This window comes from Hylobates moloch, unplaced genomic scaffold (genome assembly GCF_009828535.3).
Source record: "Hylobates moloch isolate HMO894 unplaced genomic scaffold, HMol_V3 SCAFFOLD_15, whole genome shotgun sequence".
NCBI classification, from domain to species: Eukaryota; Metazoa; Chordata; class Mammalia; order Primates; family Hylobatidae; genus Hylobates; species Hylobates moloch.
Genome location: NW_026652290.1, coordinates 87,424,283 through 87,496,371, shown reverse-complemented (window position 1 = coordinate 87,496,371; position 72,089 = coordinate 87,424,283). Strand labels below are relative to the sequence as shown.

The 72,089-nt window shown below is 42.6% G+C and overlaps 1 protein-coding gene across 4 annotated transcripts; it reads right to left on the bottom strand.

Moving 5' to 3' along the window:
- Window positions 1–40,680: 40,680 nt before the first annotated feature.
- On the bottom strand, window positions 40,681–67,448 carry CDC42EP3 (CDC42 effector protein 3). Of its 4 annotated transcripts, none has more exons than XM_058428888.1 (2): window positions 67,281–67,448; window positions 40,681–42,328 (listed from the first exon to the last, which is right to left on the bottom strand). In XM_058428888.1, the coding sequence occupies exon 2, from the start codon at window positions 42,091–42,093 to the stop codon at window positions 41,329–41,331; it is 765 nt and encodes a 254-aa protein (XP_058284871.1). In that variant the 5' UTR covers window positions 42,094–42,328; window positions 67,281–67,448; the 3' UTR covers window positions 40,681–41,328. The 4 variants fall into 4 exon arrangements, 3 of the variants coding, with proteins under 3 accessions (XP_058284871.1, XP_032033161.1, XP_032033160.1); XM_032177270.2 differs by having other exon boundaries at window positions 67,305–67,448; XM_032177269.2 differs by lacking the exon at window positions 67,281–67,448 and adding an exon at window positions 66,640–66,871.
- Window positions 67,449–72,089: the final 4,641 nt, after the last annotated feature.

Below are 72,089 nucleotides of genomic sequence, written 5' to 3'. Positions count from 1 at the left end.
CTGACTAGTGAAAGTCTTTCTCTTTTGAAGTTAGTCAGTAAAGACTGGAAGAGGTAACTACTTTTTCAAATGTGAAGATAGTAGTGAAAGACTTCAAAGAATGCAAAAAATCAAGGAAACATGACTTCACTAAAGGAACACAATAATATATCAGTAACCACCCCAAAGAAATGGAGATCTATAAATTGCCTGATGAAAGATTCAAAATAATTGTTCTAAGGAACCCCAGCAAACTACATGAGAAAACAGACAACTCAGTGAACTCAGAAAAAATACATAAACAAAATTAGAAGTTCAATAAAGTGATAGAAATTATTAAAAAAGATACAAGCAGAAATTCTGGAACTGAATAATATAATTAAATGAAAAATTCAATAGAGAGCTTCAGCAGCAGACTTAAGCAGAAGAAAAAATCTGTGAGCACAGACAGATTAGATAAAATTTTCCAGTTAAAGGAGAAAAAATAACAATAAAGAGTGAAGCTGATTAGATTTATTGGACTTCATCAAGTAAATGAATTAATATATACATTATGAAAGAGAGATAGAAAAAGGGGACAAAAGTTTACTTAAAGAAAAAATGGCTGAAAACTTCCCAAATTTTGAGAGGGATATGAACATCTTGGTTCATGAAGCTCAAAAATCCCCAAACAGGAAAACCCAAAGAAGATTATAATGAGACACATCACATTATAACAAAATGATCAAAAGTCAAAGCTAGAATTTTGAAGGCAGCAAGAGAGAAACAGGTTGCAACATTCAAGGGAACCTCCACAAGGCTATGAGTAGATATCTCGGCAGAAAGCCTGCAGGCCAGGAGAGAGTAGGATGAAATATTCAAAATGCTAAAGGAGAAAAAAAGAAAAACCCTGCCAATCAAGAATACTATACCTGGAAATCCTGTCCTTCAGAACTGAAGGAGAGATAGACTTTCCCAAGCAAACAAAAGCTGGTCTTCCTCAGCTTTGCTACTACACTTGCCTCACAAGAAATGCTAAAAGCTTAAAGAAAAGGATGCTAATTAGTAACACAAAAACATATAAAAGTGTTCATATGTTTACTCACTGGTGAAAGTAAGTTTATAGTCAAATTTAGGATGCTGTAAGATTGCAATGGTGGTACATAAATCACTTTTCTAATATAAAAGTTAGAAGACAAAGTATTAATGCAGTTGACCTATTGTCTGAAGAAATTGCTCTGTAAAGAGGAAGTGCTTCCTCATATTCAAACAAAATAAAACAAAAGCTTAGACAGCAGTTCAGAAATATAGTCTGATAGAATAGAAAGTCTTAGACAGGGAGGCCTGTTTCTGTCTTTTTCCTCTACTAGATACTCTTTTCCTATATTGGATGAGTTCTTTAACTTTCCTGGTCTGTTTTCCCATCCATAAAAGAAAGGAAAAATTCAGAAGATGGGTGCATTCTGGAGTCTTGTTAAAATGCAGGCTCTGACTCAGAAGTTCTGGGGTGGGTCCCACATTCTACATTGCCAATAAACCCCCAGGTGATGCTGGTCCATACTTAGGTTAATACTACTACATATTAATCCCATTCCTAAAGGAGATTGATCATACACAAATCATGGTATCCATAATCCTGGCAGATAAAAAATTCTGGACAAAGAAAGGTTGTATTCATTCAATAAAGGCAATATTAAAAAATGCAGTTGAGCTTTAGAGAATGCAGAGGTTAAGGGCACTAACTCTTCCCCCATGTTGTCAAAAATTTGCGTATAATTTTTGACTCCCCCAAAACTTAACTACTAATAGCCTACTGTTGACTGAAAGCTTTACTGGTAACATATTTTATGTGTAATATATACTGCATTCTTACAATAAAGTAAGCTAGAAAAAAGAAAATATTAATAAGAGAATCACAAGAAAGAGAAACTATATTTACTATTCATTAAGTAAAAGTGTATCAGCATAAATGTCTTTTCATCCTTGTTGTCTTCATGTTGAGTAGCCTAAGGAGGAGGAGGAAGAAGAGAGGTTGGTCTTGGTGTCTTAGAGATGGGAGAGGAGAAAGAGGTGGAAGAGGCAGGCACACTGAGTGTTACTTTTGTTGAAAACAAATCCTCATTTAAGTAGACCTATGCAGTTCAAATTTGTGTTGTTCAAGGGACAATTTTAACTATATAGCTATAATAGGTTAATAGATACACAATATAAAAAGATGGAAATTTTGACATCACTAACATAAAATAGGTGGGGTGGAGAAGTAAAAGTGTAGAGCTTTTGAATGCATTTGGAGTTTAAATTATCAGCTTAAAATAGACTGTTAAAACTATAAGATGTTTTATGTAAGCTGCATGGTAACCCCCACCCCACACAAACACACAGGTGCTAATATATACACAAAAGACAGAGAAAAAGGAATTAAAGCTTACCTCTACAAAGTATAATCAAAACAAAAAGGAAGAAAGCAAGAGAAGAAATAATTGAAGGAAAACAAAGAAATCATTAACTAAATGGCATTAGTAAGTCTTGTCTATCAATAATTATTTTAAATGTAAACAAATTGAATTCTCCAATCAAAAGACATAGAGTGGCTACGTAGATTTTTTTTTTAAAAAATCCAAGAATACGCTACCTGCAAGAAACTCACTTTAGCTTTAAGAACACACATAGGCTGAAAACGAAAGACTGGAAAAAGGTATTTCATGCAAAAGAGAGCAGGGATGACTGTACTTACATCAGTCAAAGTAGACTTAAATCATAACTGTCACAAGAGACAAAGAAGGTTATTATTTAATATATAGTGATCACAGGGTCACCTTATCAAGAGACTATAACAATTGTAAATATATATGCACCCAACATCAGAGCATGTAAGTAGATAAAGTAAACATTAACTGAACTGAAATGTGATATAGACAGCAATGTAATAATAGTAAGGGATTTCAATACTCCATTTTCAACAATGGATAGATCATCCAGACAGAAAATCGGCAAGGAAAGAGTAAACTTAAATAACACCATAGATCAAATGGATGTATACAGAACATTCTGTTTAACAGCAGCAGCAGCATACAGAACATTCTATTTAATAGCAGCAGAACATAACAGACATATACAGAACATTCTATTCAACATTCTTCTCAAGAATACATGGGACAATCTCTAAGAGTCTCTAAGAGAATGCTGAGCCACAAAACAAGTCTTAACAAATTTGAGAAGACAGGAATCATATCAAGTATCTTTTCTGAATACAATGATATGGAACTACAAATCAATAACAGAAGGAAAATTGTAAAATTCACAAATATGTAGAATTTGAGTGACACCCTTCTGAAAAACCAATGGGTCAAAAAAGAAATTAAAAGAAAAAAAATACCGTAGATAAATGAACATGGAAATACAACATAGCAAAACTTATGAGATTCAGCAAAAGCAGTTCCAAAAGGAATGTTTATAGTGATAAACACCTATTTTAAGAAAAAAGAAAGATCTAAAATAAACAACTTTAATGTTATACCTCAAGAAACTGGAAAAAAGCAAAAGAACAAACTAAGCTAAAATTTAACAGAAGAAAAGAAGTAAAGATTAGAGCATAAATAAATGAAGTAGAGACTAGAAAAACAAAAATAAGTTGGCTTTTTGAAAAGATAAAAACATTGAAAAACCTTTAGCTATACTAACCAAGAAAAAAAGAGAGAAGACATGAATAAGTAAAATTGTAAGTGAAAAGAGATATTACAACTGATACCACAGATATACAGAGGATCATAAGAAATTATTAGCAACAATTATACACCAGCAAATTGGGTAACTTAAATAGTAAATTTTAAAACATATCACTTATCAAGACTGAATCATTAAGAAATAGAAAATCTGAACAGGCCAATAATGAGCAAGGATATTGAATCAGTAATTTTAAAAAAGTCTCCCAAAAAAGGAAAGCACAGGACCAGATGGCTTCACAGATGAATTCTACCAAACATTTAAAGAAGAAATAAAACTAAGCCTTCTCAAACTCTTCACAAAATTGAAGAGGAAGAAACACTTCCAAACTCATTTTACAAGGCCAGCATTACTCTGATACCAAAGCCAGAAAAGGACGCTACAAGAGAAGAAAATTACAGGCCGATATCCCTGATGAACATAGATTCAAAAAGTCTCAACAAAATACGAGCAAACCAAATTCAGCAGCATATTGAAAGCATACATACCATGATCAAGTGAGATTTATTCCTGGAATGCAAGGTTGGTCCAACATACAAAAATCAATCAATGTAATATAACACATTAACAGAATGAAGAATAAAAATAATATGATCATCTCAATAAATGCAGAAAAAGCATTTGACAAAATTCAACATTCTTGCATGATAAAAACCCAACAAATTACGTATAGAAGGAATGTACTTCAGCATAATAAAGGCCACATATGACAAGCCCACAGCTAAAATAATATGGATTAAAATCAATGTGGATTAAAGACTTAAATATAAGACCTGAAACCATGAAACTACTAGAAGAAAATATAGGACCAAAGCTTCTTGACATTGGTCTGGGCAATAATTTTTTTTATATGACCCCAAATGCACAGGCAACAAAAGCAAAAATAGACAAGTGGGATTGCATCAAACTAAAAGGCTTCTGCACAGCAAAGGAAACAATCAACAGAGTGAAGAGACAATCGATCTATGCAATGGTAGAAAACATTTGCAAACCACATATCTGGTAAAGCCTTAATATTCAAAATATATAAGAAACACAAACAACTCAATAGTAAAAAAAAAAACAAAAACAAACCTAGATAACTTGATTTTAAAAATGGGCAAAAGACCTTTATTAGACATTTCTCATTCAAAGACAAGCCAAGAGATGGAAACAACCTATGTGTATGTCAATGGATAAATTGATAAAGTATGGTGTATGTATATAAATATATATATATCGTACTTTATATGGTGTGTATGTGTATATATACATACATACATATATATATATATATACACACACAGATATATAAAATGGAATATTCAACCTTTAAAAAGAACGAAATCCTGCCATTTGCTAAAACATGGATGAATCTGTAGGATATTATGCTAAGTGAAATAAGCCAGACACAGAAGGACAAATGCTGTATGATCTCACTTATATGTGGAATTTTTAAAAGTTGAACTAAGAAAAGCAGAGAGTAGAATGGTGGTTCCCAGGGTGTAAGGACAATGGCTGCATTGCAGTCAAGTACAGGCCGAGGTACGCATCTGGCACAGCATGACACAGCGGGATTGGAGTGCAGACATGCAACCCCATGCATTATATAATCATAGCCATGTAGCCGTAACGTGGGAAGGTTCATCACCTGGCTCTGAGCCACTGTTGTCTGTGAGGTGCATAAATGCAGCACCAACAGTGTCAGCGAGCTGCTGAATAAAGCCATGTCTCACCTACCTGTGGTCTCTCGAGTGTTCTTTCAGCTACCTGCCACCCCAGCGACTCCCCTCGGACCTCATCTTGGACTGGAACCTAATACAGGGGCTTTGGGGGTGGTGGTAGGGAGATGCTAGTCAAAGGGTACAGGGTTTCAGTTTTGCAGGATGAATAAGTTCTGGAGATGTGATGTGCAGCATGGTGACTATAGTTAGTGGCGCATTGTATACTTGAAATTTTCTAAGAGAATAGATCTTAAGTGTTCTCACTAAAAAAATGAAAAGGTAACTTTATATGAGGTGATAGACAAATTAGTTTGATTGTGGTAATTATTTCACAATATATACATATATCAAAACATCATGATGAACACGTTAACTATATGTAATTTTTTTGCCAATTATACCTCAATAAAGCTGAGGGGGAAAAAAGGATAAGCTGCCATCTATTAAATTTTCTCCCAAGTAATCGGTTGCAGGTTTGTGCTAGGAAAATATGTCACTGTGAGTTCAAAAATCATGCAAGTGAATTGAACTCTGCTAGCATCATCTGATGAGTAAAATCCATTTTATTGTATTAAAATACATTTGCGAAGGCTAATGAATGAATAACTTGGAGTAGGTTTTCCCTAGCAAAAGAAACTACCACCTGAATTGTTCTCTTAGTGTTGTCCATGTCTGTTTTTGTAACAGAGAGCTGGTCAAACAGCTGAGTGATGTCTGAAAGTGTTCTCTCTCACCTCAGCTTTATGGACAGCGGAATTAACACAGGAACTCAGAGGGGAAGTGATCAGACCTTAGAGTGACAGCAAAGCAATGTCTTGAAAGATGCTTCTGCCACTGTCAAGGGCTGTAGAATCTTTTAAAGGCTCCAGCCTTAATTTATGAGTGAGTGCAAATCAGATATTATTTTTAAGTGTCCTTTCAAGAAAACTTGCCAGGAATTCCTTCATAAAATAGAGAATCCTCTTGTAAAGCAAACCACTCCAAATTTGGGAGAAGGCAATGCCAGAGAATTTCAACAGTCTGCCAAAATCAAGTTATTATCTGAATAACTTGGCCCTTTAGTGAGAAGACTAACTTGTTTTTAAAAAAATCTGTAGCCCTAATTAGAAACATTTACTAGAAGTCAGCTGGTCTCATAGCAGCAGCTAATTCCTGGCCTGGGCTAACTTTGTCATTACGCTTTAGGGAGGATAACTGAAGATCCCTGAGGATCCTGGAAATTGATCATCAGCAAACTGGTGGCTTCTAAAAGTGAAAAGAGTTGAGAGCAGTGATCTTCAAATGGTTGCTGTACATTACAATCACTTGTAAAATCTTTTAAAACATGAGGTGCAGGGACTTTTAAGGGCCATACCAATTAAAACAGAATATCTGAGGCTAGGACCCCAGGCAGCAGATCTGAAAATCCCCCAGATGATTCCAGTGTGCAGCCAATATTGAGAACCAGTGGCTTTAAGCAGAGCAGGGATTCTCATCCTAGCTACACGTTAGCATCACCTGGAGAAAATTCAAAGAACTACTGATGATCAGGATTCACTAAGAACAATACAGGTAGAGTGTGCAAAGGCTCAGGAGGTGTTCAACTGATGACTTAGGGAGCATAAGCCGTAGTTCTCAAAATGTGGTTCCAGAACCAGCAGCATCTGCATCACCTGGGACCTTGTTGGCAATGCAAATTCTCAGACCCCGACCCTACACCTACTGAACCAGAATCAGGGATGGGGCCCCGGTTTCTGCATTTTAACAAGCCTTTCAGGGGATTCTGATACAGGCTGAAGTTACATAACCACTAGGATAGTGAATAAGAACATGTCCCTGGAACTAGACTGCCTGGGTTCAAATCTTGCCTCTGTTACTTGCAGAGTAACATAGGCAACTAAGCTTTTCTGGGCCTCAATGTCTCCCTCTGCCAAATGAGGATAATAATGGTTGTCTCCACAGAAGGTTGTTAAAAGGGGCAAAAGAGTGACATGTGAACAGGGCCTGGTATATGGGAAACACTACATAGTGCTTGTGAAATAAACATGTTGATGTACTCTTGTTCTAAAGAGATGTGCGTCTTGGATGATATTCAGTAGGTGTTATTTTTTACTGCAGCAGACACTTGAAGAAGCATCTTTCTTGTGATCTCCTGGCTGGTACCCTGAAGTCCTGTTATGCCAATGGACCAGCAACCCTCGCAGGTAGGAATTTCTACTAGATAGATTATCCTATCTGCAGGCAAATTTCTGGAAGGATACTATTTTTATGGGGAAAACTATGAACAACTGTAGGTAATTTCACAGTCTGTAGGGCTTGTCTCCTATTCGTAATTTCTTACATGTTTACTCCTGGTGGAAATGTGGAGGTGGCTAAATCAGGTCATAGGAAAAAGCAGGCCAGCTGTGTTTCAGTGGCTTTCAGAGAAGGTGGCGGGAAATAGTCTCCTCTCAGCAGCAGCTGAATCCCAGTGTTAGCAGACGGAGCCTTGTTTCTTGAAAGTACATTCCCAGGGATTCCCTTGAAGAATGTGAGAGATCAGCTGGAATGAAACTGGATGTTTTAAGGTCCTGAGGGAAATGTAAATCCGGCAGCTCATTCTCAAGATGTGGCTCCAGAACCGGCAGCATTGATTCTTCTGAAGAGTTGAGAGTGCATTTTAGCTGTGATATCTTTGTGCTCTTAAGAAATCCTCCTCAACAAGACAAAACTTGACCAAGAGCATTCAGTTGTCTTCCAGAAGGCTCCCTTGAGGACTGGGACTCTTCCTGGATATACCCAATTAATCTATTGAAACAATGACTCATGATGGCAGCCCCTCACCTGACAAACCAGATTTTCCCCAGAGGTCATTTGTAATGTTTTTCCTGAATCTTAGTTGTGTTTCCCTATTAGCAATGTTATGTATTTCTGTATTGCAAATACTAAGTGCCGCCTGTAGAACCTAACCTCCATTTATAGCGTGGAACACGCAGCCCATCACGTATCCTTGCCCTGGCCTTCAGCCTCTGAATATTTTAATAAAAATCACTCTTTCCTCCTTAAGGAGAAGGACCATGTTCTTTAAAAGCTTAACACACAGTTCTTAATAATTGGTTGCTTTACTTGATGTTTCTCTGTTTATCTTGGCTGCCCAGAAGCTCAGACTCAAATATGAGTCTACTTACAGTAACAACCTTGTTGCGGATACAATTAATTCTCCCTATCTTTTATGCGGTTTCTGTTGTCTTTATTATCTTTATTTAAACCTTTAAAAGAGTATAGGATATCAATTTATGAAAAGAAATATATTTTTTTAGTTCAGTTGAAATCCCTGTTTTGTACCAAACTATACTTAATGCCCCATATAGTTCTAAAACTCTGCATGATTTAAAGCAGGGGTTCTTATTCTGGCGTGTGTGTGTGTGTGTGTGTGTCTGTATGTACATACCTCAAGGGAGTCTAATTTATATAATTTATATGTATATATACACACATATATGCACACACACATATATATGCTTTATATGTAACATATATATTAAATATTATATATGTATATACATACGTACACATATATATATACACTGTGTGTGTGCATGTGTGTGTGTATGTGTATGCACTTTTGGAGACAGAGCATCCCTAACTTTCATTAGTTTATCCGAAGAATTTATGACCCTTCTCTTGCCCCATCCCCAGACCCAAAGTTAAAAATTACTGGTTTAAAGGGACCTGGAAGTAAATATCCAAGAATAGGAATGCACACAGCTCTGCCTTCAATTCTTCCTCCCCAGTCAGTAAACATCATTGTCATTTATTTTTGGCCTCTTTTAGGAATTGTTCTTCTGACCAAGCAAGCAGATGAATTGCTATATGTGTAGCCAGTTCAAAGCAAGGCACGACTCACTGGTTTTAGATACCAAAGAAGTCCCACAGTTCGATTATGATCTGGGGGAGATTAGAGCTCGGCAGGTGAATCTTGCTTCTGAATGAAGCTGAGGCAGAGGGAGCCGACTTGCTTCACCCTTTCCCTCACTGGTTTCCCCCAAGGAGGCCTGAGTAACAGGCAGCGTGCAGCTCCTAGGCACAAAGATGCCTACTGATTGTGCTGGGCTAGGCTGTGGATAGGAGTTGATGGGGCAGCAGGATGCTGGGCTGGAGGCAGCAGTGGGCACCCATGACCCTCAGGGAGCTGGATGTCAAGCCACGGAAATGAAATCTACCAGAGTATCAATGAGTCACACCTGCAGCATGTTCTGAGTCCATGCACAGTGCTGTTGCCAGGAGACCCAAGACAGTGTTTTCCAAAGATGCTTAGAACGAGTCTCCTGAGCTGGCTAAGGATGCACCATAGGGTAAGGGGCACAGAGCACATGCACCATTGCTTTCCTCCTCCTCTCCAACCAGAGAAGTACAGCAATGACCTGCTTAATAGTAAGACATGTGGCAGCAACAAGTACACACTAAGTCACTATTCCTCTTGTTTCCCTGTAAGAGGAACTTGGCAGTTTTTATATTTCTGTCCCCTCATTCCCTCCTCTCCAGAGGAGGAGTGGCTTCCCTGATTGGGGAACTTGAGAGCGACGCTTGAGAATGTGGGCTCAGTCTCCTCCTCTGCCCTCGAGCTTTGGGAACAGCCTGCTTCAGAGGCCATGTATTCTGGTCTCTTTGATTCCTTTGTACTGTAGTTTTCCCTGAGAGGACTCCTTCATAGGAGACTTCCAGCTGTCCAGCGCTGCTGTGGATACACTTAATTTGGGGATGTAATGCTGGCATGCTCATTTGGTCCTCATATCTGAGTCACAGTCTCCAGTAGCTTTACCAGTAATAATACTGATGTTTTGATCTCCACTTCTTTCTATTGGTTCTGAACATAGGCCAGTAAGGCAGGAATGCTTTGTATTGGTCTTCTAAAATTCCAACAATTTCTTCTGAAGACAGGGCTCTTCTAGTTTGAAAAATCTTAAGACAATCTGATCTCAGGCCCTGTGGGTGGTTAACAATATTTAGGGTCATAAGAGCTGGTTGACATCAGCAGGCAAGAGATCTTGGAGAAATGAAGGGACAGAAGTGGAGCAGACAAGGAAAGGGTCACCCTACCCCAGCAGTCACAGACGTCTGTGTGACCAAACTTCACCAACTTGATCTTCCAGCTTGAGCAGCCTCTCCATGTCCTCTCTCCCTGGCCAGATCTGATTCAGAGAGATGCTAACGAGAGAGTGCCTGGGCCAATGAACATCTAACTGATATATTGAACAAGTAGAGCTTAATCTGGTGTGATCATGAAGTCATGTTTTTCTCATCGCTGCTCCAGCAAATGCCATCTTGTCTCCTTTCTGCTGACTCTTGCCTTTGGATGAAATCTCACAAAGACATCCTCTTTTTGGTTATTCTTAGATAATAATGAAAAAGTCCTCTAGTTACATCTAGCCACAAAAAATATATATCTTATTTGTAATAAAAATGTCCAGGCCCATATAATAGTAACATTTAGAGTAGAAGCCCTGTTATCCTCCGTGCAGGCTGGCTTTCTCCTAGAAACTTGTATGAAGTCGGGGAGGGGAGGCATACCTACTTTCTGTATTTCTACGGAGCACGTTTACCATTCTCCTTTACTTACTAGGTTGTCTTCGATGACCCAGGGCTGAGGCAGGGGAACAAGAAGCGATAGGGAAAGTTCTTGCTTGATGGTCTGGTGCTGGTCTCCTCTGGCTATGGGTCCTTAAGAGATCCTTTTGTTGGGTCCCACTAACTACAGCTTCTAGCCTTTTCGGCTGAGGTCACTATACTATTTCCAGAAGGTACTCCTGAGTGGGGGTCACCTTTTAAATGACTCAAGTTGACAGTCCTACTATGAGTTACACATCTTGGAGTCACATGCCAGTGGCCTGGCATTTAAATCAAAGGAGGCTTCAGCTAACATCCTCTTGCAACTAGTGGCAAAGGGTTGGTGGCCTGGGTGTGGCTGGCTGCTAGAGTGTGGAGCTGGCAGAGGTTTTGCTGGTGAGATGCTGCAGGGGTTTTGGAGGAGGAAGTGGGTGGAAATGTGGGCCTTGCCCTCTCTCAGCTTGTGACAGCCTCTCTCTTTCCTGCTCCTGTTCCTTGCTGTTGGCTGTCCACTTTTCCCTTGCACCTCTCAGGCCTTGCCGCCTTCTTTGCAGTCACAACATCCACGTCATCTTTTCCTTTTTTTTTTTGTAGGATTTTTGACTTCTTGGTGGTACCAGCCTTTCTGTTATTTTTATTCTAATCCAGCCACATTTTCCCCTTTCACTTGCTAGACTGAGAGTATTCTGGGTGACTTTGAATTGAGCAGAGGTTGCCTTGGCAATCTGTGTACCCAGGGATATTGATTGGGACTTCAGGAAGTTCATGTGAGCTGACATGCAGACATAAGAAAGGGTCTGCTGGGCAGAAGGAGCCAGGGCAGGACAGAAGCTACCAAGAGGATGGGAGAAGGGAGGAGCTGCCTTAGAGAAACACAGGATCTGCCTGCCAGGAGTCCACAGGGTTCAGCAAATGGCCCAATTGTGATAGACAAGAATTACACAGAGGGAGTAAGTTCTAAAGCATTTAAACATTCCAAGCAAAACAATAAGGGCTGTGAATATCGACTCAATAATCCTTCCTGTTGTAGGATTTTGGAAAAACCCATTTTACGAATTCCCTACAAAAAGTTTCCAAATCACTCAGAGAATAGTGTATTTGCCTGAAAAACATTCAGTCATTCCTTATCAGCAGGCTTATGCCTCCAGCAGTGGTAACACTGGCTTTCCCCTAAAGATGTGCAAGATCATGAGCCATGGAACAGATGTTTGAGGTTTATGACTACCTCTACTTAAGCCTGATTTCTTAAACAAGTAGTATCTTTCAGGTGCCTTCTAATATGCACTGACTGCATTTGCTGGAGGCCTCTATCTTAACACAGTCTCTTAATTCCCGTTCCTTTTGACTATGCGGTTCCAGGAATGCTTGGATTTTAGTAAAATCCTGGCCTTTGATTAGGGCTGAAACTGTGCCTACTGCCCTAATGGTACATGGCAAATTAAGTATCCCCCATCTTGGGTTTTGATGTGTTTGCTCTGATGAACTTTTCTCATTATGGGTTGATATGGTTAGGCTTTGTGTCCCCACCCAAATCTCATCTTGAATTGTAATCCCCATAAACCCCATGTGTCAAGGGAGAGACCAGGTAAAGGTAACTGAATCATGGGGGTGGTTTTCCCCATGCGGTTCTTGTGATGGTGAGTGAGTTCTCACGAGATCTGATGATTTTATAAGGGACTCTTCCTCCTTTGCTAGGCACCTCTCCTTCTTGCCACCTTGTGAAGAAGGCGTCTTGCTTTCCCTTCGCTTTCTACCATGATTGTAAGTTTCCTGAAGCCTCCCCAGCCATGCTGAACTGTGAGTCAATTGAACCTCTTTCCTTTATAAAATTTCCCAGTCTCGGGCAGTTCTTTATAGCAGTGTGAGAACAGAGTAATATGTGCATTGAAGGGCAATTCATGTCCTTTCTCTCCTGGGTTGGATTTCTGGAGCTAAAATCAGGTTTGCAGGAGTTTAGCATTACTTCTTCACCATGGAAAAGAAAAACAAGGACAGGTGGTTGCATAAAGGCCCCAGTGATTAAATCGAAAGCACGTGTGAAAGGAGTGTACACAATCATGGTTTAAGTTAGCTACCATAGGAGAAATGACCTGAATATCAATGATTGGCTTCAGCTGCTCAGCACATCGTTCAGGTCAAAAAGTTGGGCAGTGGCCTCTGCCAACTTGTTTTTAACGAGATATCCTAATATTTTGAACAACATTGCTATGCTTCTATTTCTACCTTAATGAAAACAATGATATCACTTATACTTCTTAAGCACTAGCCATGCATCCAGCACAGAACTAAATATTTATATGGATTATCTTGATTAAACTCCTCACAGTAACCCTATGAAGTAGCTGCTATTTTCATGAATAGATGATAAAACAGAGGCTTAGAGAGAATCTAGTTTGTAGTCATATAGTTTGTAATTGAGTCAACCCATGGCTTTTGTGACTCCAAAGTCCATGCTTTTACTTAGTATTGCCTGCCTGTCTTCATCAGTTGAGTAGAAGGTAACTTCTAAGTTTGTGTGTGTGTCGGTGGCAGGGGTTGGTGGGTTTTTCCCTTCCCAGGTGTTTGTTATCACAATGATTTTCACAATTCCATGGGCTGTTCCTGTGCTCTCTGTGGTGTTGACTGCATAAGTGGGAGCTTAGCTGGGGCACCTGAGCTCTCCTCCAGGTGTCCTCTGTGAGTGATGTGTCATCCTCCAGGGCATCTCCACATGGCTTCTCTCCAGCAGAACAGCCTAGTCTTCCTCACAACATGGCAGCTGGGATCCAAGAGGGAGCTTACCCAAGAAAACAAACCGCTTTTCCAATGCTTATATTAAGCCTCTTTTGCTAAAGTCTCATTAGCCAAATCAAGTCACATGATCAAGCCCAGCTTCAACGCAGGAGAGAACTTTACCAGGGGTAAATATCAGGAAGTGTCATTCATTGGGGAAGCCACAATAGAACAGTCTATCTCATTAGTAATAATAGTAATGATATCTTTCATTTATTAAGCACTTACCGTGTGCTAGTCAGTGTGTTATAGGCTTTACAAAATTATTTTAATCATCATAGTAGCCCAACCTGTCAGCTTGGTTTTATTCCCATGTTATAGGAGAGGAAACTGAAGCTCAGACTAAGTATACAGAAAATGAAAAAAAAATTTTTTTTTCGTGTGATGATAGCCCTTGGAATTCATAAGGAAAAAAATAAAGGTACTAGTCAATGACTTTCATGCTAAGTAGATAGCATGTTTAGGGGCCTTCCTGCCTCAAGACTGACTCTCTTGTATTTGCAGCCAGCCTTTCTAATTCTGGTATTTTGAATAGAGAACAGTCAGTAAACAAAACTAGGTATAATTAGGCTAATCAAAACGTGAAATAATATAGTGTAACTTTTCTTTTAATCAGCCTCTTGTTTTAATCTTTGGCAAAATGAGCTGGTCTTTCCTCTGGCTGTGTTTTCAAAAAGTTCTGCTCCAAACCGTTTTGGAAGCCGTGAGCTGGAGAAAGAACGAACGGGAAGGATCTATCCCCTATAATGATGCAGATTTCAAAACATAGCTTAGATTTTTGGAAAATCCCTTCATGAGCATGAAAAATACAACTATGTTCAGATGCTTTTGCCAGCTGAAAACCACCATGACACCTGAGATCAGTTGCAAACATTCTCTCCTTCCCCAACAGCACCCAGGGCTGTGGTCCAGGCGGTGAGCACAGTGTTTGGCCTGTCCCAGGCCTAAGGGTATATGAAGTGTGGGCATTGTTGGGTGAGCTTGGCTGGGAGGGCAGTGCTTCAATGCAAGGGAATCATGTGGAAAGATTCATGGAAACTTGTATTAAAATATGATACCTCCAAAAATAATTTCTTGCAAGCAGCAAGAATTAATGCATTGTGAAACAAACAGAGCTTTCACTATTAACTTCAGGGAAGAAAAAAAGGGAGGGTGGCTGGCTCAGTGGAAAATATCGGCTGTAAGCTGTGAGTATTTTTTTTCTTGCCCTTTCCATGCTAGATGGCACTAATTGAAGAGCTCAGTTGTTTGGGGAGGGGGTTTTGGAGGAATATAACGTTTGATCATGGGATTTTTGGTGCATCATGGGGTCCCTATTTTATTTTCACTGTTTACTCCACCATTGTTTTGGTCTTTGAGGTAATTTTTTTTGTTTTGTTTTTTTTTGAGACGGAGTCTCGCTCTGTCGCCCAGGCTGGAGTGCAGTGGCGCAATCTCGGCTCACTGCAAGCTCCGCCTCCCGGGTTCACGCCATTCTCCTGCCTCAGCCTCTCCGAGTAGCTGGGACTACAGGCGCCCGCCACCACACCCGGCTAATTTTTTTGTATTTTTAGTAGAGATGGGGTTTCACCGTGGTCTCGATCTCCTGACCTTGTGATCCGCCCGCCTCGGCCTCCCAAAGTGCTGGGATTACAAGCGTGAGCCACCGCGCCCGGCCGAGGTAATTTTTAATTTTAAGCTGATTGCATGATTTTTCTGGAAGTCAACACTCGGAGAAAAGGCTGATTTGGAGGGCCTGCAGAAATGCTGGGGTGGGTGTTGACAGATCTGACTGACATTTGCATGGTATTTCCCTGTGTCCCCCCACCCCTGCCACCCTTAATCACCCTAGTGGCAGTGGTTTAATGATACAAAGATCCTGGAAAAAAGTGTTTCTCAACCAGTTTCTTTCAAAGGGAAGCCATGGAGGAAGGAGGCATTTTATCTGAGCAAACAGCAAATTCTTACAGGAGCTTGTAATGGCTGCCCATTCTCCCACTCCACCCCCCAAAATAGAACTTGTGGTGTGAAATGAGGACAGCAAATGATTCATATGTAGATGGGTTTATAATTCATTTTAGAAATAAAGCTGAGCCTATAAATGACATTCCAGGAAAAATAAGAAAGAATGAGTGGCTTTAAGGGCACACCAGACTACTTAGGCCAAAATTATAATATTTGGTAGACTTAAAATAAGTATATTTATTTTTTGAAAGGTAATATGTAATTAAAGTTTCCTCTGTGAAATAGTCACTTAAAATAGGTTTGTAATATTCATATTGTGAATTTATGGAGGGATTGTATGTTTTGATCTCATCAATGGTTCTATAAAGAAGCCTTGATATGTAATGTTGATAGTGACAGAACAGAGGCTCAGATTCTGTCACTTTCCAAAGGTCACACAGGTTGTAAGTGACTTGAACTTGGAAATTATGTCTCTAAAGCTCATTCTCTTTTCGTTAAGTTATACAGCATCTCACTCTATACGGCTGTGTAATGATGATAGTCATGGACCTGCTCACTCATGTTCTGGGTGGTGAAGAGTTTTGGATTTCGAATTAGAAGAGGTAATTGGATTAGATTAGAGTCTCACCCGATATTACTTAGCAGGGTGACTTGAAGCACATCACTAAAATTCTGTGAACCTCAATTTTATTATCTGTAAATTTGAAGGAGATATCATTTATTTATAGAGTTAAGACCAAAAATCTTAAGTGTAAAAGTTCTCTGAAGATGGTACAGTGCTCTACCATGATATACTATTTCTTAGGCACAAGCTATTATTTATTAGGCACAACAATAGACTAGGAGCTAGGAGAAATTCGGAAGGCTTTTTTATAGCCTGCCTGACAACCTCTTTAATTATTTTCCATCTGCTCAAGAAGCTCCAAGCCCTAGTCACACTGAACTTTTTAATTTGTCCTTACACGATTTGCTCTCTCATATCTCTGTGCTTGTGCATAATACCCCTCTCCTATGATCTCTTATGCGTCTTTCAGAGGCTCTTTTCAGCTCTATTGGGTAGTTTTTCCTCTTCTAGGTGCCCATGCATTTTGTTCACAACTCTTATAGCATTTCCTACAGTGTGTTATAATTCATCTGTTTATATATATGCTTCTGCTCCTTCCTAAGCTATAAGCTTCTCAAGGAGACGGCTGCCATCTGTATTAAGTGTGCCTGGTACATAGTGGACATCCAAAGGCTTGCTCAATGAATGCATGACTAGAGGTGTAAGAATTATTGTCCCGACCCTCATACACATTACAACCTAATCGAGGATCATGACAAATAGACATGAAACACTAGCAAAATAAACAGGAAAAAGGATTCTGTGATGTAGGCGCAAACCCTTAGCATTGCATGAATTCAGAGGAGCAGGATACCTTTGAAAGCTAAAGGAATCAGGGAAAGTTTCTGTATGTGGAATTGCTTAATGATAAGTGATGAATGGGGAAATCATTAAACCCACCAGAATTCCTTCAGGGAGAAAATCCTGTTAATTTGGAAGGCACACTGTGGTAGATGCTGAATACTCAAGGCATCTGCTTAGGGGCAAAACTGTACCATAAGAGGAAGAGCATTTAGCTATTGTTCTAAGAAATAAGGATGAGGAAAGGGAGAATGGAGGTGGATTGAAGACGATGGCTGAAGACCACACACCCAGCAAATCTCAATGACGTTGGCTAAATCCTGAAGTGCTTGAACTGAATGGATTTTTTTAAAAATGGAAACAATGAATGGACTCAAATTATCCATTCCATGTGAATATAGGAACATGGAGACAAAGAGGGAATCAAGGCACAGCTATTCAGAGAACACGATATGGCCTTCTCAGGGTTCAAAGACATAGATTTGGGGTTTGGGCCAGGTTTAACCAAATCTCTCAGGATTGGAGCTGAGGAGCAAAGAAAAGGGGAAGCTGATATCTGGATGATAATATCCAAATGAGTTGCATCTCCAAAGCAGAGAATTGGCCATGGGTCTTAAGGAATCATCCAAGTTAAAGCAAAATAATACTTCAATCCTCTATATAAACATTCCTGTAGCTACTGCCCCCTAGACCTATAGTTTATAAATGTCAGTCTACCCAGCATGCTGATGGAGGAAGAGCTTTCACCTAAACACTGACAATGTGGGTTGTTCATAATACTAAATTCATTTAACTTACAGAACTGTATTTCAAAATGTTATTTTTCTGACATAATTGTTCGTTTTTAAATGAATTGATGGCTTTCGATGTCTTTACATGGCAAAATTAAAATGTGTCAACTTCGTGTTCATTTTCTAAATTTCTTAGAGATTTTATTGGTCTATAAAATCCAAAATTTGAAGAACCACCTCTTTTAATATGACCCATAGTATAATTTCAGTTAGCTAATTTGCCCTGAATTAAATGGAAGATTTATTTTCAGTTCCTGAATTCATTACTGGTGGTCATGGTTGGTGTGGTTTTTTAAGGCAATTCCTTTTTGAGTCACATCATTCATAGCCTCTTTAAATTAAAATTTGTGAGTAGATGCACTGCCACAGGTCCCCCGAAGGCTATCTGCATATGAACAGGGTTTGGTTTTGTAGTCAATATGCCATTCAACAAAATGAACCCCATAGTTAGTAAAAACAATACCTTGTGTTGTATTATTACAAGGCAGTGTTTATGTAATGATTACATATTTTCACTTACATAATTATGAAATGCACAACTCTAACTGCTGCACAGTAATTAGTCAAAAATGGCACACATTTCATGTAAATGGCTGCAATTCCTGTGACTTTGCCTATTAGGGCTAGCTTCATGAGCATATGACCTATCTAGTCCCACAGGGTCCCCTTGCTCAATAGGGCCCCATGTTTGGTTTAATGTGCTGTGGCTGCTGTCTTGAAATTGCTCATAATTTTTGACAAGGGGATCCACCCCACATTTCCCTTTACACTGAGCCCTACAAATTATATGGCCATATCCAACTGCTATTGCAAGGATTCAAGCTGGGCTGGGAGGTAGAAATAGAAGGACCAGGTAGAGAGGCAGGGAGCAAGACTGAAGCCTCTTAGTCATCTCAGGAGCCCCTGCCTCCAATCCAACCAGAAGGGCTTCTCCTGTTACTTAGAAAATCTTGGCTCTTTTTATTCCACTGGAACAAGGAAGAAGAATTAGCTTTTCAGAAAGTAAAAAGTTTTAGTTAGGTCACAGTAAGGGGGATCTGGGGAGATACTATGGTTTTGATAATGTCCCCAGATTTCATGTGTTGGAAACTTAATCTCCAAATTCGTATGTTGATTGGAGGTGGGGCCTTTCAGAAGTAATTAGGATTAGATAAGGTCATCAGGGTTGGAGTTCCCATGATGGGACTAGTAGCTTAATAGGAAGAGGAAGAGAGACCTGAGCTGGCATGCTCTTGCCCTCTCACCATGTGATGGTGAGAAATCAATGTCTTTTCTTTATAAATTACTCAGTCTGTGGTATTTCGTTATAGCAACAGAACGTGAACTAAGACAGAAAATTGATACTGAGGAGAGGGGCTATTGCTAGTAAGAAATACCTGAAAATGTGGAAGCAGCTTTGGAACTGGGTAATACATAGAGGCTAGGCTCTGAGAATAACTCACAGTGGTCAAGTGGCCTAGGAGGTGACTTCAGGGAGACCAGAAGCACTTGACGGGATAAATAGTGGTCACGAGATAGGCAGTGTAACCTACCTCACTCTTCCCCACTCTTCCATAGCATCTTCAGTGAAGATATTGTTTCTTGTGGTTTTGTTAGTGGATTTCTTTATGGAGCTCAAAGTTCTGAACCCAGGTTGATTCAACATGAAAATAAACATTGTTCGTGCAGGTTCAAGGAGCCAGAAGACAGGGGTGGGGGGATGGAAGAGGGGACAGTGGATAATTGGGCTCAGAGTGGTGTGTCCTCAGTGAGAATTCCAGTTTTGCCATAATCCTCCCAGTGAAGTTCTGAGAATGAGTATACAACGCCATAATGTCCTGGACTATGGTGGGGATGGTGGGTGTTCCCCACACTTGAGCAGAACGAAGCCTGTGTAAGCTGTGAAACTGTCAGCTTTGGAGATTAGTCATCCTTGCTCAGACTCTATAAAGCTTTTGCATTAGTTAGGCTGATGTTTCACTTTTAACTCGTATAGTAGACTTCAGACACTATTAGAAATAGTGCTTTTATCATTAGCTATGTTGCCATTTTCATTTTTTCAAGTTTCTCTCTCTCTCACTACATAAGTACACTTAAAGCTTTACCCTTCCTATGAGGTTAACCTAAGGCAGAGGATATGTTGCCAGCTGTAGGCCAAAACTCTGGGTAGGCATGCGAGAAAGAAATATTTTGGTAGCAGTATAGCTTAGGAAGTCAGTATTTTTTAACATAAGTGACAGTAAATATTTACAAATTCAGGCTCCTGTGGGTGTTCAGATTCTGAGTGAAAAGCAATCTCATGCACCAATATTTACTTTGAATATGTTCTCCTTTTTTCAGTACCCATGACTAATTCCCCTTTTCACAGGGTGAAGAGCAAGTTGGCTCTTGATCTAGCCAGAAAAAGAAAAAAAAAAAGTTTTCTTATACTTCTGGTAGTAGGCATATGGTTAGAATACAGGAGTAAGAAAACAAATGAGACTCTTAAAATTATAGTACAGATTAATAAATGAACTAAACATCTAAATGTTGCTAAAGTGACTGAATCACAGATCCACTGTTTCTTACTCTGGTTTTTGCTAGAGGGGCAACGAACATGTAAATTCAGGGTATAATGGAGCAAATGAACTAAATCAGAGATGTTATTTGAGTATTGTTGATGCTGGGAGAGATGAGAAAAATAAGGCAAACCTTGCCTTCAAGGAACTTATATTTGTGAAGAAAATATATCAACAATGCAAAGTCAAGTAATCATAAAATTTTGAATGACACTTTAACAGTAGAAGGGAGGGAGAAAGCTGAGCATGGTTAATTTATACATGGAATGTATGAAGTTGTTTCAGAGAAGCAAGAAATTATTTGCCTCTCTGAGTCTTCCTGGAAACAGTCTCCTTGGAGGAGGTAGATCTGAGTATTGAAAGGAGCATTCTAGGCAGGCAGAAGGCATGAGTGGAATCACAGAGGTGGTGAAAGATCCAAGAGAGTGAGATGAGTAAGCCAGGCTGGCTGATGTGAGGTTTTGGGATGGTGAATAATTGGAGACTGTGCTGGAAATAGCTAGTGCATTGGACTCCAGAGGGTCTTAATTGGTAGGATAGGAGCTTCTCCATGCACCATGAAAGACCTGCTTTGACACGGTGAAAATCTCTGCATCTCCCTTTCCCGCTGAGTCATCTTAGGCTTCCCTCTCTGCTTTTCCCTTGAAGCCAGGAGTCCATTCCCAATGGGCAGGCCCATCCTTCCTGAAATCCAGCACAAGATGAGGCCTGGTAGGTGAGTGTGCAGGGCCATGGTGCAGACTTCTCCAAGCTCATCATTACTCCAGTTTGGTCAGGGTCTGTTTGGAAAATGGAGTGGTGACATCCTCTTGCCTCAGGATGTGTGGAAGCTCCTTCCATGTATACAGTAGAAACAGAGAGGGCATCTCTGATCCTTTACTACCCCCAGAACCCACTCTCCTGGCTCCTGGCCGAAGGGCCTGAGAAGCAGTTATAAAATTGGGAGCTTGCCCAAAGGACCAGTACTATATAAAGATTCATTTCAAACCCTGAGCAAGGCGTTATGGATGCAGACCTGATAATGAGCCATTATGAGAAAATGAAAAGCACAGACTTTGTGGTGGTGCCCTCAGAGCTAAGTAATTCTGGAGAGTAATTATGAGGCAGAAGAATGATTATACAAACTGCAGACTAAACATTTAGGCCCTGTGTGTGAGGCCAGCTGACAAAGCAGAGGTAATTAATAGGCAGTTACAATGTGGAAGATTCTGGAAAGTAGAGTTCTGTCGTCTGAAATTTAGTCTGACAGAGGAATATTAGCAAGATAAATGTATTTGGACCAAGCACTCCCGAGAGGAAGGGCATGCTCAAATCGTTTTTGTAAAAAGTCCCTGGTGGTATTTGGCTCCCTTCTGCATCCTTCATGAAACAGTTCTTGAGTATTACGGTTGGCAAGCATGTGGGTGGGGGAGATGTCACACGCACCCACTCCAGCTGTACAAGCAAGCCACTGTGAGGATTAGACACTTGTTAGTTATGAACTTAGGTGTCTGGTCTGTTTCTTTGCCTTTCAAAGGCACTTCCTGGCAGAGAGGTACAATGGTGCTTTGCAGGAAACCCTGTGCCCACAGCATCTGTTCTGCAGCTTGGCAGACCGCAGCTGGCCCTGAGCATGGCCTACTAATTTTCTGGGTCAGGTGTGGCTGTGGTGAGACGGATCTCAGCCAGGTAAGACCCTCTAATCTCTGTTCTTTCTCCTGCCATAGATGCACTGATGATTGGTGGGTATGACAGGAATTCTTGCCTGCCTTTGGGTCATGAGGGAAGCATAGAGAGTGTAATGGGCTTTTTGGAGTGCCAGGAGCAGAGTCCCCAGAGTTCATTCTGAGAAAACTATGAAGCTGTTCTTTGAACTCCAACTTTTTCTCCCATATTCATTCGGGGCTCTTTCCTCTACAACCCCCTCATTCTTGCTGTTGATAGATGCCTGTTTCCTACTCTCTAAATGTCCAATTTTATCTTCCTTTGGAATGCCATCAAATTCTTCCTCCCTTTTTCTGTACCCCACCTCCAAAAATAATCCCAACCCCCACCTCGTCAGAGTGTCCATTTATTTCCTGAGGGCTAATCCCAGAAGGAGCATACAAGTTGGTGAACTCATACTAATATGTGAATGATTGTTGCCCTTGGATGGCTAGAAAATCAAGGTAGTTGTTCACTGTAGAAAATTGTTTAAAGCCAAGTGGTTAAGAATATTCTATATCCTTCCTTTTGCATATATTATCTTGTTCATCCTTGTGAAGCAGATAATCTCACCATCTCAATGTACAGAAAAGGAAACTGAGGCTCAGAACATTTTGAGTAGCCTACTTAAATAGTCTAGGCAGAGATTGAACCCACATCCCTGGCCCCAAGAGGTCTTGATAATTCCCTGACACCTGCTGCCTAACAGCAGATAGAAATATATTTGGATTCTTCTCACCTTTAAGGAAACATAGTAAATTAATCTCTAAAAATCAGCGATCTGCTCAGGGGATACAGGGAGAACTAGAACCATTGTCCCAAATGTGTAGTCATATTTATCTGCTTACCAAATGACCATGTGATGAATCCCTGAAAACCATGGGAGAACTGCAAATTAAAAAAAAAATCATAAAGTTCTGTGACTTCTTTTTTACTAGGTTTCCCTAAAATTATGTTTTACTACAAAACCCTGAGTATAGACCACATGCTACGAGATGATCCATGATATCTCTTAGCTCAGTTATAACAACTTAGAGTATTCCTTTTTTTTTTTTTCTAATTGAATACAATGTTCCCAATTATATTAGTTATAAAAGATAATTGCAAAAACCATGCCTGGTCATTTAAAGTCATCTTCTTCTTGAACCAGTTGGTTCCATCTGGTCTTCTGGATGAAAGAAGTATAAGACATTGAGCTGAGTTCTGCCCTCGAGTGAGCTTTGTTCTCCAGAAGTTACTTTCTGTGATGCCAAACCCACACATCTGGTGAGAAGCAGATGAGGAAGTTTCCCTTGGGATAACCCAAGTGGAGGTGATTCACATCACTCAAGGGTGATGCCATAGTCAGAAAAGGAAACTTGCTTAGGCAGAAAAGGAATTGTTGTCTCTCATAACCAAACCATGGGAGCATAGGGTTGTGGCTGGACCTTAGGAATAATCTGGATGAGGAGTCAATGATCCTAAGCCTTTGTCTCTCCCCATCCCTGGTCTCTGCTTTTCTGTACTTGTTGATTCCATTCTGTCTGACACACATCCTCCTGACAGCTGAAAACAAGACCAGCAGAAGCAACCAACCCTCATTGCTCACAGCTTGGGCCCAGTGCTCAGCCCCAGGACCAGTTGACACTGATAGTAGCTGTTTTAAACCACAGGAATAAAATGGAGGAAAAATCATCTTCCAAAGACAAGAAATGCTGTTCACGAAAGAAAGGTGCTGTATAGATTCCCAGTAAACAATATTATCTGTAAATGACTCTGGGAATCACTAATAAGTGATGATAAAGCTGATTATGCATTACATAAATGTTATTTAGATTTGAAAAAATTGATTTGTAGCATATAAAATTTCATTATATTACTGAAATAGAAATATGAAGGAATGGAAACATTTTATTTTAAAAACATAAAGTTAAACTAAGACATTAGCTCCTTTGACTCACGTATTTCAAAAACAAAGATGGTTTTCAGTGGAAAATAATGCTAAAAGGTTCTGAAAATAACAGTAATAAGGAAGAATTTGATTTGAGGAATGAAACATTTATTCACTCATTTTCCTTCAAGTATGTACAATATAACTATAAAATAATTACACTAAAAAATGGCAGGCACACCAGAACCTTAAACCAACAAATTTAAAGTATAAACATTTTGTTGGTATAATAATAGCATTAATATGTATTGAATGTTTACCAAGTGCAGGTAACTATTATAAAACCTTTATTGGCATGATCTGAATTAGTTCTCAAAACAAATAGTTGGCAAACTAAGGCCTGTGGGCCAAACTCGGCCCACCTTCTGTTTTCGTACAGAGTTTTATTGGAACACAGCAACACTCATTCAATTATGCATTGTCTATGGCTACTTTTATGCTACAGAATTGAGCTGTAGTGGCAGAGACTGTGTGGACTACAGAGCCTGAAGAATTTGCCATCTGGCCCTTTACAGAAGAAGTTAGTTGATCCCCGCAAAACAATCCCGTGGAGTAGGTACTCTTATTTCTGCTTTACCCCAAGGTCACAGAATGGTAATTGTCATGGTAGTGATTCAAATCCTGAACTGTCTAACTATAAAGTCTATCATCTTTTTAGATAGATTTATAGCACAGAGCACAGGCCCTAGAGTCAGACTATTTGGGTTCAGATCAGATTCTACCATTTAGTAACTGCATATTGAACAGTTTGCTTAACTGCCCTGTACCTCGGATTCCTCCATAACTCTTCCCATTGGTAATAGATGTGGCTGGTCATCCTTCATGTCAGTACAGGTCTTGGACCCCAGCTGTCTGTCCCAGGCCCGCATCTCAGGGCCTCCCATGCTTTGGAGTGCCTCCTTCAACATTCTCAAAGTTCCTTTGGGAACAGCTGGAGTAGCAGTGCCATCTGGGCAGGGTGCCCTGAGCTGGGACCAGTAAGTATCCTGGTCCCCATTTCTGCCCTTTGGATTGCTCTTTGATCTCTACTTCCCAACCCTCATGTGGGGCTGACCTGATGCCCCAAGGAGCTCCAGGACTCATATCTGTGGGTTTATTTTGGGGTCATTGACCTGGCCCTGATTCTGGGTGGGTGACCTGATGAGCCACTGCTCCCCTGAATAGCCCAGTTTTTCTTGAGTCACCAGGCAAGTGCAGACATGCTGATTTTGATGACTCTCACTTACATAAAAGCCATAAGTTCAGGGCTCTGAGGTTCTTATGGCCCACTGCCAGCCCTTGAGTAGAGCCATATGTGGAGTCCATGTGTCAGGTCTCACCGCTCCATGTCCGAATAAATAGCGGCTTCCATTCTATAGCACCCCAAGGCAGTGAAGGTGGTATCACTTACCCTCTCCTCTGCACCCCTCCCATCACTAGCACCAGGAAAGTCAAACCCCGTCCCTGAGCATTCTTCCAGAGCATTGTCTGTCCCCAAAGAACATTTGACACTTGCTCTACAATGCTAGCAGACCCTTCTGCTTGAGGCCCTCCAATCAATGTGTTGCCTGTGTCAATGTGTTGACATGAACCCTCTGTGCTTAAGCCATGTTGGGGAGAGGTAGACATTTCTTGCACAAATAGGACCACTCTTCTTTTTCTACCCATGGGTTCCCCCCACCTCCCCCCATGGTGATAGTGTGTTGAAGGCAAAAGTGCTGTCAACATTAAAAGAAATCACATTCTAGGAATGCAGGAATTACTGTAGGGAGTTCAAGAGAAGATATGTGCTCAGAAAATGTGCTCTTCTATATTTATGCTACAAAATTTCAAACAGTGAATTTAACATTCTCAGAAAATGAATTAACATTCACATTTTCTTGCATATTCTGGGCAAGACTTGACTTTGTGGTCATCATCTCCAATACACAGTAACCGCCCTCCCTTGAGAGCATCATTGGAAGCTAGGATTCATGGGTGGCAGCAGGGATGACACAACATCATGATTGATGATATAACCAGCATTAAATAAATAACATTAAGGAAATCCAGAGGCTAGAAAATCTGTTATTTCAATACAAACAAATGCTGAAGAGCCAGTGTTGTAATAACAGCATTGCTACCCTTTTCTCCCAGCGAGAAATGTGGAATTAGTACATCTAACAATAAAAAACACAAAGAGGATTCTGGCATCTGCAGAGAAAGTGATGGTGCCTAGACGCTATAAAAAAATCTTCCCTTGCACTGATTGAACAATAAGAAAATACAAAAATACCTATTCTTTACCTATTATTCTAAATCTTCATTGGTAAATCATGACTCAGGCCTACGAATTTTGTAAAACATTAAATCAAATTCTTTATACAGACAGGGACTTGGCAGAAAATATTTTCCGGGGACACGTACCATAAAGATGCCCTGCTTGGTATCACCTCATTTTCTTTTCTATGAAGTCACTCTTGCTTTCTCTTGCACTTTCTCCTGTCTTTCTTCACATTGGGGCTTTCCCATGTTTTTTTTTTTTTTTTTCTCATTTAGGGTGTTCTTTCCTTCTTTTCAAAAATCACTTTATGCTTTGTAATATTTGTAGCCCTCAACTTCTTTCCAAGCAGGTAATTTTGCCTTTCTCTCTGTCTCTTTGGTCGTCTGCCTGTCTTAGCCTTTCAGACATTCTCACACTCTAATACACACACGCACGCGCACACACACACTCTATACATAGACACTATGCACATATCACATATACACACAACTGATAAACATTTTGTTTTAATGTACAAGCAGCATGTTTACACAGAATTTGTCCTTGGCTTTAGTAACTATACTCACCAAATAGAGGGCTACATATCTGATACAGGAGAGTCAGTCCAGGATTACTTGCCTTCATTCTCAATCTTGTCTGGATAATCAGGTTACAGTATGCTAAGGACACCGAGATGCCCAGGATGGCACAAGTGAAAATTCTTTTAGATGCCTTGTTGTGTGCTCTTGAGTGTCTGTGGTTAGAACTTGATTCTTTACTGGCCTATGGATCAAGTGTCCTGTGTTTTGTGACAGCTGCAGCATTGGATGAGATAACTGGGGGTTCTAGGCATAATTCATCCCCATATGTCCACATTCTGACTATAGAAAGCTATTGACCTAAAATAACATTTTATATCATTTAAAAAATATTTGGGTAGCCTAAGATCCATTTTTTGTTTTGGATCAGGAGGCACTACAGCCAATTTTTATATGTCGTACCTCTTTGTTTTCACAGATAATTTATATTTCTTTATCTCTGATAGTATTTGGCTGTCCTAGAAATAGCTGATGACACCAATTAGGATATACACTCAGTTGCTGATGACGTCCTATCCTATTATGTGTTTATGCACAGCAGGGCAGGGTATCTGAAGTGCATTTGCTTTAGCACATTTAGATAATCTGTGGGAAAGGTGACAGGCTTTTATTTTCTTTTTTGCCAATTTGTACATTAGTGTCTCTTAAGTGGCAGATTAAAAATTTCTTAAAGCACTAACACTGATTAAAAATGTTTGTTTAGGCTTGTTCAGAACTCTTAAGTGCTTGCAGGATCCTAATCACGTTCTCGTCCTTTAAGCCAACAACATTTTCAAAGCCTGTAATGGCTGTATCTTATTGAAGCAAACGATAATAACTTTCTGTAGGGCTATTTTCTTTTATAAGGTAAATAACTAAAACTTGTAAATATGGAAAAACAATCCAGATCCATAGACATATTTATAAGTATATATTTTTAAAAAATGTTTCAGTCCTATTAGTCTCTATCATTTTAATACACTGGCAAAATGCATAGTACTTTGTTCTTTTCTCAAAACTCTTTTTCAGAATTTATGGTGTTTCTTGTACCCAGTAAAGACTACTGATAGGCCATTTCTTGTGGACTAATAAAAAAAATTCATGTTTGGTAAGCATTAATTTTAGTCTCTGCTTTTTATCTGTTTATTCATACTTTCATCCTTCATTCAACAACAGCTTCTGTGCTGGGCTGGGAGTCAGGTTGGAGGAATGTGCCCTCTCACCAGGAGGATGGACTTGATTGTATCACTGTGGTGGACCCACTGAATAGAGGGGCCTCTGCAAAGTGCAGTGCAGCCCAAGAGGAGAGAACGACTGATTCTAACACAGGCTTCACAGAGAAGGTGACAGAGGTTTTAACAGGTTAGGAAAAGAGGAATTCGTGCAAAGACAGAAAGGCTGAAAAGACTGGTATTTGGGGAGTTCTGCAATGGTAAATGAAGGAGAAGCTAAATGTGTGTGGCTGGTGGCATAAGTAAGGTGGGATGTGTAGATTGAGGCCAGAAGGTGAAGGGACTTGAGTGCCATTTTCAAGACTTTGCCTCCTAGCTATGGAGACCTCATAAGGACCTTTAGTCAGGGTGGTGACTTAAGAGTGGACACTGTTGGAATCAGAGGCTCTTACAATAACTGTGAGGGGGAATAAGGACTTAAGGCAAAGACCTTCTTTGTGATTATAGACAAATTTATTATGCAATACAATAGATAAAAAAGATTAATGCGTAAGTCTTCATAGCCCCTCTTCCTTTTCTTCCCCATATCCCCCAGGAAAATTCTAGCAGAGCTATGGATTATGAGTTGGATTTCCTTTGGACTTCTTTAAGAGAAGAATATAAATATTCTAAATGCTTTAATTCTTCTTTGTTGCTACATCTTGATTTGTTTGTTTTTTCACTGTAACTGCACTGAGATCAGTCCCCATGGAGCTCTAGGTTATTAGGGCTACATAACATGATTTTTTTAGGAAAGCCAGTAAAATGTTGGGTGACCCAAAGGTTAATGTCTACTTGGGGGCAGTTTGAAGACCTACTGGTTAGTCACATCTACAAAGATAAGATAGGCAAGATCTTAAAAACCCAAATCCTGTCTCGTTTCCTGCTACCACAGTAATTTCCTGAGGAATACTCCAGGATAAGAACATGCTATTTATTACCAGCTAGGGCTTTGTCCTTGACACCTCACAAAAGTGCCTATTCCAGGTCATGAACCTGGGTCAATCTGTGGGCAAGATGTAAGAACCCTTTGCCTCCTCTGAACTTGGAAGCAATTGAGATGACATCCATCTTTGGACGCTCTCTCCTGGACTCTACCTGGTTCCTGCTTGGTTTTCTAACAGAGGGAAAAAAGAGGATGCTGCTTTCCAACCATAAGGAGGCCTCCATCCAATCTTATCCTATCAGCTGCTAGGAAGGGAAAAGAGAGACGTGATCTCTGTTCTAAGAAAGTTGAACTTTAAAGGAAGCAGTTCTGAATGAAGTACCCCAATCAGGAGCAAGGATGCTTATCTTCTTTCCTCCTCTGATATGGTTTGGCTGTGTCCCTACCCAAATCTTATCTTGAATTGTAGTTCCCATAATCTCTCTGTGTCATGGGAGGGACCCAGTGGGAGGTAATCGAATCATGGTGGTGTTTACCTGCATGCTGTTCTCATGATAGTAAGTTCTCACAAGATCTGATGGTTTTATAAGGGGCTTTTCCCCTCCTTCTCTCTGCACTTCTTCTTGCTGCCACCGTGTGAAGAAGGATGTGTTTGCTTCCATTTCTGCCATGATTCTGTTTCCTGAGGCCTCCCCAGCCCTGCAGAAGTGTGAGTCAGTTAAACCTCTTTCCTGTATATTTAATAAACTATCTAGTCTCTGTTATGTCTTTATTAGCAGCGTGAGAACAGACTAATACAGCTAACCCACTTTACCCTTAGCAGCATAGATTCAATTCCACCTTCTTTGTGGAAATGAATTCCTAATTCATATTAGGGTGTTGGGCAGAGTGAGTATTTGACTTTCATTTATTCATTGGATTTTACATCCAGGTTGTGCCACTAGCACAGACAGTTCATGGAGGGCCTTGTATACCTGTTTAGGAGTTTGGGCTTTGTATGGTAAAGGAGTGTTTCTGAAGGTTGTTAATTTGGGACTTTATGGGTTTAGATGTTCAGTTAGAGAAGCTTAAAATCTTTTTAAAATAAAGTATCTAAAAATATTTTTAGAGCCCATCGCTCACAAAATTAAAAAGGAAAAACATTGGCAGGGGTCATACTAAAGACAGTGAAATAGTTAGGAAGCTGTTGGTATATAATAGAAGCAAGGTATAATGAGGACCTGAATGAAGTCAGTGGCAGTGGGATTGGAGAAAAGAGATTGGACATGAGAAATATTTAAGAGGCAAAAGAAGAGGGGTGTACGGAGAAAGGAGTCACTTCCCAGGTTTTGTCCTGAGAAGCTGGCTGGATGGTATTGTCGCTCACAAGCACAGGAGAAGGAGGATGGAAGCATATTTTTGTTGGTGGTGAACTTGATTTGAAATATGGTAAATTTGGGGTTCTGGCAGGCCAAACAAGCAGAGATGTCCAGGGCTCATCTGGATATTCAGGTCTGAAGCCCAGGAGTTGTATTTGGGCAGGAGACAGAGATGTGGGAGTCATCAGAAAATAGATGGCAGTTGAAGCTCTGAAACAAGACATCACCAAACAGAAGAATAAGAATGACCCTAGAGTGCGTGGTAGCAATGGGGTCAGTAGCAGAAGAAGAACCGGGAAGGATTCACAGTGGTGTAGTTGGGGGGAGAGAAGGGAGTGAGAGAAGGAGCAGTGCCCTGGAGAGTCAAGTGCTGCAGAGAAGAAAGGGAGGTAGGGTGGGGAACATCTGTGACTTTAGGAAAGTGGTTCATTGGTGACTGCTGAGCGCAGCTTCAGTGAACGGTGGCAGTAGATCTGGAGGAAAGTGACTCAGTGAATGTGAGGTGAGCAAATGGAGACGTCGGTGTAAACGCCCCTCTTGAGGTTGTGGAAGCGGCTCACGTTTTTGAGGCAGGGCTGGGTTTGTTTTTCAGAAATAGGGACTTGAGCATATTCTCTGCAGAAGCCCGGACAGGCAGTGAGACTAGTAAAGACTGTTGTCATGTAGTTAGAGGCAGAGTCTCAGTTCTACTCCTTCTCTTACCTCTGTCACATTGAATACTTTTGCTCTTTCTTAAATCACCAGTTGGCTCCTGGGGCTCCCAGGCCTTTCTGGGTTTGTTCACCTCTTGTGTTAAGTCTGTTCTCATGCTGCTATGAAGCAATACCCGAAACTGGGTAATTTATAAAGGAAAGAGGTTTAATTGACTCACAGTTCTGCAAGACTCGGGTGGCCTCAGGAAACTTATGGTCATTGGCAGAAGGGGAAGCAAACATGTCCTTCACATGGCAGCAGGAGAGAAAAGTGCAAAGGGGGAAAACCCCTTATATAAAACCATCAAATCTTGTGAGAACTCACTATCATGAGAACAACATGAGGGTAACTGCCCCCATGATTCAATTACCTCCTGCTGGGTCCCTCCCATGACACGTGGGGATTATGGGAACTACAATTCAAGATGAGATTTGGCTGGGGATGTAGCCAAACCGCATCACCCCTGTTAGAGGTGGAGGATTTGCTGTGCCCCTGTCACTGCCAACCCTACTGCCACCAGGGCAGTCATGTCTCACATGGTGTGACATTTGGTATCCCCACTCCTTCACCCACTTGTGCCTTCAGAGAGGACTCGGAGCCCTCAGGAGAGCTGCAGGGTAGTCCCGTAAATAGCCAGGGGCCAGTGAGATGATGTACTCTGAGGAGAGGCTTCCCACAGTACAGTACAAACCTTAGGTGTCAAATGTGCTATGAGGACACTGAGGCATTGTACTTTCAGCACCTGTGGCAGGTAAGTGGGGCCCAGGCCAGCCACAACAGTCCTTTCATTTCCCCATGGTGCTGTCCCAATGTCATAATTTTCTTTGTCATGATGTGGGAAGCACTGCCTGATGGGGCCCCACCTCCAGCACATTGGCTGCCTGTCACTTGGCTTCCTGAATGGTATTTAAATGCACCCCGCATCACTGTTGGGTCTCAGCAAACTCTCTGGCCTCTTCTTCAATTTGCCCTCTGCATACTGGGAAAGCCTATTTAACTTTGCCTGGCATCTGTGTGGAAGAAGCACTTCTTAGGCAAAGAGCTCCTGGAAGACAATCTCCCTAGCAACAACGAAGCATCCTCTCTACAGTCTTTTCTGCTTCTCTTTTGTTGTTATCTGGATGACAGGGATTGAATCTGGCCTCTGCCCATATTAAATGCTGTCTGGGGCTGGAAACAAGCCTCAAAACATGTTTTAAATAATTTATTTCCCCCCATCTCCCCTAAGTCTGCCCACCATGCATATGCTTGATTAAAATTATCCCCCAGCGATCAATTGCGAGTGACAGTGACCCTCCTAAAGGTAGTCTACTTAGCCTCTGGGCTCAGGCAGCACACCTGTGTCTGATTAGACACTGTTACCCTGCTTGAACATGTGCCACATGAAAGCAGCTTTCTCTCGTGCTCTCGTAGTGGGAGATGCTTTCTTGTAATGTTAATGCGGGGCTAGGCTTTTCTCCTGCTGATCCTTTGCCTGGAATGTTCTCCTCTTCCTTGTCACCAGCCAGAGCACCACTAAATCAGTGTAAACTCCTTAAGGGAAGACTAAAGTCCTGGGAAGTGGGGTCATCCTGGCCTTATCTCCTTAAAGAATCTAACTCTTCAAGGGGGTCTTCCCTGTTAACCCTCTGTATTAGTTGGCTAGGGCTGCAGTTGCCAGTACCATGAACTGGCTGACTTAAACAACAGAAACTAATTTTCTCACAGTTTTGGAGATCAAGGTCAAGGTGCCAGCAGGTTTGGTTTCTCCTGAGACCTCTTTCTTTGGCTTGCAGATGGCCACCTTCTTGCTGTGTCCTCCCACGGCCTTTCATCTGCGTGTATGCATCCCTAATGTTTCTTCCTTTTTTTTTATAAGGACGTGAGTCCTATCCAATTAGGGTCCCACCCTTATGAGCTCATTCAGCCTTAATTACTTCTTCAAAGGCTTTAGCTCCAAATATAGTCACACTGAGGGTTAGGGCTTCAACATATGAATTTTAAGGGAACACAGTTCAGTCCACCTCATTACCCTTAACGTTCTCCCTTTTTCTGTATTCTCTCCAGTGCTTGGATATTGCATCAGTTTCCTATAATTGCTTTAGCAAATTACTAAAAACTTGGTGGCTAAAAACAACAGAAATTTATTGTCTCACAGTTCTAGAGGCCAGAATTCTGAAATCGGTGTCACTGGGCCGAAATCAAGCTGTCAGCAAGGCTGTACTCCCTCCAGAGGCTCTGGGGGGAAATCTGTCCCTTGCCTTTTTCGCTTTTTGGTGGCTGGCAGCATTCCTTGATTTCTGGATGCATCAGTCCATCCTCTGTGGTCACATTGTCTACTCCTCTTCTGGCCAAATTTCCCTTTGCCCCTCTCTTATAGGGACAATCGTGATTGCATTTAGGGTCCACCCAGTTAATCCAGAATAATACCCCATCTCAAGATCCTTAACTTAATCATATCTGTAAGGTTCCTTTTACCAAGTAAGGTGAATTTTTTAGGTTCCAGACATTAGAATCTCCTATCTTGGGGGCCATTATTCCACTAGCCACAGGAGTATTGTTCATAATATATCATTTGAGGTTTTAACAAATGATATGATATATCATTTGATGTTTTAACAAATGATATGATATATCATTTGATGTTTTAACAAATGATATGATATATCATTTGATGTTTAACAGCTGACCTACAAGAAGAGCCCTTGTTGCCAGGGCAGGAGACACAAAGATGTTTTTGCTGGGTGTGTTCAGACAAGATCACACCCTTCATACCATAATCTAGACCCTTGGCTCTGTCCTCCCACATGACCTTCGCCTGAGGGGAGGGGCTGGGGATTAGGGAGCCAAGGAATCTCCCTGGGGAGGTGAGGTTTCAGATGATCCAGGGGTTGGAAGAAGTTTCTCCCATGCATTTTTATCTCATGGCTGGTTAGAGGGGTGGGCATCCCACTCCCAGAAGCCATTTCACTTTGAATACTTTGTTTACTTCTGGTTAGAAGAGTCTCCAGGAGTGTGGGCTCTGGTAAGAAGGTCCCATTTTCCCTGGTCTTATACAGCCAGGTCTGCTTCTTGTATTTTGCTATCGTGACACTTTTACAATTTTTCCTCTCAATTACCTAAGGTGCCTGATGAATATTCAACATGTTGATGAAGTCCAGAGTGCCAGATGTATTGAAAATGAGTAATTTTAATCAACGGTGAACCTACCACTTTATTTTTTTTTTTTAAAAAGAGGGCAATTACTGAAGCTTCACAAACAGTGCTTTATTTAGTCATAGGAGCCATGATCTGGTACTAGGACGGGAGGACTTTATTGGCTGCTAATCTAAGATTGTGTTTGTCTGTTCTCCCTTCTTGCCATTTATGGTGAAAAACCTTCCAGAGCACCACAAGTGTTTTGTTTCTTGTTTCTAGTCCCATCCCAATTTCATTTTCATGCAACGGGAGTCAGGTTTGGAAGATAATTACCAATTTCCTTTTCCTACTTTGAACAATTCCCCTGCTTACTGTACAAAGTTGTGTCTGAACATTACTGCTTGTTCTGAAAAACTCAGTATGTAGTTTTTAATGTCGTTTCAAGCCTTTTGAAGTTTCATCTGTTTCTGGGGCTTTGCTAATGGTTTACCTTAGAGTGCAGAAAGAACTTATAAAGGAGATGTCAGGAGAAAATAATAATCTCCTCAATGCAATCATGTCATTAAGATGCTATTGTTAAGAGTGGGGGATGAGGCAGAGGAAAGACCAGACAGTGACTTAGAAACATGAGCATTTGGCATCAAAGGCATTACTGTCTTGAAGCCTTCTGGCCTGTAAGGTGTATGGAAACATGTCAGTTATGGAGAGTTTTATATTAATCTCCTGTACCATCTAATTTGGTTGATTCAAAATTAGGTGTAATTGCAAGTACTCTTCTGGCACTAGGGAAACCAGCCAACAATAACCTTCATTATCTCTTCTGGTGAAGGCCACATTTGCTCTCAGGTAAATTCTCTTAGAAAAGCTCATCACTGCCCATTTTTCTTTGGTCCCAGGCAAAATTATGCATTACATGAACTCACTCTTCATGCTTTTCCTGGTCTCTCTTGCTACTTTGTCCCAGGCCAGTTGCTAGAGACTTGTGCTCCCACAGTGGGCACCTGATAAAAAGTGAGTTCACTTTTCATTGTTGGTGGCTTGCAGATGTTGTTACTCCTGGAATTATTCTAAGGGGACTCCATGCCTAATAGAAAGCCTCACCCAAAAAGGAACCCACCTCCAAGGGTAGATTTTTCTAGCCCTGGGGCAGCTAAGTGTAGAAGAAAGTGTTTTGAGCAGTGCTGTTTTTCTAGGGTCACACAAGTTCTGCCTATTTCACTTGTAACAATGCTGCCTGTGGGTATAAGGATGACATCCTTTGGAGTTTTAATGCACATTTCCTGGGACTTAAAGATGGGAATTTTCTATGGACACAGTACCTCAAAGGGTTTCTTTGCTGGGATTTTCAAGACCCAAATTTAATGAAAGAATCTTTTCACTATAGATGATCCTTGACTTATGATGGGGGTTACGTCCTGATAAGCCCATTGTAAGTTAAAAAATGTAAGTAGAAAATGTGTTTTCAATTAGGAACCATCCTAACTTGGGAACCATCTGTACTTGTGTGGGTATTTGTGGTGCAAACGTTGGGGACCATGTGTTATGCTGATAATGACCATCTTGCTGATATGCCTTGTAGGGTAAGGACTCACCCTGGGAGAGAGTGTGAGTTTCCCTGAGGGGTGGACAGTCCAGACATCACCTCTGGGAAGAGGCAGGTCCTCGGAAATCTGAGGCTTCTGCTCCTCTCTGAGCCTCAGTTTTATGAGTCTGGACTTCAAGGAGTTTGAGAGAACTTCCAGGGCTATTTCTACTCAATTGTTTTTCCTACTTTGTAAGCCAGAACTCCTGGCTCCTTTGGGTTCTAATGACCCAGGAGACTCTTCAATGACATTTGGATTCTGTTTCTTGGGGAGCTTTCTTCCTTAATCTTGGGGATACTCAAAGTGTAAGCCAACCTGGGAAAAGATGGATTAAAAGAAGTTCTGAGGCGGGAGGATCACGAGTTTAGGAGATCAAGACCATCCTGGCTAACAAGGTGGAACCCTGTCTCTACTAAAAATACAAAAAAAATTAGCTGGGCGTGGTGATGGGCACCTGCAGTCCCAGCTGCTAGGGAGGCTGAGGCAGGAGAATGGTGTGAACCTGGGAAGCGGAGCTTGAAGTGAATCGAGATGGCGCCACTGCACTCCAGCCTGGGTGACAGAGCAAGATTCCGTCTCAAAAAAAAAAAAAAAAAAAGTTCCTGGGGCGGGGCACAGTGGCTCACGCCTGTAATCCCAGCACTTTGGGAGGCCAAGGTGAGTGGATCATTTGAGGTCAGGAGTTTGAGACCAGCCTGGCCAACATGGTGAAACCCCGCCTGTACTAAATACAAAAATTAGCCAGGCATGGTGGTGAGCACCTGTAGTCCCAGCTACTTGGGAAGCTGAGGTAGCAGAATCAGTTGAAACCAGGAGGCGGAGGTTGCAGTGAGCTGATTGCGCTACTGCATTCCAGCTTGGGTGACAGTGAGACTCTGTCTCAAAAAGTTCCTGGGGATATAGCTGGTGGGACAACTGCCCAGTGTGTTCAGCCCAGGGACTGTAATATCAGCTTGCTTCATCTGGAGTTGTTTCAGGAGACACTTAGCCCGTCTCACTTCCTTCACCTTCCTAAATGACTTCCCCTGAGCACCTCACGTCAGCCTCACTATTGAGGTGTCCCTACTCTGGCCTTCAGGTCTCTGAATGGGCACTATAGACTGGGCATGAGCTTTCACAAAATGCTGGCTAATTTTATACAAATATCTATCCTGGGAACCACCTGTTCAGCAGTCTGATTCTAGACTCTTTTCTTCTTCTACTGGAGTCTTAGGAGTGGATCCCAATCTTGCAGACCTAGAAGTAGGCATTTTTTACTCCAATCCCTGTTTCTGGACTGTTTTGAATAGAAGCACTACCAGGATGTGAGTGTATCTTTTGGTTTGCTCATAATATTCTTTTCCTTCCAAGAATGCCCCCTCTTCGTAAAATGATCTCAGCAGACCCTCAAGGTACCTTTTGGGTCCTTCTCTTCCACAAAACTGCCCCAGGTCTCTCCCTCCCCAGAACTCAAAGCTCTTTTTTCCCGCAGTGATCCTTTTGGCAATGAATCACGCGCATACTTTGTGACATACTCCAATAATCACTTTATGGTGAGCATAATACCCACTTCACTGACTCAGCTTTGCTCATTTTGATGTATGGCAGACATCTCTTGTCTGCGTGATGAGTCTCTGGAATATTAACTCTATTCTGCATGATGGCTTTGCTTTGGGCAGATGTTTTTATCTATCACCCGTGTCGATCTGCTTTCCATGAGGGAAATTTGGCTGACCTTCAGAGGATGGGATTACTGACCTCCCGGGAGCCAATGGAAGTGACATCATTAACGGATTTTTTTTTTTTTTAACAGCAAAAATGGAAGATAATTAAATGCAGCACAGTAGTTGTAAAACAGATTTCATTGTGTTATACATCACTTCATAAAGTAAGCATAGTTCCCGTTCTTCCACATGATGCTTTTTGCAGCATTGTACCACAGAATAATGACTCCCTAATAACTCAGCTGAAAAATATTTAGATCTACTTGCTCTAAGAATAAGGTCAACATTAAACATTCTCAGATGAAAAGCTTGCTGGATGAAATAGTGCACCATCAGAATAAAGCATGCAATATATTTACAGTCAGATGAAACAAGTGTGTCCATAAATCTACCAAAAGACCATCTCCTCCTTTAGGAAATACATATATTGCTTAGCCAGTACCAATAAGTTAATGTCGTGTGAATAATTTGGGGTATTCTGGCCTTCCTGAATCTCATACAGTCAAAACCAACCAGAAGGCTTCCCCTCTGGGTTGATGGCTTATCATTTGGCATCTGGAAGCTTCTCTTATTTTGCTGGATATGGCTTTCTAGTGGGTGGCTGGCTTGACTTGCCTAAGAAAAAGTAAGTCAATCATTCAGATTAATCTGGCAGGCTAATTCTAAAATCGGATTTTATGAGAATTGCTAGATTTGGGCCTAGGTTAACCTCATTTCCAAAAGAAAAACTCTTACTGGAGAGAAGCCATCATGTTGGCTCATTCTATCGTGTTTATATATTTCACAGTAAAATGATTCAGTCTTGCCAGGTTCCATATTGGAAGTAGGATTAGAACTGCATCACTGAGTATTTTCTTTTGTCTGTTCTAAAATATTTATCAAGTTAACTTATGGACTTCTGGATTTTTTCCATTCCAGGACTTCATTCATGGGGAGCCTTCAGAAAAAACAGGTCACTTGCAGTAATATAGAAGGACTAAACTGTGATTCTGGAGACCTGGGTTTCTCTTTGCTGTTCAACCAGTGTAGTCTGTTGTGTGTGCTGTTAACAGTGATTTCTGGCTCAGTGAAATGTGATAATGACTTCACATTTGTGAAGAGCTAAGTATCCTGATATTTTGATCTTTTCAAGCAGATAATTTCAGGCAGAAATAATATAGCTTGTCTTTTGTTAGGTCTCACTAGGGGAAAAAAATTGCTCACAAGAGCCTTGCCTACCTCAACAAGAAGGGTCTCTACTTATACAAATGGCATGGTTTCTTTTCTGGTTATTGGGTCACAGGTGGCTCGCCATTTGCAAATAAAGTACATCTTGGGTTTCCTTATCTTTAAACAAGTAAAGATAAATTAGCTTAAAGTGGGAGAAGGTTCACAGGATGAGAACATCAATTCAGCTCACAGCAGGTGTGGGTCTAAAGTGCCTCTCTGCAGGAAAGAAAGCCACCACCAGCTGTCCACCTGCTCTCCAGGGAAGGGACCAGACATTGGAAAGGCTGCCTCGGGAGAAGTGACTCAACAAAATCATAAGCTGGATGTAGCTTTGTTTCCTCTTTCTAATATGGGCATATTTATTGCCATCTCAATTACACCTAATTCAATTAATGGAAGAAAATGTACAGGAAAGGACTCCCAGAAACTAAAATGCTAACTGTAGGCAGGATGTGTGATTAATATTTAGACTCTATCAAACCCAATACTGGCAGGGCTGTTCTCTCCCCAGTACTTTCCCGAGAGGGAGCAGAGCTAATGCACAGCCATACTCCTCCACTATTCATGAAATAGTTTCATCTTCACCTTGAGGTCACGCTATAGATGAAGAGTAAAATGAAAGACTGAATATGATCAATACTAATTAAAATGGGGGGGAGGTATTGAAAGAGTCTAAAATTGGCTACAAATAATGAGATACATTAGACTCTTCGTCACTAACAAGATTTAGAATAGGCTGGGAAATTTCTATTTGGAACTGTGAACTGTGACGGGTGTGGTCCAACAGAAAAAACACTGGAGAGTCATGGGTAATGAAATACAAGTGAGAAGTTAAGGAAAGCACGCAATGCCCTACGGCAAGCTTGTCCAACCTGTGGCCCGTATGAAGCTCAACACAAAATTTTAAACTTTCTTAAAACAGTCAGATTTTTTTTTGTTGTTGCAATTTTCTATTTTTATTTTTTAAGCTCATCAACTATGGTTAGTGTTAGTGTATTTTACATGTAGCCCAAGAAAATTCTTCCAATGCAGTCCAGGGAGGCTAAAATATTGGACACCCCTGTCTAGGGGAACTTGTTTCGTCTACTTGGTTAGTTGTCCTAACTGCATTTCACCTGCAGTCCAAAGGTTATTTTAGATGATAGAATTGCAAGAACCCCAAACCCAAAGAAAGAATCGTTGAAGTGGTTGGGAGAGGAGGTCATTTCTGAGATACATTTCCAGGAGAAATACAAGTTTGAGAGAAGGAGCTGGTAGTTACTGTGTGCAAGTGTTTTTCTTTGATGGGGAAGGAGTGGTTGGCAAAGGGACAGGAATCTGTGTGTACATTTCCTGCTCCTGTTTCCTTAACCACCATCCTCAGGGCATCTCTGGCACCTTGGGGTCGGGTAAGTGCTCTCTACTGCCCTCGGTTTAGCTGCCTTAATCTTGTCTATATGGCGCTTTCTGTGTGAAAAGACATTTGCCTTACAGGGATGAAACTGGACTTGCAGGAGTTTGCTGTAGAAGGTGTTCAAGTCAGGAAGATGCTCAGAAATGAGCACTGAGAGGGTGGCATCAGTGTTGACTTAAAAAAAAAAAAATCTGACCTCACATGTTCATTTTTCCTAAAGTAGAGAGGCTCAGTTTCTAGCCTCTCAAACCATAAGGAAGTAATCAAAATGAGAGTAGATGGAAATCATCTCTTACCTTAAGGGCTCATGTACATTTCAGAGAAGCAATTTCTCTAGCTACACTTATTCTCTTATGGTCTTGTTTGTTACTATAAACAAGCAAGTTCACTTTATCATTTACTCTTTATTGTGTTGTTTGAAGTACCTATGTAATGCAAGTATGTACTGTACTAAAATACCTATATTTCCAAATAACATATGTGGTGTAGCCCACAGTCTGCAGAAGCATCATGAGTAACCTGTGCCTTTACACTTTACAATCCATTATTGGTTGCTGTTAAAAGTATAACAGATGAAGAAAAAAAAAACTAAGTATGAATACACTTTTCCAAACACACACATACACAGCTTACAATGGAACCCCAATGGAAACAAGTGACAACATCTGATGTAGAATCTATAAAATGTAGACTCTGCAATAAAAAGCCAAAGGCACGTAAAAATATATTTTAACTTTAAAAATAACTTAGTTACAGTAATACTTTGCCTGTGTCTTACCAACATGTAGCTGACAGTTGAAATTCTGCAATATAGATATAATGTATAGGGATATGTAAGACCTACAAGAAAATCCCCCAAACCCATAAAGTTCAAATGTGAAAACAGAAAAGTTTTAACACCGGAGAATTCGCTATGGTGAGCCCAAGCAATATATAGAAAAGAGTCTACAAAAAGGCTTAGGTGTTAAATAAATTTTGACTTCCTCTTGCTCAGAAAATGGCGGAGTGCTATAAAGTTCCGTGAAGTTCCTTAATGTGACTCGCTCAGCCCTTCATAGCTAGTGCCAATCCTGGCCAAGCCAGATTTCTTGTGTGTCTGCAAACAATATGTGAGCCGAACATCACCAATGCCTGCTGAAAATGGGCTCTGACTCACTTCCTCTTTTTGCCAAGTTAGGTTTTGCTTTGTTGCTTTTTTCTAAATTGTTTTTGCAAACAGGGCATAACAGGTAAAAAAATACTTTGTAAGAATATTATTTTAGAAAACCCACCACAAAACTGCAAATACAGCTCCGGAAGCCCTTCTCTTCAACTGTTAGTTTGTTTTTGTACCTTTCACCCCAAAGGAAAAAAGTTGGCATCTTGTTACTTATTTTTATCCATTACATTCAGCACCTCATCCAAAAGTGAGGGCCCAAGATCAAGCTGCAGGGAGAGGAGGGAACCTGTAAGGTCAGAGAGGGACTCCTCTGACTTAGTCTTTCCCTTGATGAGCTCGCATGGGGTGGGATGGTCAAACATGTCCTCGGCTGGCCAGTCGGGGTACTGTTCGGACAGGCTGGAGGAGTGGCTGTCCCTGCCTTGGCTGGACTGAGATGCAGAACCGCTCGAGCCCCATGAGGTGTCTCCCTGGTGGACTGTCCCGTTCTCCAACAGACTGCTTTTCTCCTGAGCTTTTTCCTCCAGGACGGGCTCGCAGCTAAGCCTGGGCAGCTTTGCTGGCCCAAAGGACTCCTGTTTGGAATTAAATGTCACCGGTGACAATAAGGGCAACATGAGAGCTTGGGATCCTCCAATGGTCGGGAGGGAGATGGCATTTTTGAGCACCGGGGAGGGTGTTTCTGTGAACACAGAGTCTGAGGTGCTGTTGGCCCGGAAGAACTCATTATGCCCAGGGAACTGGCCCAGGTGTGCTTTCTCCTGGTTTCCAGGTAAAAGTTCGTAGTTCCCTTGAAGAAAGGAAATATCTCCAAAGACATCGTGCTGGCCCTCTTTGCCAATGTGGATGGTGTGGCGAAAGTCTCCAAGCGGGGGACTGATCATATCAGGAGACAGAATGTCCCTCAGTTTAAATTTCTTTCCTTTCTTGTTATTGGCTGCTTTCAGGTAAATTGGGGTCTTGGCTGGCATTTTGGAATTTGAGAATGTCTATTTTGCAAGTGGGAAAAAGGGCCACTTTCTTCACAGATGGTATATGTTTCTGAATCCTTTTTGATAGGAACTGTCACATCATTTTTGTCAAGTGGCTTCAGAAGTGGCTTCGAAATGAGATGGGGTCAAAGAGAACCTTCCTGAGGTTACGGCCAAGTGAGGCTTCCTAGAGAGCCAGTTACATCATCCAGTCTTGACCACAACTAGGAGAAACCTGCAGAAGAAACCAAAGCAGGTTATAATCTAAAGACCCTTTTGGGTGCCCTAGGGCCTCCCTTTTCACAAGAGCCTGTAAATAATGGTGGGGCCAGTTCCAATTAATGCCGAACTTATCTTATGGTTTCCTTCCAGTAAGTGGATAAAAATTTTCATCTTAGAGAAAACAGGAAAGAGAAAGACCTAAAAACCCCAAATCTATGACACCAGTACTTTTTAGGCATAGCCATGGACACATCTTCTGGACATGTCTATGGTTTTAGTCATTTTCCTCTAAGAATTGCTGTAAGCATAGGATCAGTGATTTCAGCTCCTTAAATACAACTGGATTTGTTTTAAAATACATTTTCCTTTTGCTTTGATGTGCATACTAGCAAGACTAATATTTCATTGTTGAGTTCCATATGTACATAAGTTAATGCAATAAAATGAATAGTCCTATAGGAAAGGTGCTGGAATTATTTAATAAGTGACAATAACTATTATATGCTACTGTCCTACAAAATATTAGTGGAATACATTCTTACAGATAAGAAAACGGAGATTCAGGATAAGCCCTTCCCCCAGAAAGTTACCTTTTCTCAATAACATATAGCCAATAAACAAGAGAGCTAGAGTTGGAATCAGGTTGTGGCAAAGTATTGGGCTGTTGAGGATGTCAGGATTTGAAGGCATTCTGAGATGAGAGGAAATGAACAAAACTGATTCGCTTCAAAGAGAAAACACTGTGAATCTCTATTATAGGCTGGGCCTTCACTTGGGAACACTTCAGAAACATTACTGATAAGGCTATATCCTCCCTGCAGTAGGCAGAATTCGAAGGGAGCCCCCATGATCTGCCTCCTGGTGTTAATGCCTTTGTGAGTAGAACCTGTGACTGGCTTCTAACCAAGGGAATATGGCACAGGCAATAGGTCCCTGATTAGGTTACATTATAGGAGATTTCATCTGAGCTGACAAGGGAGAAGACTCCCTGACTCCCTTTGCTGACTGTGGAGAGGTGAGCAGTTACAATGTGCAAGGGCCTATGGAAATGAAATCTGCCAACAATGTTGGGGAGCTTGGAAGTAGATCTTTTCCCCAGTTGAGCCTCTGATGAGACCACCACCCTGACCCACACTGAATCACAACTCAGTGAGATGCTGGAACTCTGCCCTGCCCAGATTCCTGACCCACAGAACCTGTGAGATGGTAAATGTTGTAAGCCCTCAAGTTTGTGGTCGTTTGTTACCAGTGTAGAAAGCAACACATCCTCCCTGCACGTACTATATGATAAGATAAGGAGGGATGAGCTACAAGGCGGCATTGGGGATGTAATGTCCTCTTTTGCCAATGAGATGCTCTTATCTTTTGAAAATAATCCTCCACCTCTGATGCTGACACAGAGAAGCTAAACCCTTCCCCACTGCAGGAACTCCCCAAATGGCTCTGCCATGACCTCTTCCCTCAGGAGCTCCTCCCGCTGGCTGCAGAGCCTGCAAATAAATACTCGAAGGGCTGGGTGGGTTAGCTGGTGTTTTGAAGGGAGCCACATTTGCTTTGTAGCAGCTGGAAGCTGTCTGCATCTGCCCCATATTTCTTTCCTTTCAGCAAGAGTTTTAAATTCATTTACCAGGGGCAGGTGACAAGAACTGTGCTCTACCACCCACTGGCTCAGTAACAGCTAACTCAATTTGGGAAGCAGCTAGCTCAGCGTGTCAGCATGCTGGCCAGCAACCCAGGCCTGAGAAGGCTGAGAACAATGCACTGGAGAGAGCCAGCCCCACTCTGGCTTTGGGTGTGGGGAGGAGGCAGAGGAAGTACGAGGTTTGTACTCATGCAGAGTGGGCTGACCATGGGGCTGCCAGCAATGACATGATCGTGGGTCCTGACACTCGTTCTCATAGTTTTAGCTCTAATTTGGGTCTTGTTGTGGTAACAAAAGTTGAAGCCCATGTTCTTCCTGTTAAAACATCAGAACTTCCTTCCTGTATGAGTGTACAATGCCTAGTCCTGGCCTAGGGCCCCCTGCTGTTCAGAGGTGGCCTTCCTGCCCTTTGGGCACAGTGTGGCTGACTGCCTGCAGGAGCAGCTGGGTGGCCTGAGGAACAGCTGCCCACAGGAGTGGTGTCCTCAGCACACATGGCCAGGAAGGCAGCTGCCATGGAAAGATACAGTGTGTCCACCACAATTCAAGGGCATGCCAGGGCTGCCTGGGGTCAGCTGATGGAGGCAGGGTTATGCAAGGCCAGGTCCCAAGGCAGGGTGTTCCAATTATTAAAAAAAAAAAAAAAAAAAAAAAATCGATCACTTAAGGCCTGGAGTTTGAGGTCAGCCTGGCAACATAGCAAGACCCCATCTCTATGGAAAAAAAAAAATTAGCCGGGCATGGGGGTGCCTGCCAGTAGTCCCAGCTACTCAGGAGGCCGAAGCAGGAGGATTGCCTGAGTCCAGGAGTTTGAAACCAGCCTGGGCAACATAATGGGGCCTCATCTCTACAAACACTTTCTTAAAAGTTAGCTGAGCATGGTAGCACACACCTGTAGTCTTAGCTACTTGGGAGGCTGAGGTGGAAGGACTGGTTGAGCCCAGGAATTCAAGGCTGCGGAGAGCTATGATTGTACTACTGCACTACAGCCTAGCAAGGCCCTGTCTCAAAAAAAATGAAATAAAATCCCATGAAAATGTAGCTGGAGAGCAGTTCCCTGCCACTCTGACTGGATCATTCACATACACCCTTGAATTAAACAAGGATTTGGGACAGTGAGGAGGAAGAGCAAAGGGGGAGAAAATGCGTGCTGCTGAGGGTGCAGGGGAGGAGGGCCCAGTCTGTAGGCTTCCTGGCTGGGCACCCACCAAGGAGCAAGATGCTGGTCAAGCCCCAGCCTTTGGTCAGTCCTTGCCCAGCCACAGGCACTAGCACTGGGGGCCTCCAACCAGAGGCTCGCTCGTCCTGCTTGAAGTTGGGCTTCATGTCAGTGGCATGGAGGCAAAGGTTGGAGGGAAGCAGCAAAAAAAAAAGGTAAGAAAAGGGTTGGTGGGGAGGCTACCTAAGCTGTAGTGAGATTCTGGTGAGTGGGAGATACTAGAGAAGATACCTTCAGAGGCATTTTACATTATGTTTACTGTATGATGGGGCACAGGCTTCTAGGACTGTAGAAAAAAAAATTTGATTTTCTACTATGTGCCAATCCTAACAGCTCCCAAATACTTTGAAAGTTAAAGAATTTTGGGCAAAATGTCAGTTTTACAACTCTAGATAAGTTGACGTTTGTGCTGCTGGGAAAGTATCTGGCAGCTCTGATCTAGTCCCTCTATTGCATCTGTTCTCTTTCCTCCCCAGCTCAGGGGCAACCATGATTGGTCCCAGGAGAGGCAATCCAACGCTGATAATCCAATGCCCATAATTTCTTGAACTGACCACTTCCTCCTCTCCTTTCTGAACATTCTGGGCTAAGTCTATGCAGCTTGATCAGTTTCCCCTTCTGCTTCCTGGGCTCACCGCTCTTTCAAAATGTTTGCCAATTACTTATGCAGAAAGCTAATGGGATGGCTTCTTCCCTAGCAAGAAGTGCCTGCTCCTGGAGAGGGTATGAGCATTTCCTGGGTACCAGCAGCACTTGATACAAGTCAATATTTGAGGGCTTCTCTATGTACCGAGCATTGTTCCAACCCTTGACATGGACTAGCTGAGGAAGCCATGAGGCTGTTACTGTGACTATCCCCATTTTACAAATGGATCACTACTGAGGAACTGATGTCCAGCCACTCTGCCAAAGCTGCATGGCTACCAAGCACGAAGCCACGTGGCTGGGTTCTGAGCTTTGAGGTCTTGACACGACATTTAATGAGCACCCTCCCTGGGATTCTGTCTGCTCCCTAATTATGAAAGGGGTGCATTCCAAAGCCTGTTTAAAACACAAATGTGTGGCAATGTTCTGGGCTGATGAGGATGGGAAAGAGGCCCTGCATACACTGACAGTTGAAGTACGAACAGGTCCAAACTCAGTAGAGGCAGCGGGGCAATATCTATCAAAACTGCAAATTATATGCCCTCTGACCTCAGATTGCACTTATAGGGATTTACCCAACTCACATAGAAATAACAAGGCTGTTCAAACCAGCACAGTTTATAATAGTCAAGAGTTGGAAACGACCTAATTGTCCACCTATGGAGGACTGGTTCAGTTAAGCGCATCCATACAAATGAATACTATTCAGCTCTAACAAAGGATGAAGAAGTGCTTCATATGCTCATCCGAGAAGAGCCCAAAGATGTACACCATCAAAGGAAAAAAAAGGTGCAAATGAGTGTATTTATATTTGTCCTGGCTTATCTATAAAGTATTTCTGGAAGCACACAAGTAATAATAGTGACTGTCCACAGAGAGGGGAAGTAGATGGAAGGGGAACAGGGTGGCAAAGAAATTTCACTATCCTTTTATAATTTTGGATTTTCAAATCATGTTAATGAACTGGCTATTTTTTTTAATTACAAATATATAAATGTGTATGCAGGGCTCAGATTAGGCTTTCTTGGAGAGCTGATTTTATACATGGCTGTTAGGTCCTGATACTATGAGTTACTGATCATAACACAAACATCAGGAAAATGTGTCCAAAAGCAGCGTCTGCAATGGCAGTGTGTGGGTATATATATGAAGACTTCACAAAAGGCCTGAGCCACGTCTCCCCTGACCTTGGCTATGGGACAGATCACTTTTTCCTTCTGCGATCAGGCCTTCACCAAAGAGGCAGCATGGATCTGTGCTTTGTAAAAGGGAAGAGATCTCAGAAGAGAAACATTTGTAGTCGGAAAGGAAAGTGAGAAAATTCAACAGGTGGGAGAGGATGCAGGAGGAGCTGCCGGCCAGGGCATGAGCGAGGAGGGAAGTGCAGGCAGGTGGAATCGCCTGGGCCGGTGAGGACAGCTCCTTGTGCAAGGGTGACTAGTGACACACATAGATAACCTTTGATGATGGAATGGGCCTATATGCCATGACTTGAAATCCTATCCCTCCTCATCATTTTAAGAATACACCTGGGGCCGGGTGTGGTGGCTCAAGCCTGTAATCCCAGCACTTTGGGAGGCCGAGGCGGGCAGATCACAAGGTCAGGAGACCAAGACCATCCTGGCTAACACGGTGAAACCCCATCTCTACTAAAAATACAAAAAATTAGCCGGGCCTGGTGGCGGGCACCTGTAGTCCCAGCTACTCGGGAGGCTGAGGCAGGAGAATGGCATGAACCCAGGAGGCGGAGCTTGCAGTGAGCCGAGATTGCGCCACTGCACTCCAGACTGGGCAACAGAGCAAGACTCTGTCTCAAAAAAAAAAAAAAAAAAAAAGACACCTGGGTTCCAGGAGACTGCTGATGGATGACCAACACATCAGAACAGTCAGCGTGAGTCAGGGAACCCCAGGGCTTTGCATTGTTCCACAACCCAGATGAGAGAATTTTAGCTTTCTGTCTCAGTCAAAACTCTTAACATCAGCATTAACCTGTGGGCACTGAGCCATCTGAGGGTGCTGGGCACACTCACTCGTGTCTGTCCTTTCCTCGCCTTGAACCCCTTTCCGGCAACCAAGGGTCAAGTCATGTGGTCACCCAGTCTGGAGTGCAGTGGCATGATCACAGCTCACTGCAGCGTCGAACCCCTGGGCTCAAGTCATCCTCCTGCCCCAGCATCCTGAGTAGCTGAGACTACAGGTGCACAACACCATTCCCAGCTAATTAAAAACAATTTTTGTTTTTTTAGAACAGGGGGTCTTGCCATGTTGCCCAGGCTGGTCTTGAACTCCTGGCCTCAAGTGATCGTCCTGCGTCAGCCTCCCGAGCAGCTAGGCTTACAGATGAGCCTCACCATGCCTGGCTCTCTAGTTTTCTTGCATTTCTCGACTCCCACTATCTTACCTAAATCTTAAAAGACAGACAAAGGTTCTTATAGTTAGCCCTTTCTCAAAAACCTTGACCCTGAAATTTGAACTTTCCACAATTATTCCTGGTTTCTTCCTAGTTCCACAAACTTTCTCCTAGTTCTTGGATCATGGTTTGTTCCTCTTTCCCCTTGTAGATGACACTGGAGATCATATTCATCTCAGAAGTTAGATTCCTTTAAAAACAAATGCTCTAGTTGCTGGGGCACTAGAGAGAAAAGATTTGCCAACAAAAGGGTCCAGCTTGCCAGTCAGTCATGTGGCAGGTCAGAGAGAACATGTGGCAGGCAGACAGGTGGGCACAGTGCTGCTGAGAACGGACATGCTCCCTCACAGGTTGTGTGAGAAATCCAAGAGTTTCAATACACAAAAGGACCCGAGAGGAAGCTATGGCCATGGTTTTCATAAGGAAGGAAGAGAGCCGGGTTGCACTAGGCTAGACAATTCCAGTTTCTTGTGACTGACTGAAGCGTAAATGACAGTGATAATAGAAATCATCACAGCAATAATAAATCAGTTAAGAAAAAAACTGAAGTGGTGCTTTGCTTCATTTCTTACCATCTTTTTGGCAAACAGAATGATGCTGAAAATACCAAAACAGGGCAGCAGACAGGAGGAAGGGAAAATCAAGGGGTTTTAAAAAATGACAGACAGAAAAATCAGCTCCTGAGTTACTTAGAGTTGATGCATTGGCAACTTACAGGACTCTGAAAAGAACCAAGGGGTTGGGATATTTTTAAAATTCCATTTATTTTAAAGGAATGTTTGGTTTGCCTACTAATTGCTTTTAGATTAATTCTTAGTGGAGAGAAAAAGTAAAAAAAAAAAAACATTTGCATCCTGCAAAACAGGTTGCAGTGTTAATTTAAAACACACGTGTATAAAAACGGGCAGGTGGGTTGACGGGTGCTACTGTCCCCAGGGACCTGCGGCTCTGTTCTTTTCTCCTCCTTGCAGGAACTGAGCCTGCATCCGACTTCCCCTTTCTGGCTGGGCTGTCATATCCTTCAAGGACATTCCAGCTTCTGATCACTTTTCGCTTTGCCTCAGCACAGTCGCACGATGCGGCCAGTCACGGCACCACTGCACTACTGCACCATCTGAGCCCCATGCCAGAGTATCCAGTGACTCCTCCCGCATGTTGGAACCAACAGTCCTAGGGGAGGATGATGACTCGGCCAAGTACCCTCCGCCACCTCCCTACCCCCAACCATCTGTGGGCTATGTCTCTCTGCTGCCAACCAGAAGATTAATAATTCCACTGTGCCAAGCACCCAGAACACGATCCTGGGCTCCACATTTAGAAGGGATAAAGGCTACTTGGAACATGTCCCCGCATGTTCAGAGGGAGGCAAATGGGAGGAAGTGAAGGAGCTCGGTCAGGACATGTGAGAAGAGGCTGAAGGAATAGAGCAGCTTAAAGAGAACTCATAGAGAAAACTAATCTTAAGGGATCTGAAGGATTCATTTAATTGTAATGAAAAAGGAATTAACTTGTTCTGGGAGGCCCTAGAGCTACCTAGCAGAAACTACAAGGAAAGATTCTGGCTCCTCCAAGTAACAACTCAGGTTTCTCAAAAGATGGAATGGGCTGGGGTGGGGAGGCGACAGCAAGTATGGCCATGGGATGAGGCTCTCACAGAGGGGAGGGCGGTTACCTTGCGCCTCCCTGACAGTGCGTGAAGGGAGGTGTTCACGTTCCCATTTATTCTGAGTTTCCTGTATGGGAACATGATCACTGCCAATTTCCTTATGGTCCCATGTCACTTTCCCATAGAAAAACACACACAGACTTTCCCTTGAAGAGGCTTTCTGTTTGAACACGGCAGTCTTCTTACTAATATAGAAATGACCAGCCAATCTTTCTTTGGGATCAGAAACACTAAAATATTACTACAATGTGGGCGCTCATGTCAATCCTTTTACAAACCTCTGTAGGAGTGCTTCTCCGAATAATTTGAAAATTGAAGGGGAAAAAAACCCCATAGTGTTAGATTTTCATTTAAGTTCAATGCTGAATTTCTAAGGCGGAAATCAGTGTAACTAGAAGCACCCAGTAACCCGAAGGGGATGCTTTTCATATTTTCAGTCTGTTTAACTCCACCCATTTGAGAAGATAAGAAGATGCCTTTTCTATTTTTAGATTCTTACCCTCTCCCCATATCATCTAAATTGAGGACACAGCTCTAAGCTTCAAGACTATGAAACTCTATTAGCTGGCTCCCCAGCTGCTGAGCTGTTATGCAAATGAACTTAGCCAGAATGAACAGGCGGTATTTTACAGACCCATTCAAAGTCTGATACATCTCACCTTCCATTATTTTAAAGGAGCTTTCATTTGTGATTCAGCTACAGCTTGAATTTATTGTTCTTTTACAACCCTGATTATATACAGACCCACAAATACCATATGTGAGACTCAGTGCTAATTTGTGTACACGTCTCATTTTTATGTGATCTAATTTGAAAGATCTTTTAGAAGCAAAATTGGAAAACAGAAGGTCCACCTCACATAGTACCAAGTCTGCGCTTTTGAACAGAGGCCATTAGGGCCTTTTTTCCTATAAAAATGAGTTACTGGGGAAGACTCAATGTGGACATAGATCTCTGGCACTTACAACAAGGCAGGAGGAGGGCAAGTCCTCTCATGCCTGGTTCATTTATCAGGACGCATTTCACATGGCACCAGGCCTGGTCAGAAGCACTCAGGCAGGCACTCTAGTTTCATGGATGTGAATCTCTGATAAGGCCATTGCTGTGAACTGCTCACGTGTTTCCATAACTGATGGATCTGACTTGGTCTGTGATGCTGCAAGGACAATATCAATACAGGAAGAGAACTTGACTCTGAAGTTTTCAACAATATTCAGCCAGGATATTCATTCTAATCTCTGCTCAAAAGCAAGGAACTTGCTCTCAGTTGTTCACAAAATACTAATATGTAAGTCAGCAATTATTCTATGCAGTACTCCAGTTCTGGTAATGGTAATTTCAAATGATCCCAAATAATAAGCTGACACTGTCCACAAATTCAGATTATGGTCATTTGACCCATACTACCTTGGAGGGCAAAGTTCCTAGCCATTTGCCTTTATGCCACATTCTCAAGTTCTCTGATGGGGTAAAGGGACAAATATAGGACTTCCATGCTATTCTGCCACCCTGCTAGGGCTGTCTACAATAATCCATGTTCCTTGGATGGGCTGAAACATGGCTTTTCTGTATGATATCAGCACTGGCTATACGTGGAATCTGGTAGTCGTCATTCTACTCTCAATCTACTTCCACTGCCAACATCCTTGCGTTATTTGTATATGTGTTAGTACAAATATATTTGTTGAATGATTTCCCTCTAACTAGGCTGAAAGCTCTTCTGTGAGCATGAGCTTATTCATCTTTTGCCTCCCACAACACATGGCCCACAGTGAACTTCAAATTCACAAGTGTTAAATCCATAACCCCTGCTAGACTTTCCATCATGAGAGCCAGGATGACTTGCTCCCGGGGGGCCAAATCCTAGAGCAAGTCTACAGATGCTCTCTGGAAAGTGACAAATCTGAAATGCTTTGTTCTCTAAAGAATTTACACCTGTGAAGAGTAATAGCTAGCATGAGTGCTTTCTGTGGGCCAGGCAGGCATGTAATGCTCAGAGCATACCTCTTAGGAAGCAGTCTTAGATGAAGCCTGTGTCTCCGGTCAATCACCCAAAATGTGGAGGAGCTAGGATTCCAGCCATAGCTGCATTCTGTAGCCACTGCCGATTTGATAACTCAAGGACTGCCAATCTGAAGACTATGTATCTTGAAGTCTGACGGCACCAAGAGGAAATGACACACCAAGAGCGCAACACTGATGAGAGGTGGAGATGCTAACCTGACCTTGTCAGAAGCCAAAAATGAGTAGAAAGGGTCCTAGACACTGGTCCCTCCATCTCTAACTCACTAGGACTTCTCAGTATTTTTGCTGTTGTCAAAAAGAATCTCAAAAGGGATCTGACTTTGTGGTAAACGTCAAAAGATTTGAATTGTAAAGTAACAAAGGCCCCCTGATCCTCGAGGAGAAAAACAAACATCCTGTTCTTAGAAAATCGTGTTAAGTGCTGTTCATTCTTTTTCCAGAGGAAGCCCATTGCATGGGACAGTGAACAATCACAGGCTTTCACTGGGGACAATAGCTCCCTAGCTTCCTAACTGACACTTCATTTCCCTCCTAACCTGAAACTAAGAACCTTGTGTTCCCTACATGGAAAGCTCTCCCACCTTCTTACCATCAGCCTCTATTCACAACATCCTCTGAGGCCTGCTCCAGACTCACTTCCTTCCTGGAGGAAGTCTACTCGAATGCACCTCACGTAATCCAGCCTTGCTACTGCTTTGCTTGGGGGTTTTCTTAGGGGTTGTGGAGGGCTTGTATTACGTGATTTGTTGTTTTCCTGTTTTGCGGTTTTAATGCCTGATATTTCCAGGTGGCTGGTGAGCTCAAAAAGAATAAGGTAAGCAAAAGGGCTATAAACAAGTGTTACTGTTGAGAAAACTCTCCTTCTTTTTATGCTGAATCACTTACAAAGCCTCCTCTTGAGCTAGGGACACAGAAGGCCCTCAAATCTTACTGAATAAGCTCTTCTAGTTTTCTTTCTGACCATCCCTTAAGTCAAGGGTCTACAAGCTACAGGCGGGCCAAATCCGGCCCCCTGCCTGTTTTTATAGATAAAGTTTTATTAGAACACACCTATGCCTATCATTTATGTACTGTATACAGCTCAGTGGGGTTCTCAACTGAGGGTGATACGTGTTCCCTACATGATATTTGGCAATGTCTGGGAATATTGTTGATTTTCGTGACTGGGGGTGGTGTGCACCTGGCATCTAGTGGGTAGAAGCCAGGAACGCTGCTAAACATCCTGCAGTGCACAGGACAACTCCCCAAAGCAAAGAATTATCTGGCCTCAAATCTCAGTAGTGCTGAAGTTGAGAAATCCCAGTAAAGGTGCTTTTGCTCTATCAGGTCAGAGTTGAGTAGCCTGTGACGGAGACTGTATGTGGCTCTCAAAGCCCAAAGCTTACCCTTACAGAAGAAGTCTGAACCCCTGTCTTAAATGTTGGCATTTTCACAGGGTTGGATGGCTGCTGCCCATCCTCCGCTCCTCAACAATTCCCCCAGCAATCACATACCACCTCGAGGGATAACTTCCAAGTCAGTACCTTCAACCCACATGCATCTACTTAAGTCCAGACGAGTGCTACTCAAAGTGGGTTCTTACAGTCCACGATGAGATAAGAACAGAAGTTGAAAGCAAGATCTTTTCGACATTGCCATAACATCAAGCATGTGACCAACAGATTTTTTTCTTACTGAACAGGCTATTGACAAGTTTGGGAGCTGTATGCTGTTGAGCTTGCATGGGGGTTGTGTGTGGCCCATGCTCCATATTCCCTGTGCACAGTAGTATTGTACAATGGATTGGAAATGGAAACAAAAAGACAGTGGCCTTTCCCAGAGAGTTTGAAAAGCATTGATTGGCCTTTCCCTTCCCTTATATTCCAGACTTCTTTACTTTGCTTCCCTTGTCCCATATAATACTCATAAACCTTGTCCCAGGTGGGATTTACCATCTTTCTTCCCCTTGCCTGCCTTAGGCATCTGCCTTCCATACTATGCTTTCTTGGTAAATGGCAGAAGTTACTCAATTCCAAAACCTGACTATCATCCCAACCCTTCTCCCCGCCTCCATCTCTACATCAAGTCCTATAGTCCTATCAGTCTGTCTGGACTGTCTCTCCTCTTTCATCCCTGCTCCATCAGCCTTACTCCTGGCCCCCATGATCTTTCTCCTGCACAAGGACATTTGCCTTTCACCTACCTCCCTGCCTCCCTGGTCCCTCCACCTTATCTTCCAATCTACACCAGAGTGAGGTACCTAGAATCCTCATGTAACCATAAGATAAAATAGCTTGTGAAGCCCACTTCAGCAATCTGGGGGGCCTGCCACACTTGCAGCTGAATCTCCTTCCAGTTCCCCATGGCATCCTAAGCTCCCATAGCATCCTGTGTACACCTCAAACCTAGCAACTATCACACTGGATTGTTATCACTACTTGTTTAACTCTTCCCCGATCAGGCTATAATCTGGGAGAGAAAACGGAGATCTTATTCATAGCAGGTATTGAAAAAAATGTTGAATGGATAAACAAATGAGAAAGCTTGAAAGACATTGCTGTGCCTCTTCCTCTTCAACCCTGCCTGCTCTGTTGAAAATGCAAGATGGAATCTATGATTCTTACAGAAGAAAACAAACATGTAACAAGAAGCTGTCTCCTCTTTTCTTGTGGCAAAGGCTATCTTTCATTTTTCCATCTGTAAGCCATTTTAACCTTCCTCTATCCATGCAGGGTAATAATTTAACAGCGTATCAATGCAAGCCAGAGTAATTCTACAGGATCATACAGATCTTTGGCAAATATACAGATAGATAAAAAATATAGATCTTAAGGCAAATATTTGTGGACAAGCTGTTTGAAAGAGATATGACTCCTATCCCTGAATGCAATGTGCAAATAGTGTCTTAGGTAAGACTCAAAGAAAATTTGACAATACAGTCCTCTGAATTCAAACTCAGTGATTCTACTTAAATCAAACTTAAAGAATGAGGCCCTGGAGAGACAATGAACTTGCTCTTTTCTCTTTTCAAAAGGAGGTGTGTTAAGGGAGAACTTGGCTCATTTGGCCTAAAATGTACAAGGCAGCCTCAAGAAACTATAATGGACAGAAATAGAAAATGCTTGTTTGGAAGATCAATGTGTGACTGGCACAGATCAGATACGTGAGGAAAAATAAACCTATCAAAACATTTGCCAAACCAAACCAAATGAAACACCGACTGTATGCACCAACCAAACAGCTGTCTCACTGCTGTTCCTGGCCTTAGCTGGGAAAGAGCTGGACCAAAACTATGAGCCAGCCCTGTAAGACGCAGAAGCCCTGATACACTGGGTACCAGTTACCTTCATGTAAAATGGAGATACTCATCCCAAACTTTATAATAACCACAGGCGTCAGAGCTGAGTGTTAAAATCTACAGTGCTATGTAAACACAAGGCATTATCTTTTCCCCAAATGAGACCAGACTATCTACTGAAATACAGGGTGGAGGGGAAAGTATTCACATTGCCAAAATAAACACTTCTATTTTCTCCTTAAATTTCGCCTGTATCACTCATTAATAAAATTGTTGCAGATGAGGCTAAAATGGTTCCTATTGATCCTGGGGACAGTCTCCACAATTGGAAGGGAGTCCTACCACCGGCTTGATCAGAAGTTAATTCCCCTGTCAATGGGACATAGGGCTGGGGCTATCTTCTCATTCACATCTACACGCATCATTTTTCTCCAGTTGGGGCTCTACCAGCCTTGGGAACAAATAAAACGTCCCTGAGTTGGGAAAATTACAACAACTGCTATATAGGTCAGATAAAAGTGGTGTTTTAATATCAACTTGGGATCTCTTGTATTAGCCCCTGACCTTAAGACATAAATAAATACAAACAATCTAACATTTTTTTTTCTCCTAAATTCTCTGGTGACCTACTTACTTTCTCTTATGGATGATTTTAAGAGGAAAATGCTTTTACTTCAATTTAAAGTTCATTTTAAGTTCATTTGGTTTTACTTTTTAAGGAAAAAGGAAGGAGAGACCAAAGGGGAATATTACCTTCTCTGATTTATTCAACTTCTATTTTACCTCTACCTTAAGGTTTAAAAAAAAAAAAAAGTAAATGGAATGAACCTCAAAGTGGCAGACCTGGAAATGATGGGATCTGGAGGGTATAGGGTTAGGGAGTGGGCACAACTAACCCTGTCAAAGGGAAACGGAAGGCCAGAGTGGAGCAGTAATCATTGGAAGGGACTTCCTACCATATGGGAGTCCAGATTTCCAGGCTTGATGAGTAAGGAAGAGCCTAAGGTCCTGAAATCACTTGTCTCCTTTTGATCATGAAACCATTTATGAAAACCTTTTGAAAAACTATAGGGGGTAGTATGTATGTATGTATATGTATGTATGTATATTATATCTAGTGTGTGTATAGTGTGTGTGTGTGTATATACATATATAGTGTGTGTGTATATATATATATATATATATATATATATATACACACAGGCAAATGATTTGATTTTCCAAAAAGAAGAGACAATTACTTGTGACTACTATCACACGTATCTTCAGTAAACGTCTGGGTTTTGAACACTTAGGAGATATATGCCCAGTAGGCACTGATAAAAAGTTCACTGGCACCTCACTTGCTTACATACATGACACAGTTGCTAGATGGGTCGATTACTTGTAATCTGCCAATTTTAGCCAAGCCTTAAAGGGATCTTATTAATAGGGCAAGTGACTTGGAAGACACAGGAGATGTGCTTATCAAATCTAAAGATAAACAGGAGATGTAGAGGGAACCTCAATGTGCCAATGGCTAACTGGGGTCCAGAATTACCTGGACCGAGAGCTGGGGCTGGATGAAGCCCACAGGAATGAACTGAATGATGATGAATAGAAGTCCTGCTTTTGGGTTAAAATTAATTATATAATCCCATTTGCGCAGAGCGGTGCAGGCTCTGGCTGCTGGCGCTTATAAACTGGATGGCAAGGCTACCGGGAGCTGACAGCACGAGGAGGTGGCTGAAAAAGTCATAGCCATCTGAGGGTCTCTGGACAGACCCCATCAGAATTGGTGATGTATAAGAGAAGAGAAAAAACAAAAGGGCATATTGTTGTTTTCTCAAATACTTGATAAGTAGGGCCAATCTCTCTCCTTTTTAACCAAAGAAATTATGTTCTTATCTGCTTATATATCAGGCTTAGGATTTTCTTTTCCTTGGCTTAAAAAAAAAAGTTTGACAGAGCTGGGCCTAGGAGGAAGACTCATGCTCTGTGTCACTTAAACACTTAAGGCCTTGGTTTTATCATGTCAGAATGAGACTGGGGCTGAGATAAGGTCCCTTCCATCTGTCGAATGGTAGTGCTCTGTGATTCTATTTGCAGAAACATCTAGCTTCTAGGAAGTTTCCAAAAAAGAAAAAAACAAGTAATGTTTTCAATGAAAGTAAGACCACCCTTAGAATCAAAATACTTTTTACCAGCGAATACAATTTTCATCACCCTTTCCCATCCTTCCTGGTATTAAATTAAGGGTCCTGAGCCATGCTAGTGACTCCCTTTGGGAGCTTCAGTTTCCCCATCTGTGAAGTGCAAATGGCAACGGTGGGAGTCTTCTTGGGTAACAACGAGCATAAAGTGCTTGGCAAAGCACCTGGCAGGCAATGAGCCCAAATCAATGGAAGGCGTAATGTTCATTATAAATTACTCCAAAAAGTTGGAGCTGCATAAGGAAGAACATGAGCTGGAAGCTCATGGTGGGGATTCCTTCCAACCTTACTCCTTTTAGACCTTGGGATCTGGCTGCCTAAACTGATTGTTTTAAATATAGTGTGAAAAACTCCCAAATGTTCTGGGTTCAACAGTCTAATTCCCCATTCTGAAAAAAGAACGGAATTTGAAAGAAGTCCCTGCTTCACTCCCTGCACCGCCGTGAGAGACCTCTCTCTGAAGCTCACTCCCCCAGGCTGGCAAGTGAAGCACCACCATCCCAGGGTGAGCCCACAGGGAATACACAACAAATCCCCATCACCAGCATCAACTTATACTAAACTTAATAGAAGGCCAAAAATCAACACTCGTTTGGAAGATGTTTCATTCTGAAGCCATCTGAGAGCAAGAAAACAGGCTCCAGTTGGTGCTGCGACATGCACAGAGTGAGCCATGTGCCTCTCGCCAGTTCAGCCCATGAGAAGCTGGCTTTAGAAAGCCTTTCACAGTCAGGCGCGGTGGCTCACACCTGTAATCCCAGCACTTTGGGAGGCCGAGGCGGGTGGATCACCTGAGGTCAGGAGTTCGTGACCAGTCTGGCCAACACGGTGAAACCCAGTCTCTACTAAAGATACAAAAATTAGCTCGGTGTGGTGGCGGGTGCCTGTAATCCCAGCTACTCACGAGGCTGAGGCAGGAGACTCTCTTGAACCCGGGAGGCAGAGGTTGCAGTTAAGCCGAGACTGTGCCACTGCACTCCAGCCTGGGCAACTCAGTGAGTCAAACTCAGTCTCAAAGCAAAAAAACAAAAACCTTCCATGTGTCTCCCCAGCCCCTGGCTGGTCCCTCATGTATTCAACAACAAACATCCACGGAGGGCCTACTAAGTGCCAGGCACTATTCTAGAAGTTGAGGCCGCAGCAATGATGCACTCCACTGTGGAGAGACTGACACTAATATAACAAATAAATAAATGGCTCACGTTTATTTATTCGTTAATGGCTGGCGAGAGGTCTAGGCAGCACTAGGACATACAAGGACCCTTACTCTGTGCTCTAAGTGGACACGTGGGTGCCAAGTTGCCTCAGTCACTCCCAGGGCATGAGAAAGCATTGGTGGGGGTTGCCAATCTCTCCGCTGAGATCTTGAGAAGGTTCCAGCAGGGGCTTGACCTATTTCCACAGGGCCCTCAGATGATCTCTATCACCACAACCAAATGACTGGGGTGACTCCCCTTGCATTTGAATGTTCTGTAGCATGGGAAGGAGTAACTTTACTACAGCAGGACTTAAAAATAAGCTAGTGTGATGGTTAATACTGAGTGTCAACTTGATTGAAGGATGCAAAGTATTGTTCCTGGGTGTGTCTGTGAGGGTGTTGCCAAAGGAGATTAACATTTGAGTTGGTGAATTGGGAGACACAGACCCATCCTCAATTTGGGTGGGCACCATCTAATCAGCTGCCAGCGTGGCTAGGATAAAAGCAGGCAGAGGAGGCCGGGTGCAGTGGCTCATGCCTGTAATCCCAGCACTTTGGGAGGCCGAGGCAGGTGGATCACGAGGTCAGGAGATCGAGACCATCCTGGCTAAGGCGGTGAAACCCCATCTCTATTAAAAATACAAAAAGTTAGCCAGGCATTGTGGAGGGCGCCTGTAGTCCCAGCTACTCGGGAGGCTGAGGCAGGAGAGTGGTGTGAACCTGGGAGGCAGAGCTTGCAGTGAGCCGAGATTGCGCCACTGCACTCCAGCCTGGGTGACAGAGCGAGACTCTATCTCAAAAAAAAAAAAAGAAAAAAGCAGGCAGAGGAACGTGGAAGGACTAGACTTTCTGAGTCTTCTGGCCTTCATTTTTCTCCCGTGCTGGATGCTTCCTGCCCTCACACATCAGATTCCAAGTTCTTCAGTTTTTGGACCTGGACTTACACCAGTGGTTTGCCAGAATGCTCTCAGGCCTTTGGTCACAGACTGAAGGCTGCACTATTGGCTTCCCTACTTTTGAGGTTTTGGAACTTGGACTAACTTCCTTGCTCCTCAGCTTGCAGATGGCCTATTATGGGATTTCACCTTATGATCATGTGAGTCAATACTCCTTAATAAACTCCCCTTTATATATACATCTATCCTATTAGTCTTGTCCCTCTAGAGAACCCTGACTAATACAGCAAGTAAGTGACAAAGATTTCTGACCTGACAACAACTGAGGAGATATGCTACAGAAATAATCAGATAGTATAGCAAGGGCTACACTGCCCACTTTGTCATTAAGTCCTATTGCAGCAAAGATGAATGACAAGATAAATGAGATTCAGTCCCTACCCTTGAGGAGCCAGTAGTCTAATTAGGCAGCCACTTGTGTCAATCAGGAACATGGATGGAGTTGGAGGCCATTATCCTTAGCAAACTGACGCAGGAGCAGAAAACCAAATACCGCATGTGCTCACTTATAAGTGGGAGCTAAATGAGAACAAATGGACACAAAGAGGGGAACAACAGACACTGGGGCCTACTTGAGGAGGAAGGGCGGGAGGAGGGAGAGGATCAGAAAGAATAACGATCAGGTACTATGCTTAGTACCTGGGTGATGAAATAATCTGTACATCAAAACCCCCGTGACATGAGTTTACCTACAAAACAAACCTGCACATGTAGCCCTGAACCTAAAAGTTAGGCCTATTATTGGATTTCACCTTATGATCATGGGAGTCAACACTCCTTAATAAACTCCTATATATATATATATATGAAGATAATTTAAATGTAGTAAGTGTTACAATAGGAGAAGATACAAGACACTATGGAAATGCCTCTGATACAAGAAAAAAGAGGAAGAGCATCACAGTTTAGGGCCAGGAGAGGGCCTGGAGAACATCCGCACACTTCTCCGGCCTCCCTTCCCATCCCCACCCTCCCACTCTGCCATTTTTTTCACAGGTGATGGGATGGAGCCTGCCCAGAGAAGGTTAAGGATTTGTTTTCTGACTAGCTGGTCAGCCAAAGGCTTAGAGCCTCATCTCCCGCTGTGTTAAAATCAATGTTTTAAGTCTGAACTGGCCCTTGGCAAAACAAAAGTTTAAAAAATAAATAAAAAGTTTGAGAAGTCAAACACATTCTGAATGGCAAAGCCACATTTCACCAAAAATGCCTCTGCTTGTTTTAAAAAATGTATGTAGCCTAAATGATTATGATGTATTTGGACAGAAAAGCTCTTTTTCAACTAAACTCATGACAACGATCTATCATTGGCATGATGTGTCTACAAATAGGACCTTCAGGTTGTCACCAGAACATGACGGATTCCCAAATGTGGAAGCTGTCTAAATACAGGCCTGACTTGAAGTTCCCTGCCTTCCACGCTTGCTCAGGCTGCTCTGCCAGAGATCTGTACGGGTCTGTTTTTTCAACCCAGAGTCTTACATTATTAGTAGTAAGATAGCTATGCTAATAGGTGTCACTGATCCTGGCTCACTGATTCTGGAGCCAGAGATTATCTGAGATCATCTCTCGCCAAATGCCACGTTTTAGTGATGAGAACAAGAAAACCCCAAGAGGTCAAGGTTATACAATTTGGGTCAGAGCTAAGACCAGAATTGGTATTTTTTTAAATCTCTATTTCTACACACAGACACACACAGACACCCCTTTTGATTGCCCTCACTTAATTCTCCATTAGTTTTATCAGTGTTTGCCAGGATCTCCTGGTACATCATCATGGCTCTCTTCCTGTAACGCCTGTGGTTCTCTAACTAAAATGTCCCTAGGTTGCTTCAGCTCTATAGGACATACTGCGGTTATGTAGCTTCTGTTCTGCGTTTCCCAGAGTGTGTTTCCTGCCAGGCTGGTCCTGCAGCTGCTCAGTGGGCAAAACTATTTGAGAAACTCTGGACACTACCTCCCTGTGGAGATTCACTGTATACACTGGCTTTTTAAATGTTCTGAAAAGTCCTGCAGAAAGGGACCTTCATCAAACTGGGGTCTCACAGAATACTTTTATGCCATTCATGGCTCGAGGTACACTTTAGGCAGTACCCTGTTACCTAGTTGCAGGTGTGTGATCTCTGAAACATGGTTTAACAAAGGGCCAAAGGCTAGAAGACTAATAATAACTTTATCCAATATGGAAATAAAACCCAATCCACTGAAAATCCTTTTTAAAAAGTTTTAAATTTGGCATTCTAGAATTCTATTAATTCATGACTTAGGCAAGCAGTAAGGACTAAGCAAACACTAGTTTGGAACTCAACAGCTTTCACACAGTTTACTTGGCTATTTAGAAATAGTAATCTTTTAAATCTCAGCATCATGCTTTGTATTATAAAACTGTATGGTTAAAATTTGGAAACTGCTTTTCTACCAGAGGTATTGTCAAATTCAGTCCATCATCACGTGACTCTGATGAAACTTGGCACTGAAGTATATCAAGGCGAAGGCTTTTTTTTTAAGGAAAGAAACGTACCTGACTGTTGCATTAGAACTACATGGCTACTTATTCTGGTTTGTGGGGTATTGTTTTGTTTTGTAGCCTTTAAGGGGTGGGGACAGAAGATTTCAAATGGAATTGGACAGTTCCAAGACTGTAACCACTGGCTTTGAGGCTACCTGAGTTACTCGGACTGTCCTTTCCAGAACCCTGTTTCCGTCTGAGAAGTCTCTGGAGCTGATCCCCACAGCTAATCACAAACCCAGAGCATCAAAGCAGTGGAGGCCAAGGCAGGCCCTGTGGGTTTTCCGGGGCAAGCAGTAAGGACTAGGTTTCAAAGGTTTCCTTGTTCTGTGTTTCTTATCTAGCAGGGCCCAGGGCATATGCCGAACTGTAACAGGGCTTGACTTCTGCCATGCACAGAGCCTAGTGCCTTTCTGTTCACCTTACCTGTAGCTCCTCTTCTGCTGAGTTCTCGCAGCAATATCATCAACAAACATGGACTAAAACGCCCACTGAGTGCCGGGACCGAAGGCCCAGGTAGTGTGGTTCCTGCCTTCAAGGAGGGGATTGCCCAGAGGTGGTTACTGGACTCTGCAATCCCTGGCTCCCCAGAATTTTGAAGCGAGCACACGGTCTACACTAGAGCTTCACTTCATCCCCAACCACCAGAAGTCCTTGTCCCTGGCTGTGGCTTGGCTTGCTTTCTCACCATAGAGTCCCACATTTTCACCTAGTAAATCTCTTCGTTTATGGCATAAATTAAACTGCTTATGTTAACCCTAGCAGTGTTCATGCTAGATCTACTTTCATGCCATATATGTGGGATTGAATCATCTTTAATAATAAAATAATTTACATAGTGTTCCTCAAGGTTGGCAATTACTGTCATCTTCAACTGTGAGATACAGGGTGATATGAAATTATTTCCTTGCCAGAGGCCAAAAGTCATAATAAAAATCAGATTTAACAACTTCTCTGCCCCTCCTCCCTGTTGGTGGGGGTGTGGTATTTAGTATAAAGTCAAAAAGACCTGAGTTCAAACCTTGCTTCTGCTATTTAGCTGTGTGACCTTGGCCGCGTTACTAAACCTTTCTGAGCCTGTGTTCTCATGTGGAAAAGAAGAACAATATAATAGTCTGCCTTAGCCTCAAAGGATATGTTCCAAGACCCCCCAGTGGATGCCTGAACCTTGGACAGTACTGAACCCCATATATACTATGTTGTTTTTTATACACACATACCTGTTATAAAGTTAATTTGTAAAGTAGGCACAGTAAGAGATTAACAATAGAACAATTATAACAATGTAATACAAATTATATGAATATGGTCTCTTTCTCTCTTAAAATGTCCCATATTCACCTATTTTCAGACCATGGGTGACTGTGGGTAACTGAAACCCTGGAAAGGAAAACCACAGGTACGTGGGGACCACTGTACTATCTCTCTCAAAGAATAGTTATGAATATTACATGACAGAACCACTATTAAGTACCTAGGAAAAAAACAAAAGCAACATTGAAAACCTCAACCTTTTATTGTGGCTACTCTGGGCCAGGCACTGTTCTGAGTACATAATCTTTTTTAACTCCTTTAATCCTCAGGGAAATAATATTATCTCCATTTTACAAAGGATAAACTGAGGTAAAGGTGAGGTAACTTGCCCAAAGTCACACAGGTGTTAAGTGCCAGAACTAGGACATGTGCCCAGGCAGCCTGACTCGGAGGCTTCAGAAGTTCATTTTTTTTTTTTTTTTTTCCCATCCCCTTAACCCAAAGAGCTGCTGACTTTCACATAGTAGCCACTCATGCCTGCACATATTGTGTTGTTAAACTGCACATGCATGTTTAGGTTTTGCTTATTGCACAACTTTGGGTAAGTTATATAACTGGTCTATCCTCAGTCTCTACACCAGCAAAATGGGGATACAAACGGTTCTTTCATAAGATGATTGCTAGAAACAAGTAAGATAATCAAGACAAAAGGCTGAGAAGAGTGCTTGACACATAGGACAGGCTCCACTTAGGAAGTGCTTTTAAAATCCAAAGTAATGAACAATGCAATATATTAGGAAAATTCTTGGTCTTCTATGGCTTGGTGAGGCACACAAGATTTTGTGGCTGGCTGAATCCAGTATTTTCAAATGGCTATCCTTGTTCTCTGGCAAACATACTGCATTTAAAAATAGATTTCTCATTCAATCAATGAAAAGAAAAACAGGTTCACAGGATTCTGCTTAGTAAGAAATGAGACTGGGCCTAGATAAAATCAGACTGAAAGCAAGAATCTGAATAATAATAATAATAATACGATCAGAGCAGTCTTCTTGGAGGTTTTTAGATTATGAATTATATTCCGCCCACTGGATAAATGTTACAGTTAATGGGCAAAGAATTTGTGAAAAATCTATGGCCTGGCTAAAAAAAAAAAAAATCTTTGGGTGATACAGGTTAAAGCAATTTTATCCCCAACACTGTTGAATACCAGGAACTTTATACATGAAAAAGCATAGCCTTTGTGAGCATGTTGGACATAAAACAAAACGCTACATTAAAGGAAAGGCTGAAGCGCAGACAGGGCAAATGAACTCACATGAGCCCCTCTGCAATCAATGTTACAGCTTTGTATGTATTCATCTTGCACCACACTTAAATGTGCAATAAAAAGCAAAAAGTGTGCAATACTTATTATTCTAGCTGCTTTTACTTGTTCCATAGAGATATGCGAAACAATTTCACTGCTCAGATTGAGGGAAAGAGGAGCTCATCTTATTTCAAGCCTGTAGCTGCTGCCACAGCCTCAGCACCATGTTCTAATCATCGAATTCATCATGTAAATCTCTAGCAGATGATACCATTGGAAAACAGAAACTGCCATGGATCCAGAAACGGTTCCAAATTTCTCCTCTAAAGTTCTTATCTGTGAGCCCAGAGGCTGGTGCTGTTTTATTCAAATGGGTGAGGCCCACTGGGAAACCCGCATTCTTTGGGAGACTTTATGAAGAATTTCAACCATTCCTTGACTATATAAAGGGCCTTTATCATTTATTTCACACATGAAAGTGCTAAATATTTCACAACTACTCCAACTTATTTCTGAGTGTCTAAATCTATTCTGAAAAGGGTATGCATCACACACATACCTGTGTAGCTTATTAACTACCAATAACAGCTCACACAAATTGCAGGGGGTATGAAAGAATAGATTTCTGCAACCGTCCAGAAAAGAAGAGAAGGTACATTTCCTGGTTTTAAGATGGAAGATCTTGTGTAAATTTGAACATTACAGGAGGCTTTTAAATTGTCTTAGGGATACCTCTGGGGCAGCATCGCTGGTTCCTGCCGAGTCTTTTTTTCTCCCTGTGATGTTAAGAGGAAGTCCCTAAAACTGGCTTTGCTATTAAAATACAGACATCTGCTACTCTCCTAATTTTTGTTCTTTTTAAAAGGCAGTACTCCCAAGAAACTCTTGGATATTGTGAGAACGAAGATCTGGGAGATGGGGATGGAATCTTTGTCTCCCTAACACATTCATCAGTTCCCTCCCTAGAGCCCCCCTACACCCTCAGCACACAGCAGCAGCCCACTCCTCCAAATACGCCAGGGCTGGAAAGATTCATGTTGCAATACCCTCCTGACATTCCTCATTTTAATTCGCTCACTTTTTTTTTTTTTTTTTTTTAAACAAAATGTAATTACTTGACTGTCAGCCTGGGCTGCACTCTGGGGCTTTTACTCCTTTCAACACAGCTGCGCTCCCGGCTTTGATGCTGCTGTCCACGCAGCTTGTCCCAGCCACAGCCTGGCTCTCGGTAATGTAACATTCAAGTGCATATTTATTTTTAAACTGACCTCTCCTAGACTGCACAGTATAAAGGAGATCCTGCCAAAAAACATGTTACTTTCTATTTATAAGATGAAACACATGCCTCCCAAAGTCGAGAGGGGGATAGAGTATAATAATTCATAACGAAAAAATGGCCAGATCCATTCGTCCTCACATGTCTGATACTTGTCTGTGTCAAGCCACTTAGTTTCAAGGAGAAAGGGAGGAAAACAAAAAACAAAAAACCTTGTAAACGTCTCAGCTGTTCAACGTCAAAAAACAAAAAAAAATCAATATCCAGATCTGCAGGTTGGCGCCCTATTAACAACGTCCTCCATTAAGAAAGAGGAGGGCACCGGGCAGGCGATGCCACGGCAGAGCTGTGCGATGCACCCATGTGCGGCCCTGGTACCAATCCATGACGCGAGGGGCGCGGTAGCCAAGTGCGGCTTGTTCTCAGATGGAAAAATGCTATACGCGCCCAGAATGGCTCTGTCAATAGCTCGGAGGGTGCAATGTGGCCGCGCGGCCCCACCCTGAAAAGTGGTGGGCACAAATGGTGGAGCTCTGAGTCCTGGTCGTGCCGCCCGACCCCCACCTGGCTTGCTTTATGTCCCCTTCGTTCCGTTGGACACTAGATGGGAAAGCGATGCCCTGGGTATCCCGACTCCCTGCTGGTTTCCCAGCCTAACACCAGCGCACGGCGGAAGCGGCCACAGCCGCGAGCGGGACAGACTCACAGACAGGTAGAGAGGAAGGAGCCCTGGGCTGCCCCGACTCACCCGCCGCCGCTGAGGATCCCAGCGCTGCCCCGAGCCTCCCGCGGGCGCACGCAATCCCTGTCGGTGTGCGCAGATCCAGCCGAGTCTGCCGGCGCGGTGCCTGCTCACCGCATTATCCGCTCCGAGACGGCGTGAAGGCGCCCCAGGCCGGTGGCCGGGTCTCCGGGCTAGCCCCGCGCTGCGGCCCCTCGGCCGCGAGAGAAGGTGCGCGCGACTGAGCGCCGGGAAGCCGGACGCGAGGACTGAACCTGCGGAGGGCGGGGCGGCGCGGGGCGGGGCCGGCGGCGCGGGGACTGGCTGGGGCGGGGCGGAGGGCGCGGACAGCGGGGCCGACCCTCCTGGCCGCGGTACCTGTGCCCTGGCCCGGGGCCAATCGGCGGCTGGGCGCGCGCGGGCGCGGGGGTTGGAGGTCACCGTTGGACCCTCGGAAGACAATGGGCGCCCATTGTTACCTCTCCAGCGCCACCCCCCAGTAGGCGACTTCTCTCGGAGTAGATGCCGCTTTCGACTCCCTAAGCACAAAGAAAGGTCGCCGGACGCTCGGTTTAAAGAGGGACCCAGAGGTGCTGCCGCCCGGGTGCACGGGGACAATAGGACTCCGCCCGCACCCCGGACTCCCGCACTCAACCTCGTGCGCCCACCTCTCCCGATCCCAACAGGCCGACCTAGCTGTGCGAGGTTCCGGCGTGGCGGGCGGTGACCCGCAGGGAAGCGAGGCCACCTGAGTGCGCCGCCCCGGCCAGGCCGCAGCTCCCCAGGTCCCTCGCAGCCCGGGCTCCGGTGGGCGCGGAGGGGGAGGGTCGCGTTCTGTCAGTTTCCAGCTCGCGCCCCTTGGAGCTGCAGCCAAAACCCGGAGAGTGGACTTCGCGCCCTGAAGATGCCGGAGCTCCCGGCTGAGCAACTGGACACGCGACGAACAGCAGACGCTACAGGTTCTCCTATCCAGAGGGAGGCGTTTCTTCTCCCTCAGGGTCTTTCAAAAGGATTTGCCTAAAGCTGGGGCAAGCCGGTGGCGGCTGCCCCAGACGCGCGACGAGGCGCAAGTGGCGCAGCTGCTGGCCTGAGAGCGTAAAATTCCGCCCGCGGTGGCACCTGCGCCCGCCGGTCACCCGGCCACCGCCAGCGCCGCCGCCCGGCGCGCCCCTCCCCTCCGCCGGGGCCCGAGCGTGAACCGGGTTAATGAATGCTAATTTTCTTAATCGGCCTCCGTCTCTTCCTCCTCCGCGAGTCGTCGGCCTGGGGAAGGAGTAGGCGACAGGAAAGGGCGGTGTTTTCCGGCTAGGAGGTCCCAGCCCGCAAGGTCAGCCAGGGGAGGGGGCTGGGACCCCTGGGGGTCGGACGCTGGGGGCCTGGCCTCTGCCCTGAGACTCTTGGGTTGGATGGAAATCCTGGCACAACGCGGAGAACCTCCGGGCACCTTGGCTTTGCCGAGAGGTATCAGCTTCAGGTCATCACCGCGGTGCCCTGGGTCTCTCTGAAACCTTAGAGGGTGCACCTTAAGCCGATGTTGTAAACCCAGGCTGACTTTAAGGTGAAGTGAAAAGGAAACGCACACGATCTGGAAAGCAAAATAGTTGGGTGGGGTGTTAAAAGCCTCAAAGAAAAATAATAGTTGGCAGGTCAAATGGCCATGAGGTTGGAAGTCAAATACGAAACTCGGCTGAAGTGATGTTAGAAGTTTGACAAGCAAAACAGTCCGTGAAGATAAGAGACCCAGCATTGTTTCCCTTCTTCAAAAGACAACTCGTCCAAAGTTTCCTTTGGCAGATACCTGGATTCTACTCCAGATTCCTGAGCATTTTACTTGGGTTTCATATTTCAAAATATATGTTCCATTTGGCACTAATGTATATATTTTATATATTAATTTATTGAAAAATATTAAATGTTCCTGGCCTACTTAGAAAAAGGTATTTTTATAAATATTTATGCATAGTTTTCATTACATGTGGTATTTTATAAGTCCAAATATGTGTGTATATATATATAAAATACCACATGAAAAATTCCTTTTGAACACATGAAGACATTCCTGACACACGTCTTCTGTGTAATTTTTTTTCACGTGATCTATTGTTAGCTGCTGTTAAAAGCACTTTATTTCCACATGGCCAAATAAATAACTTTTTACAGTTTGTGCAAATATAGAGTGGCAGGTTGTCTGAAGTGGCAGTTTTATTCTAAAACCTATTTTTACTTTTCTACATTATCCCTTGCCTTTTAGAGGCTTTCTCTCTCTCTGCCGTTTTTAAATGAGACTTCACTGCTGGATTCTAAACAGTTATCCAGGACCTGCTCATTCAAGGGCCTGGTGGTTTGATTTATCTTGGTGCCTTTGGCCTCCCCTCCCCCCCCCCCCCCCCCCCCCCCCCCCCCCCCCCCCCCCCCCTCCCCTGCCCTTCCCTCCCTCCTTCCTTTCCTTTCCTTTCCTTTTTTTTTTTTTTTCCCCAGGGTCTCAAACTCCTGGCCTCAAGTGATCCTTCTGCCTCAGCCTCGGAAAGTGCTGGGATTACAGGCATGAGCCACCACGCCCTGTGCCTTACGTTATTTCTTTGTATTGAACGTCTTCAGTGAGTAACTGTCCCTCATATAGTGAATTATTCTTCCAAATGAGTGCATTTCCTGTGCTAAGTATGATAGCTTGTAGAGTTGATGGATTTAGGTTTCAATATGTTATGGGACTCTACTACCGGAAGAGAGGAAAAAGCTTTGCTTCAGGAAGATTTTAGGGGTTTTGAGATTCTGCTGTGAATTTTGGAAAGGTTTAGCCTTAAACATTTGGTGGTAACCTTAGAAGCCTGGTATCTGTAGAACACCTGTCAGGCCCAACAGTGGGCTGTTTTTCTATTAGTCCCTACTTGGGAGAAAAGCCAAGTAGTATTGTCAGTGCCCTTGCTGTCCAGAAACCTGTGATCTACCTAAGTGCAGAGAGCACCTTGCCAGTGTACACAAGCAAATGCTGACCACATTCTAGTCTCTTGCTATGAAGTATGGTCCCAGGACCGGCAGCACCAAGCCTCACTCCAGGGCTACCAAATTGGAATCTTCAGTCTAATGAAATGTGGATAGTTTGCATGCAGATTTAATGTTTGAGAAGCACCGTCCATGAGTGCTTGGTGGTTCTCCACCTTTCAAAGCTACAAACTCATTTGAAAATCTCATGGGATTTATGAGCACCCTTGGAAAAGCATATTGATTGATACACAAAATTTTTCATATGCAGTTTCAGAGTTACTGTAAATAATCTATTACAAGTTATTGTAAATAATCATATGCCAGGGAAGTCCTAGGTTAAGACCCCCTAGTCACAAAGAAGTCACAAAGAAGATTGACTCAGTGTCAGCTGGAGGAGTTAAGAGAAGATTCTCACAGGGGGCAGAGCTTAAATTAAAGCTGGGGAATTTGATAGGAAGAGGAGTAAAGAAGAGCATTTGAAGCTATTGAAATGCAAAGGTAAATGGTCCTGAGAGGGAAAACAGAGAATGTCCTTTTTTGTATGTGTTCATGTGAAACTTAATGAGGAGATTGTTGTTTGATAGCAGGCTTTCCTTGCAATTCCTTATCATCACTTGAACATCCGGAAAATGAAGCCAGACTGTGGACTCAGCAGTCATTCCACTTTGGGTGTGCAAGAACCCTATGACATGGGGGTTTCACATAAGATCTCATTTCCTACTACTTTGCTCGCCTCTCACTCTGCCCCAGCCGCATTGGCCTTCAGGCTGTTCCAGACGCTCCCGACAACAGAGCCTGGCCCAGTCTGTCTGCGTGGGGCAATTCTTCCCCAAATCAGCAAAAGGCTAGTTAAGATCTTACTCAAATGAGACTAAAAGGGAGAGGCTTTCTTTCTAAAATAGCAGCCCCTCCCACATTCCCTTTCCCTAAATAAAACAGGAAGAACAATTGCTTCACTACTTGCATTATATTTATTTACAAATTCATTTATGGCCTGTTTCCTTAAATGTATGAACTTTATTTGCTGCTGTGTCTCCTGTGCCTAGAATAGGGCCCGGCATACAGTAGGTACTCAATAAATGTTTATTGAATAAATGATCTTTTAACTACAACCAGTAATGAGTGTAAAAGCCATGTTTACAAACTCTATAGCTACGAAATCATAATATATGAAACATTCTTGGAATATACCACATGTTTGCTGAGACTGAATTTTCAACCACTTCTCTCTAGTCTAATGAAACAAGAAATACTAAACACATGGAACATTTTAAGTTTGAAAATTCGAACATTTTAAAGTAAGGCTTACAAAAAATGCCTGTATAGTCCATGTATAATGCATAACTATTTTTCTTCTGGCAAAGCTGAAACACATTCGTGTGTACTCAGCTGGGGTTTTCCTCCAAAATGCCACATCCAGGCTGAATTCATGTGTGTATGGTCTCGATTATCCCCCTAAGTTAGATTTAAGGAAAATGTAGGAGAAGCTGGAAGGTTAGAACATTTTGAATGAGAATTTCCTTAAAGCTTGAGTATTCCCCTCCTTGTTACCCAATTAAAATTTCACCAGTCCTGGAAATATGTCAACCTGTGCTAATGAACTTGACTGACTAATTGCCAAGGCTAAGGAATTTTCTAACCAGTGATTTCCTTGTAAATAAAGAAATTTAGGTCACATCTTGGTTGAGAGATTTCAGCTTTGCCTAATCAAATGCAGCAGGAAATGGTATACTATGAGATATACTATGAGAGGCTATGTTTGCATGGGGACTACAGGCCTAGGGTACAGTTCTAAGCAGGCTACACAGTCACTCACCATAACCACCAAATACGTTTTTGGCATTTGTATTAGCTCTTGAACTTGGGCCAGCACCAATTTAATTTGTTCATAAGACCTTCAAATATAGATGCATACTTGAACCTGTTAGTGCAAACCAGTGACTACTAAAGAGCATTACTGTATATTTATATAGCCTTCTATACTTCTAAAAACACTTTTTCATTTCATCTTCATTTTAGGTTGTTTTGTTCTTGCTGGGTAGGTAAGGCATTTATGGTTGATTTACACATTTCTTCTTTCCAGAAGGAATTTGAGGCAACGTAGAAGGCTTTTGTATAGAATGAGTCATTCCTTTTTTTTCCAGCTTTACTGAGGTACAATTGATTGAGTCATGCCTATTGTACTCTTTGTTATGTGCTCTTTCCCCACATACCTGTATGTCTCCCTCCTTAGCTTTCTTCCCATGTCTGCTTAAATCTGAACTCTCAGAGGCCTGCCTTCCAAGACTTCCTAGATAAAGTATCACCCATGGCCTTCTTTATCCCAGTACCCCCTTTATTCTTCTACATAGCACTTAACACCTGACATGTTGATTGTATATTTATTTGTTTATTGCCTCCCCGCTCCCCATACCACTAGAATATAAACTCCATGAGGGACAGAAATAATTGTATTATTCATGGCTGTATCCCAACCCCCTGATTAGTGCTTGGCA

Coding starts and splice junctions, on each gene's coding strand:
- CDC42EP3 (XM_058428888.1), bottom strand. CDS start 42,093: ATGCCAGCCAAGACCCCAATTTACCTGAAAGCAGCCAATAACAAGAAA.